Genomic DNA, 72,089 nt, shown 5'->3' on the forward strand with positions numbered 1-72,089 from the left:
AATTTGTAGTTAGCCTTCATTTACACATTATGACGAAACTGTTAAGTCACATATCACCACCTCAGGGCCAACTGTTTATCTTGAATACCCTGACGCCTCAGGCTCTTTCCTGGGTCTGTCTTTGTCTATGACTATTCTTTTGATCCCAGAGACTGCAGTGTTATCAGATAACTGTTCTTTCAACTCCCTGTCCCAGCATGTGTCCTTTTACCTGTCTCTTTGGCATTAACATTTGACATTATATTCACACATAAAATATTATATACATATAAAATCTTCCTTGTGAGGCTTATTTCTTACAAATCCCCCCCTAGAGGGCGAAAGAATCCTCTGGTGATAGAGCCCTCTATAAACCTTGATAAATTATATTTTCGACAGTCCTTAGAGTTGTTCTCATTCTCCAAAATAGGAGTAGTCCCAAGAATATAACCAGAGTCTGAATGAGGATCAGTATTTTAAAAGTTAGTTGAAGAAAAGGATGTTGGGAGGCATTATATACTTGATCCCACCACATCGTGTCAACAAGTTCTGGTAATGCCTCCTTTGCTTGCTTAGTCCTTTGCTTGATTTGGAGGATATGTTCACTTGTCCGTTTCATGAGCATGTGTACATCCAGTGTTAAGGGAGGAATAGGAACCGTAAAATTGGGAATTGCCTGTTTGAATATTTCTTCATATTTACTCTCTATTTGAAGATTTGAAACATCATGGTAAACTGGGACAGGGTGCACAATACGACCATTGATCTTCAGAATTTTATTAACTATAAGGCAAAAATTTGAACTTGGTAATTGACATTCATTTTTCCCATATGTTAGTTTGGAGATACCCGTCACAATACAGAATTTGCCCTCGCCCACATAAGCAATTTTTAAGTTATCCTTATGCCATTGTGTCAATCTTACTGCACATGTCTTTGAAGACTGTTCATTGGCTATATCATCTAATCTATTTTCATCCACTGGGATGAATCCACAGGTAGATTCCATGCCATCAAATACATTACAACGACAAACATAGTTTCCACTCTCTCTAGAACAGCATGAGAGTTGAGGAGATCTCCATTCATCAGAGCGTTGGAGAACCATCAGCTTTGGTGGTTCTTTGAATTCTTTCAAAACACTGCCTTCTAAACTACCCAGGGAGTGTACTTGAACTAAATTTGGGTAAATCTCATTAGTGGGTATAATGGGCAATGAGATGGTGAGGGGTATATACAAACTGTTGGAATTACCACAGTTTGTCTGGTGATTTTCCCAAGTTCTCTAATGGTGCACATAGTCAGTCCGGTCCCAGTCTCACCATACCATTTCAAAATTTGTTCATCTGTAATGAAATCAAAAACACGCTCAAGTTCAATATCCCTTAATACATCACTTAGTTTGCTGAGCAGATAATCCCCATAAGAAGTACAGGCAATGGCTTTGCCCATTTTGTTTTCTTCGGCTTCTAAATTATTTAAAGATATTAACGTGTTAAGTTTTTCCTGCACCTGAGTAAATAATGAAGCTATTCTATGCATATTGTACACTGTGACCATTTCTTCATCCTCTAAAGTTAGCTGAGAGTCAAGTATAGGTTCCAGCAATTTTTGTTTTAAAATTTTCCTAAGTTTATCATCATTGTTAGACAAAATATTTAGGTCAGCTCTATTCCAAAGAGACATCCCTGAACCAAACAGCCCAGATACAGTTCCTATCCAACCTTCTATGTCCCTCTTGGAACGTATATTATTTGTTTTACCATTTCTTCTCCAGAATGCGAGTATCTTATCTTTCATAAAGGTATTGTATAACTCAATGGTTTGAAAAGTACATATGTCTTTAGGTAATGTCCATTTGGAAAAATCTAAGAGAATAGGAACATGTATATACCTTACATTGTTATACAGAATGTTTGGGATGCTCTGTGCAACTAAACCGCTAGGGGACATTGGTTCTAGGTGAGGGCATTTTTCCCCATCTTTAATTTCTATTTGGATCCCTTTCCCCCAGTCACCTTCAGCCCACGTAGCTTCAGGAGCACATGCAATAGTCCCATCCTGAAATAATGTAAAATTTTTCTCTAAATGTATTTTCATTCTGGGTTCCTTGGTGACATTGGCCCATTCAATTTCAGTAGTTTCATGCAATGAGATCCCTCCTGGAAAAATCCACTGTAAATGTTTATCAGTGAGGTTTGTGTAAGGAACTGTTATATAACATTCTATAACTGCCCAAGAGCCTTCAGGCCCACTGATTTTATTCTCGGTGGAGTTGACCAGGAAAGATTTAGCGCCAATACTCAGAGAGATGATTGCACTTATGGACATTAGTGCCTTATTAGAGTTAAATTAAATACAAAATATGTTAAAAAGGGGTTGTGTCCCTAAACCTACCTATGATTTAAGCAAAGTGTTTACCGATGCCACATAACGTTCATGCCAAGGTTTGACTGCAGTAGGACAAGATAGTGACACAAGGTCAAGAGGCAATTAAAGATCACGAATTTAACAGTAGAGCAAGATGATAACAGTGAGTGTAAGGTAGGATGGTAAGACAAGTGCCAGTAGAAGAGCAAGATGTTGAAAGGAGGGGCCAGATGCAACAGTAGAACAAGATGGCGATAGCAGTGGCAAATGCAGATTAAGGTGCTAAAGGTTTGGCAAGATGTTGACAGTAGGGTACACCAGAATCACAGCCTGTTACACCCCAAACAACAATAGGGCAGGATGGTGACAGTAGGGCAAGTGGCAATTGTAGAGCAAGATGTTGATGGTATAGGAAGATGGTGACACTAGAGCGCCCTGACCACATTCTGTACCTTCTGATAAACAGTAGAACATGGACAAGGTGGCGAAAGCAGGGCAAAATGATGATAGAAAACAAAGATGGAGATTGTTGGGCCAGTGGCAAGAGTGAGCAAAATAGTTAAAGTAGGGCAAGTGGCAACATTACAGCAAGATGGAGACAGCAGGACAATATGTTGACAGTAAGAAATGATGGTGACTGTAGAGCAAGTGGCAACATTAGAGCAAGATGGAGTCAGCAGGACAATATGTTGACAGTAAGAAATTATAGAAATGATGGTGACTGTAGGGCACTCTGAAACCCCAGCCTGTAACTGATCAACAGTGGGATAAGATGGTGACTGTAGAGTAAGTGGCAACATTAGAGCAAGATGGCAACAATAAGAAAAGACTGTGACTGTAGGGAAAGTGGTAATAAAAGGGCAATATAGTGGCAGTAGATGGTGAAAGTAAGCTAGGACAGTGGCATTAGGGCAAGTGGCAACAGAAAAGAAAGATGGTGAAGGTATGGCAAGATAGTGACAGTAGGGCACCCGACCACAGCCTATTACATGCTTTGCTGGAACACACCCCCACACCCCTACCACTACCTGTTACACCTCAACCACACTCCAGCTACCCCCCCCCCAGTCTATGATACATATAAATCCAGTGAAACCCCTTATAATTTCCAGTGTTGCCCAGTAAATGCAGTCCTTCAGTTGTTGTTGTTGATCTAACTGGAACAACTACAGAAACATCTCATATTTAGAGAGAAACTTTATTTTTCATTCATTCATTCTTATAGTCTCTACAAGAGTCTGAAAGGTGTGTGGATAGAAAATGAGGTTTTGGGTGGGGGTAATTTGCTATAGCATGAATAGTGTTTTTTTCCCAGCATGCCTTATGTGTGGGTTTCAAAAGTAACGAGACACAATGTCAGCTTATGCCTTAGGCCCACGCTGAATCTAGTGGGGGAACTGAGCGAGGGGTACACTGGGAGCCCAACAACACTTTCTTATTAACTAGTAGAAACATAAAACTTCACAAGTTTTCAAATTTAATATAATAAACATTCTCTGCCGCTGGGCTCAAAGCATTCTCCAGGGCGCTGAGGCTTGAGTCAGGCAAGTTACTGAAATGAGACCATAATACACATGTTATCAATCATCAAACGCATTCTTATACCTGCACTGTTAAAGGGCAAGTCAGTGGTATCTGAGTTTGCATTTCCCTTACTTGCAACCATCCTGGAATAGTAAACATTCTGCTCCCTCTGATATGAATCCATTAACAGAACTCTTTTTCATTGAGCTTTCTGTTTATGGCGCTGCTCTCTTTCCCATGGTCACAGGGAAAAGCAATGGACCCTACTGAGATTCCATCTAATTTGTATATTTAGCCCTCTGTTTAGGGATGCTTTCTCTACCTCTAGGGATGGTTTCTTTACCTCTAGTGATGGTTTCTTTACCTCTACGGATGGCTTCTCTACCTCTAAGGATGGTTTCTCTGCCTCTAGGGATGGTTTCTCTAACTCTTGGGATGGCTTCTCTATTTCTAGGGATGTTTCTTTAACTCTAGACATGGTTTCTCTACCTCTAGGGATGGTTTCACTACCTCTAGGGATGGTTTCTCTATCTCTACGGATGGTTTCTGTGCCATTATTCGTCTCTTTTAATGCAATTGTTCTTAATTTATTAACTTACCTTACTCTGCCACTATGGGTGGTTTCTTTGCCTCTAGGGATGTTTTTTTACCTCTAGGGATGGTTTCTCTACCTCTATGGATCATTTCTCTATCTCTACGGATGGTTTCTGTGCCATTATTCGTCTCTTTTAATGCAATTGTTCTTAATCTATTAACTTACCTTACTCTGCCACTATGGGTGGTTTCTTTGCCTCTAGGGATGTTTTTTTACCTCTAGGGATGGTTTCTCTACCTCTATGGATCATTTCTCTATCTCTACGGATGGTTTCTGTGCCAAAATTTGTCTCTTTTAATGCAATTGTTCTTAATTTATTAACTTACCTTGTTTTTCTACATGGGTGGTTTCTCCCTGAAATAACATCATTGAGAGCAAACATTAGAAAATAAGCTTGAATATAACAGCCTGATGTTAGAAAATAAACCAGTGCTATTGGTTATGAACATATATAAACTGAAAGCAATCCCATGACCAGTAAACTGGAACATGTCAACAGTGAACGTAGCACCTTTTAAAGGGGTAGTTCACCTTTAAGTTTTTTTTTTATTTATTATATTGTTTTGAATTATTTGCCTTCCTGTTCTGACTTTTTCCAGCTTTCAAATGGGGGTCACTAATTAAATCTAAAAAATAAATAATTTGTAAAGCTACAAATGTATTGATAGTGCTACTTTTTATTACTCCTTTCTTTATATACTTTATATACTTTCTATGTAGTCCCTCTCCTATTCTTATTCCAGTCTCTTATTCGAATAAATGCATAATTACTAGGGTAATTTGGGACCCTGGCAGAAACTGGAGAGCGCTGAATAAAAGCTAAATAACCCAAAAGCTAAATAACCCAAAATACAAAAAAGTAATAAAAATGAAAACCAATTGAAATTGTCTCAGAATATCAGTCTCTACATCACGCTTAAAGTTAATTCAAAGGTGAACAACCCCTTTAAGTTTTAAATGCCTATTAGGGGGCACAAGACGGTCGATTTCAAGGAAGGCATACCTTCCTATGCCCATGTCTAAGTAATCTATATAGGAAAGAAGTGCAGATAGACTTACATGTATACAGGTACAGTGACAGACCAACCAGGAGCACCAAGAGGAACATCGCAATTATAATACTCGACAAGGTGTTGCCATCAGGTTTGGTTTCCAGATCGAACAGTTCTGTCTTTCTCTAGAGCACAAGGAAGTGAGAACAAGGCTGGCACATCATGATTTGTACCTACTTATATTCTGAGACAAACCTACATTTGTACTGCCCCTTTCTTTACCATTATTTGAATTCAGGGGTGTAACTATAGGGAGGCTGGGCCCAGTAGGTATAGGGGCCCCATGAGGCCTGATAGTGGAAGGCCTGATAGTCCCTGGACCCCCCAGTCCAATGCTGAGCAAATGTACATTAGGAGGTTCCCTTTTAATAATTAGGCGAAGAGACACTATGGATAAACTAAGATGGGGTTCCTCATAGCTTGGCCGTAGGATAGGCCCATAACACAAAATGCTGCAGGATTTGCTTTGGGTAGTTAGGAACATGGCCCCATACATTGTAAGAACAAGCAACCCACACATGAGGCCACTTCCTAACAAGGAGATCTCCTCATTAAGAATTGCCCTCAAGTGCCAGTTGTTTGTTCTTTCTGGGTAAGGTGCCAACACATGGGTGAATATTCCCATGCATTGTGATCCATACATTGATTATTGATACTGATTGCGAGACAATGAACTTGAAGCCTTACCAGAGCCACGCTTTCCGGAAAGGACGTTGTAGAGAATAGAGTTGAATCTTCGACCGCTGCTCATAATTAAATACAAATGATACCATTAAACAGGACTCGCCATGTAAATCAAATGATAAACTTACAGCAAAAAGCTGTTTTTACATAAAGCACAAGACATGCATTTAAGCATTTATTCAAGAAATGTGTAATGATTGTAAAATGAAAAGTTGCAAAAAATACTCAGCATGTAAACTATAGAAATGTATAAAATATATAAAATACTTTAGGTGCATATTCACTTTAAAGGGCTCAGTCACCTTAAAATGAGGTTTTAGTGTGATGCAAACAGTTATATTGTGAGACAATATATAATCAATCTTAACCTAAGGTTTTTTTTAATTATTAAGCTTTTTGGTTCAGCAGTTCTCCAGTTTGGGACTGTCTGGTTGCTAGGACCCAATATATCCTAGCAACCAGGCAATGGTGTGAGCGAGAAACTATAAGATGAACAGCAGAGGTAACTATTGCCATAAAATGGTAGTCTCACAGAGCAATATGGGTTTGTCTCTGTTGCTGGGGTCAGTGACTTCAATCAATCAGCATTAAAAATCGCAAGCTGGAAAAAGTTAGAAGGGGAAGGGAAATAATTACCTGCTTATAGAAAATTCTGTTGATATTGACATAGGGGAAGAAACTCTAGCAAAATATCTCACCTTCATGTACCTCTAGAGACACCTTCACCTTCTGGTCATTGAACAAACCAGGGGTCTCCACCCGGCAGCAGTAGGTTCCGGAGTCACTGAGGGTCAGCTGAGTGATGGTTAGAGACACGTCCCCCTGTGTTATGTTTCCCCATAATCCATATTTTTCTGATGCTTTCCAGGTCACTTTCTTGCCATTAGTCCAGATGATCCCATTGTTACATTTAGAAATTGGGCAGCTCCCTCGCCCCCAACACATAGTGATTGTACCTCTAGTAACAGGGTATGTGCAGGGTAACAGCACTCTTCCCCCCTCTAATCCGATTACAGGACCCGATAGTGACAATGCTGTGCAAGAAATAAAGTAATTAAGTGCAGTTTAGGGATTTGGATTCAGAACTATAAAAAATGTGCTAAATAGCCCTATACCTCCCTTTCTGATTACAGTGTAACAAAGTGTACAGTGTAACATCAGCAAACCAATACTGCCCACTAATCTCCCTATGTTAGACAGCAGTTCAGCTGATGTAGTGCTGGTAGGCAGGATTTTTATTGGAAAGTACACTTGCATCTGATATTAAGTTTTAGATACATGAAGGAGTTAGTGGTGCAAACTGGTAAATTTTAAGTGGAGACTATTGAAAGAAAAGCCAGTTTTATGAGCGACACTGAAATGAGGAACTGCCCATTTCCTCTTTCTCTAAAGAGTTCAAGGGAAGTGCGAACATTAGTCAACATTAGTTTCATCTGTAACCTTGTTATGAGCTAAGGGGGGCCAGCCTGAAGGTCAGTTAGGGTGAGATTTGGGGTGGGTTCTTTTTTGTGCCCTGGGTACCCCTGGAACTATAGCAGGGTTACTGTCACCCCAATGTTTCTATATATCTGTAACCTTGTTATGAGCTAAGGGGACCCAGCCTGAAGGCCAGTTAGGGGGAGATTTAGTGTGAGTGCTTATTTGTGCCCTGAGTACCCCTGGAACTATAGCAGGGTGACTGTTACCCCAATGTTTCTATATATCTGTAACCTTGTTATGAGCTAAGGGGACCCAGCCTGAAGGCCAGTTAGGGGGAGATTTGGGGTGAGTGTCTATTTGTGCCCTGGGTACCCCTGGAACTATAGCAGAATGACTGTTACCCCAATGTTTCTATATACAGTATCAGTAACCTTGTTATGAGCTAAGGGGGCCCAGCCTGAAGGTCAGTTAGGGGAGAGATTTGGGGTGAGTGCTTATTTGTGCCCTGGGTACCCCTGGAACTATAGCAGGATGACTGTTACCCTAATGTTTCTATATATCTGTAACCTTGTTATTAAGTGTTTATTTGTGCCCTGGGTACCCCTGAAACTACACTGGAGAATCACAAGGCTGGTAGGCAGGGAAGGGCACATAGACATGGTTTCCCCTGAGACTGACCTGGAATCACATGAATGGCCCTTGTGTTAAAGCAAATATGAACAAAGAAAATTAGGTGTAATGTTTTCAGTATTAAAGTAAATCAAATTTTTTTATACTCTATAAACCATGTACGTTGCTTTTTTATGTTGATGGGTCCTTTACATTCTCCTACCTGGTTGGAGCCATACAAGGAGGCAAATCCAAAGGGAAAAACACACCCTGTTCTCTGACCTCCCCATGATCGTGCAGCTGCTTCACTCTAGGGTTTGCTTCACTCTCGGCAGGTTATATGCAGTGCCTTTCTTTTGGGTTTTCTGCAATGTTTTAGGCTTCACATACATTTTGTAGAAGTAAGAAGTGAAAGTTGAACTGCTTTCAGACAATAAAACAGGAATTTCATCACGAAACACGTTTGTAGGTGTTTTTTCTTTAGTTTTATTTTACAAAACTCCAGCAACTATTTGGTTGCTAGGGTCCAATTTACCCTAGCAACAAGTCAGCGGTTTTTATGTGAGACTGGAAGATAAAAAGGAGAGAGGCTGAATACAAAGATAATGAATAAAAAGGCACATTTCCCCACTCAGCCAAAAGCCAGTGGTGTAGCTATAAAAGAAACAGATTTTGCTTGGGGGCCCAGGAGGTATAGGGGTCCCAGTTGGGGACTGACTGACAGATAAGTGTTGTATATTTTTACGCGAGTAGGTCATTCTAATGGACTGAAGTAACCAAACTCATAACAAAAAAAATTTTGATGAATGCATAATAAAAAAAAACATATTTATTACAGCTTTGTTCAGAAGTCATACCATGTATTATAAAGGACAAATCATCCTACATTTGATTACTGATGGAGATTTGACAGTTACAGTTATACCCCCAGCCTTCATAACAGATGACGCTATAATTTGTGTCATTATCATAAACAAGAGAGATGTCTCTATAACAAACTGATTAAAAAAAATACAATTTATCAACGTTTTTTGATAGAAGTTGCATATATGGCATCAATCGTATAGATGTTATCCACTGCTTGGGTCTCCCAACTCTCCAGATCTCTGTTGCTGACTGGAGCAGTGCTGCATGGTAAAGATAATTAAGATATCTGTTAAATAATTAACACCAGTTGCAATTAAGTCATTCACTATCCTATCACAGAACATGAGCCTTAGAAGTTTAGCCATGGAAGCAACATCATTGGTCGCCCCAAAATCAAAAGGCCAATAATTTAGTATTTTGCCAGTCCTGATTTTACCCTGTGCCTGGAACTTTCACTCTTTGGGTCCTATTTAGTGAAGAGAGCAATCTGACGCATCTTCAGCTCTACTGTGACTGCCAATGCATACAAGCTCCTATACTAGTGATTATCATATCTTTTAAGTTTAAGGTCCAACCTTTGATCATTGGCATATCAGCCATTCTGCCATAGTTAGAAGAATATCTAGGGCAGAAAATAAATTTTAATCCTAAATCTCATCCTAAGTGACCTTTAAGATGAACTTTGAAGTGAGCAAATAGTCATACTGCCCAAATATTACCATACAAGTCCAGCTAGAAGGGCCTGCCTTTTAGTTTTGGAGACCATGCCCTATATTGATATATATATATATACAGGACCACCATCAGAAATCATGGGGCCCTGTGCAGCAAAATTGTCTGGTCCCCGCCCACCCTAGATCACACCCCCAAGTCCCATCCCAGATCCCGCCCACCCAAACACCACAGTAAAAAGTCCACACCAGCGCTAAAGATGGTAAACCACCTCACTCACAAGTTATAAAAAGCCATAAGTGGTCAGGGCCCCCTTATAATTAAAAAAATTTGGTGGCCAGGGTCCCACATAATAGTTTTTAAAAAAAAACATTGGTGGTCAGGGCCTTCCTACAACTTAAAAAAAATCATTGGTGGCCAGCCCCCCCCCCCATAAGTTAAAAAAAAATCTATCTATCTATCTATCTATCTATCTATCTATCTATCTATATATATATATATATATATATCTATATATATATATATATATATATATATATATATATATATATATATATATATATATATATATATATATATATACTTATAGATATCTGCCTTTCAACTGCAAATATATCTATATGTGATTATGTTCCTACAGTCACCCTGTGATCATGCTGTAATCATCCTATGAGAGAACAAGGTTCCATGATATTGATGGGCCTTTAAGTATTTATGGGATACAATGCATTTCATTAAAAGGAACAGATCTCATTGAAATCATACAGTTTTACAAAATATTTTACCTGAGACCTTTAGTCTTCAGCTTTTCGTAGTACTTATCTACAAAAATAAAGTTTAATAATAAAGTTTTCGGCTTTTATAATGTTAGGGTTGTGAATAGGCTTTAGGGTTAAAGAAGAAGGGTTTAATCACATCAACCTTCATCTACAGGTATTAATACTATGGTGGTCATGTAGTAGTGCGCCCAAAGACTGGCACAGTCCAGTATTTCATGGCAGTCAATCAAACATTTTCTATCATTACAGTATTCTTATTCATTATAACGTGACTAGACCAGTGAAAGCTTCTACTATGGGATACTGGTCTGGGGCATTCACATGTGTTACATATCCCATCTAAACTGATCTTCTCCCGGTTCTGAAAGAAAGATTAAAAAGTAAAAGTGCAACTTACATTTGTAGAGAAACCCGGCCAGACACAGCAACAGGAGAAGCAGAAGAACCACACAAGTGATTATATGCCGGGGATAATCTGAGTTGGTATTCTAAAATGAAATACAAATGATTCAATAGTCAGTCACTGCAGTGCATTGATGGTGCAGCCTTTAACAGCTGCAGGATGTAAGATGGACCCCAGTCTCCCAGATGTGGGATAACTAACAGTTTTGGGGCCAATGCCTCCTAAATATTGGGGAAAGTTGTCTGTTTTGCATCAGATATGAAAATTGTACAATAGTCAGGACCCCTGGTCTCCCCTATACCCCTAAGCCCCCAGCAGTCATAAGAAACATGCAAGAAGTTTTACGACTGGTGAAGCAGTGTGAACATCTGTGAGTGTCAGCTGAGCAGAATCTGAAAGAGGAAATAAGTAAATGATTAAATAATATGTACAAGAACACTTAGAAATGTTGCACTATACTGTATTTTAAGAATGAGATACTATACTATACTATATTTCCATGGATGGCGGGCTTAGAACTAAGAATTAACCATATTTCATATTTTGGCCATCTCTTCTGGGGGAAGGGTTGAATATGGGGCAAAAGGTTCCTAAGGTGAGAATTTGATGTCAGTGATGTGAGGCAGGGAAACAGAAGAGGAAGGTGAAAGGGGGAGACCCAAGTGCAGTTTCTTGGATCCAAAGATACAATATGACTCAACAAGAAACAGAAGAGCCAAAGGTTGGATATAGGTCCATAAGAATTAAGAGATCATTTGCTACTTAAGTGGATTTGGGGGCAGAAACCAGATTGTAGTGGGTCAGGAGGAGAACCTGGACAATAGACAGTGTTAGACAATAGTTGGATGGGTTATAGTTTCCATAGCAGTTGTTTTAAAAATAAGATTGCATTCCTGTCAGGAGCTACCTGGGATCAAACTCTGAACTATACACTCACAAGCTCCTGCATTATTTCATTGAGCCACTGGAGACCTTTGGAATCGGATTCTACTGGTATGATTAAAGACTTTCTACCTTATATGTTTGCTCACCTCCTCCTTGCTCTACCAGGTGTTGGTAATTTGTTAATTAAGGGGCTTTATAAGCCTGTTGCTAATGATACACCGGTGCTTGATCATTGAAGCTCCCAAGCTAGATCCAGCATACTCCTTGTTCCTGTGACTCCTTGTTCCTGTGACTCTTTGATCCTGTGACTCCTGTTCCTGATTCCTGCCTTGTTCCCTGTTCCTGTCCTTGTCCTGCCTGGTTCTCCGCTCCCTGCTTCCATTAACTATTGGATCTCCTGGTATTGACCCCGGCCTGTCTCTTCGACCATTCTCTGCCTTCTTCCTGCCCCTGACCTCGGCCAGATTACCGGACTCTCCAAGTTTGCCACCAGTTCTGACCTTTTGCCTATTCTTTGGATCACTCTTGCCTGCAGCCTGCCTCTGACCACTGACCCGGTAATAAGACTTCTGTATTTCTTGCAAATAACCAGTTGTGTTGCCTGCACTTAACTTAATAAATCTTTTCACGCTACAACATGTTTCCTGTGTATCAGCACCTCAAATACCCGCTGTTTCCATGTTACACAGCACCTAGGCTCTTACCTGTAAGCCACTCACCTGTGGCCAAGCCTGACAATTCCTTAGCCTTCAAAGCAGGCTGCCCAAAGTTACAGTAACTACAGATGCAATGGGATGCTCCAATGAAAGCCTGGTCTACTGATGAGACGCATCAGCCATCATGTTATCTAACACAGGAAGAGGCATGTGGTATTTTTGTTTTTATGTGGCATCTAAACTGCAAAATGTTTGCCCTTCTGATCTATCCTATTTGCAAGCCAAAATTATCCAGTAGTTTCCTTATCTTAGATAATAGGGCTGATGTAGCACTGGCGTCTCTTATTGCCGTTGCAATGGACTGAACAGGAGATAATTATTATAGAAACCCTGTCTTGCCTTGTTATCCCCTCTAATTTATTTTAGACAGGGTCACTAAAGCAATGAAAAAAATAATGATTAACTATGCTTTAGGGAACACCGATTTACATAAAACTTAATTCAACAGAGACCAAACTTGTAGATATTATGTGAATGTAAAGAACGTTTGGTTGATGCTTGCTCTCCCAACCCCCGCTTAATGGTGTCTTTGGAAGAGATCATGCTAGACAAAGAGAAAAGCAGGTATGATCTTTCTCCCCCCAAAGATAATACTTTTTTCACTTAGGATAGGACTGACGCACGGACACTGCCTTGACGGGGCGCGTCAGCTTATGCATGCTTTGTACAAACTTTGTAACTAAAAGTGTCTCTTTTTGTGTTAGTTACAGTTCAGTTGTGCAAAAATAGGTTTCCCAGGGGGCTATATGTTGGAGTGCTGGGGTAAATTTCTATTAATTTGTATATCAAGCCGTACCCACGTGCACTCAATAAAAAGGGATTGAGCTGCATTTTTTTGATTTAATTATATTATATATGGGGAGGTGGCGCTCTCCTTGATGCTTGCTCTCCCAACCCCCGCTTAATGGTGTTTTTGGAAGAGATCATGCTAGACAAAGAGAAAAGCAGGTTTGATCTTTCTCCCCCCAAAGATAATACTTTTTTCACTTAGGATAGGACTGACGCACGGACACTGCCTTGACGGGGCGCGTCAGCTTATGCATGCTTTGTACAAACTTTGTAACTAAAAGTGTCTCTTTTTGTGTTAGTTACAGTTCAGTTGTGCAAAAATAGGTTTCCCAGGGGGCTATATGTTGGAGTGCTGGGGTAAATTTCTATTAATTTGTATATCAAGCCGTACCCACGTGCACTCAATAAAAAGGGATTGAGCTGCATTTTTTTGATTTAATTATATTATATTATACAAATTACAAAAATACAAATTAACTACACAGTGGTCAGAATTCAGGCCCAAAACAGGAAGCAGAGCACAGGGAAAATACTAAAAGGGAACATGCATTATTCATGTGGACTTTCATTTTCTGTATATAATATATATATATAATATATATATATATATATATATATATATATATATATAATTTTATCATCATATATTCTGCCTACAGCATAATTGTTTTTTTTTCTTTCATTTTAGCTGGCGACAATAAGGAGGCTCCAGGGAGCTAACATGACCAATAAAAATGGGGAATATTTCATAGACACAAAAGCCTTTCCGAACCAAATTGCTCCATCCAAGGTAGTTTAACTACAACCACCAGCATATTAGGCATGCACTGAGTCCCAGATTTGGTTCGGATTTTGTCTGAATGTTAGCCTTTTTTTTAGAAGGATTCTGATTCCCTCTAATCCAAGCACCTGGCTGAACTGAATCTGAAACCTTAAAATCTCTTGAATATAGACCACATGATAACGTGCTGATTTTTTGCCATTTTCCCCCATGAATTATGTTAATTTGCAAATGAAAATTGGGATTTACGTTTAGTTCAAGATTCAGCCAAATCCTTCATGGAAGAAGAAAACATTTTGTGTTTCGCTACAGCATACTGATAGGACCAGAGCCAGCTATTCCTGACAGCGTTGGCAGCTTATTGACCATCTGGGTACAACTTGTAAATGGGTACAAAGCAATGGCGCCCTCTATCAAAATAAGTCTAGTCATCAATAAGGAAGGTTGGACAATCCAATTGGGTGAGGGTTACATCTCTCCTGCTTCTCTCAGGATCAGATCAGATTAGATTAAATAGTTTTGGTCCACAACGTAGGTAACCAAATCAGAGGAAAAACAGTAAAACATTAATATAGACAGACAAATGAAATCCCAGTAGAGCTGAGCCTCACCTTCACCGGCTTCGGATGTTCTTGTGGAGATGGCAGGTGAATCGTTCACTGTTGTCTCTAAAAAACATAAACCACACAGATTAAAACATATATAATTTTATAATGTTATGTTCAGCTCTGAGTTCCCCCATTTAAAAATGAAATGGATATATTTCCTTTGCTCATCAAAGCAGGATTTGGGTGGCTATGATATATGCAACAGGCAAGAGGCACCACTGTATTTACAGTATATAGCAACATTAATGATAGCAGGTAGCAGGTAGCTGAGAATTTTACATTAAGCCAGGAATCAAAAAATACTTGTTTAAAAGAGAAAATACCTCAGCAACATGATTTTGTTGGAAATAAGGTCTTGCATCCTATTGCCTACAATCAGCTTTGGATTGGCCTACCAAAGCACCAAAGGATCTCCTGGTGGGACCAGACCCTAAATTCCTACTGTAGGTCAGTTTCCTCTAGCACAGTCTTATTTTCTCCTTAGAAATATATAACGCCAAGAACATTTAGAATTGGCTTAGTAGTACTGTTTTTTTGTTGTTGTTTTTTTTTTATCTAAATCAGAACATGGAAGATACTATAATTATATGATTAACATTTCCACTGTTTTTAGTTATTGCTTAATTCAATAGGCTTTTGTGCTTCTCAAATAGTAAAGCAAGCATAGTGTACAAAGTGCAAAATGTGAATGCAAATTTACTGTTTTTAAAATCAAATTTTTTCTTACCATTTATACATTTTTAAAAACAAAATGTCTTTTCATTAATATTAATTTAGTCAATAAGGCAAGTTAATAACCCCAGTTATCTTTGTTATTTTTCTAGCTGTAGTCTAATAAACAATTATAACTAATAAAGACAAAATTAAGATATTACTATATAAAACTTTTGTGAGATACTGCATTAAAGGAACAGTAACATAAAAAAATGAATTTTTTTTAAAGTATTAAAATATAATGCAGTTTTGCCCTGCACTGGTAAAACAGCTGTGTTTGCTTCAGAAACACTACAATTGTTTATATAAATAAGCTGCTGTGTAGCAATGGGGCAGCCATTCATAGGAGAAAAGGCTCAGGTTACACAGCAAATAGCAGATAAGCTCTGTAGAACATAATGGTGTTATCTGTTATCCACTATTTAACCTGTGCCATATATACTTTTTTTAATTTCCACCACACAGCAGCTTGTTTATATGAACTATAGTAGTGTTTCTGAAGCAAACACATCAGTTTTACCAGTGCAGGGCAACACTACATTATAGTTTCATTACTTTAAAACACTTTCTGAGAGATTGGAGAAATGACATCAACAACAAAAAACTTCCTGAACCAGTAACAATTCTCACCTTCATCCACACTGACTTGTATTTCCATCTTCTGGTCATTGAACAAACCAGGGGTCTCTACCCGACAGCAGTAGGTTCCCGAGTCACTGAGGTTCATTTGGGTGATGGTCAGAGACACATCCCCCCGTGTTATGTTCCCCAACAATGTGTATTTCTCAGACTGGTGCTGGATAACTTTCTTTCCATCAGTCTTGAGTATCAGATTCAGACATTTGAATTTTGGGCAGTGGCCTAGCCCCCAGCACATGCTGGTAGTCCCTCCAGTAACATAATAGGTGCAGGGTAATGTCACTTTCCCGCCGACTGATCCCCTCACATGTTCTGCCCCTACTGATAGAACAATGAGAACAAAAAGTATTTTAAGAAATTGGTCTTAGTCTTGGAGGCTTATTTAATTAGGGTCGAATTTTAATGGTTTTAGAGGTTTTAGTATTCACTATTAAACTCACAAACTCTAAAGCCATGGTTGTCAATTAATTTATTAATAGATCTGAATATAAAACACTCTAAAATTCATAGCGAAAAAAAATCTGAAAGCCCATTAAAATTATAATTGGATTAAAAATAGATCAGCACACCTCCCATTGACTTTTATAGCACCTCGACAACTTTTACTTGGCCAAGTTTTACATTAAAGGCATTGGTGTTTTTTTAATATATTTCATATTTTTTGAGAAATGATGAAAAACCACAAATTGTACGAGATTTGTGGAAAGAAATGGCAGTTCGGTTCTCTTAAAGGCAGATTATACCTTATAACACATGAGTGATACTCAGAGTTCCCTGTATCAGTCTTGTGCCTTTATATGGTCACTGAATCCCTGGGTGACTTCTAATATCCTTATAATTCACAGTAGGGGTTACATTATCCCTTACAATACATGAGTGAAACTTAGAGTCCCCTGTATAACTCAGCCTGCAGCCTTGTGCCTTTATATGGTCACAGAACCCCTCGCTGACTTCTAATATCCTTATAATTCACAGTTAAAGGTACTTTTTCCCATAGATTCACTGACACTAACAATATAACAATAACAATATATATAGAGAAATAAAAAGGCAAACATTTAAAGTAAAGCATACATACAAGGTATGCACCAGAATCAGAAAAATTGCCTAGGATAGGTCCATCTGCAACACATAAAGAGGTCATTTAAAGCAAACTTCCCCTTTAAATCAGGTACTTACAGTACCTTGAAGAAGGAAGAGAACAGGGCAAATCCTAAGAGAGAGTGCAGTCATATCTGGTTGGGTACCCAACACTGATGTTAATGACTGCTGTATAATGATCTTACACGTCAGTAAGTTCTGGCCATTATGCAATGATCATACTCGACATTCAGCCTAGAAAGACGGGAAGGGAAATCCTCTTGTGGTCAGTCACAGAAGCGAAGAACAACCTGCTCAAGTGCTCAAGTCTCCTAAACAACCGTGAGAGGGGGAGTTCTGAAATGACTGTGTCTCTGCCCGTGTATACTTGCAAATACACAACACATAGTGAAAATACCTGTGTGAATAAATACGCTCTTTTAAGGGTTATGGAAATACATGAAATATAATTTTGCTCAGAATAAGAATGTCCTGTCCTTCTTTTATTTGAGAAACAGAGCTGTCTAATAGGGGGTCCAAACAGGGTTAAGCACTGGTACACAGAAGAGGGGGGGGCAGAGTATGTATACTGTATGAGTGCAGGATGGCAGCAGTTACATCTGAGTGTTGTCCAACCTGCAGCCATTGAGTTGTTGTTGATGCACAACTGACAGTACTCACGGTCTGTTGTAGGTGCTTTACATAAAATTACTAATGGGCCCTTGCTAAGGAATATCAGAGCCGGCCAAGTTCTACCCAAGGCAATGTTACTTGGCCACCTTGCCTGGGTGCCCCCCATCTGCTCTCTCACCAACACCACCCTAATCCCCCCTGCCTGGCACTCTGAAATGGTTCAACACATGTTCTCTGATGGGCAGCCCTGGGCACCATGCAGAAATGCTGTTGTGCCAATGGAACCCTATTACCAACCACTTTTGGCTGATATGTTCTCATGTACTTTAGACAATGCTCCTTGGCTTTCTAGTGTGTGCCATGACCCTAAAGGGAATAATAACACAATATGACTATTAAGGGAGAAGACAGAAGATAAGCAAGCTTGGGACCAGCCTAAGGTCAGCCTAGACCAGTGATCCCCAACCAGTGAGCAACATGTTGCTCACCAACCCTTTGGATGCTGCTCCCAGCGGTCTCAAAGCAGGTGATTATTTTTGAATTCCTGGCTTGGAGGTAAGTTTTGGTTGTATAAAAACCAGGTGCTCTGCCAAACAGAGCCTCCTGTAGGCCACATAGGGGCTACCAATAGCCAATCACAACCCTTATTTGGCACCACCCAGAAACACTTTTCATGCTTGTGTTGCTCCCCAACTCTTTTTACATCTGAATGTTGCTCATGGGTGAAAAAGTTGGGGACCCTGGCCTAGACTGAAACTACATGATGAGTTCAGCTTCACCTTCATATGCAATGGAGACAGCAAAGTAGGAAATGATATTAACTTCCTCATATTTGTATTAGACAAACAAATACAAAATTACTTGACATTATGGGCTGGACATTATATTACTGGGGTCATATGACAATGGGTTCATTAAGATTAACTGATACAAATCATACGATAAAAACGAAACCTAAACCCAAGGTTTCTTAGATTTTCCTTCCAACTTTCTTTATCTTGAGTCAAACAAAATCATCGAAGATTTAGCTATGGACCTGGCAGAGAATGAGAAACTGAAACTCATGTGGTTTAACATGATGGTGAAACACAAAATAGGTACGTTCTCTGCCGATGTGACTCACTGACATTTAATATTTAGTGAGAACATTAAGTTTGCATACATAAAGGTCACCAATAGTCTGACTCGGTAAGTGTAAGAAAATACTTTTTGGTTCATCGCAGGGGAGTAACTATAGAGGAAGCAGACCCTGTGGCTGCAGAGGGGCCCAGGAGGTATATTGATTGATTAAATATTGATAAAACAAGTCAACCTCTAGACATTTTGGGGGCCTGAAAAATAATTTGCTGTGGGGCCCAGTAATATCTAGTTACATAGAATGGTTCATAGGATATGGAAAAGCCAATATAAGCTTTGTTGGGGATAAATATTATGTAATGGGCAAACCATGCATGTTACCCCAAATATTTACTCCTGTGATTGTGCTTCATAGTCACCTACTTGCAGAAGTAAGATGTTCAGCTGTACTCATGAGGCGCAGAGAAGATGAAGAAGAGCTTTTGTTCTACCGGTTCTGCTATTTTTAAGTACATGTTAAACATAACTATAGGAAAAGAAATGGGTTGCACCAACCCACTTATTGGTCACTGATTTCCACCACAGATAGATCTGTGTGGCTATCTGCGGTGGGACTCGGTGACCAATGAGTAGGTAGGTGCAACATAATGGGCCATTTCTTTTTCTATGGTTATGTTCAACAAGTATCTTAATTGACCCTGCACACCATCTATTGTTTTTTTATCTAATGGAAGGTGCTCCCCTCTCTCCTTATTTTTAAGCACTCCCTGTGTTTTTGAGATGAACCAATGGGTGGGCTTTAATGAAGGCTTTGGAAATCTCCCCAACAACACCAATGAATTTCAGAATTGGGGCTATTATACATGAAATTGCCACTATATCCTAAAATGCATTCCTGGGGCATTATACATGAAACTGGCACTATAGTTATATTGCAATGAGTTCTGGGTTGTTATACTTGGAACTGTCCCTGTACAGTATGGAAGTAAGCAATGCTTAAAGGGGAAATGCACATGAATATACATTTTTAGTTTGAAAGACAGTTTTCAAACTGTGTTTCCTCTATTATTTGCCTTCCTGCTTTACTTCTCTCTAGAATGAAATGAAGCACGCTAGGTGGTTACTGGGGTCAGTGACATGGAAACCAGATTAAAAAGGGTTACTCCACTTAAAGGAGAAGGAAAGGTTCAACTGCTTGGGGGGTTAAAATGATAGGCATCCCCAGGGATTGTAATCACTTACCTGATACCCCAGGATCTGCTCCTGTTGGCAGAAAATTGCACAAGCAATCCTCTTCCTCCCCTTCTCTCCATTGGTGTAACTATAGAGCAAGCAGACCCTGCAGTCGCAGGGGGGCCCATACTGCGGGGTCTTCTTTCTCTATTGCCAACAAGAACCCTTCCCCAGTCGCTCTCTTACCTGCAACAGGGAAGCAGATTGTGCCCAGCAGCACCAGCACACAAGGCCCTACCTTGTATCCAGCTAGGTCATAGTGGCTCCCTATGCCCAGCGAGTTCTCAGTGGCACCTGTTGTTACCTATCTGCCTCCCTTTGACCCAAAGGACGTAAGCCAGCACAAATCCAGGGTCAGTCGCTGAAACTGTGTAAGGGGGCATAAATACCTCTGGGCCCGTCGGGTCTACTCACTGCTCCTGTGTAGTGTCTGGACTGTCACTTTGGCCCTGAGCCCAACTAATTGTAGGAGCGCAGTGTATGATGTTCACAGACCCTTCTGCATACATCAGCAGATTATAGAACACGGTCTGGTGTTCAAGTGGTAGACCTGTACCCTCTATCATGCCAGATTGACCTGCTACCCTGAATGGTCGACCCATGCACCACCAGTAATCCTCACGCACACTTTCTCCTTCCTTCTAACCAAGTCTTCATAAGCAGAATAATACTGTTGTAGATCGTTCTGTCTAGTGGAATATAAAGATGGGAAAACACTCTCAAAAACTAAAGTCTGACACAGCAACGAAGCTTGAACGCTTTGCAAGAACAACATCCCAGGGCCCGTCGCAAGACTCTGATAATGCTTCACCTCCATCATCACCGGCCTCTCCTCCTATGGACCAGGAGAAGAGAGAATCCTCCTCGTCAGAGCTGCTTGCAGCGATAATGGAGAGTCGTACAGCAACTACAACACAGCTAGAGGAAATAAAAGTGGATCTCTCGCTCTTACGGCATGACCTCCAAAATATTAGGGAACGCACTACTGTACTGAAGACAAGGGTCTCCACACTGGAGGACACTGTAACTCCTCTTCCAAACGGCATCTCAGAGATTAAACAGCAACTGAAGTCAGCTCTTGACAAATCTGACGACCTAGAAAACCGACTACACAGGGACAATGTGCGCATCATAGGTCTGCCAGAGAAGTCAGAAGGCCAGCACCCTGAATTATTCATAGAAAACTGGCTCAAAGACTTGCTGGGAGTGGAGACCTTCTCCAATATTTTCGTGGGTGAGAGAGCGCACAGAGTACCGACTAGACCCCTACCACCGGGGGCCCCTCCTCGACCGTTTCCTCTCCACATGCTAAATTACAGAGATCGCGATGCTGCACTCTCCTTTAATGGAACCACTGTGTCTCTGTATCCAGACTATTCACCGACCATACAGAAACAGAGGGCTACCTTTACTGCTGTCAAGAAGAGGCTCAGAGATGCTAAGATTCCATACAGTATGATCTACCCCGCTAAACTACGCGTACTGGAAGGAGACAGAGTCCAAATTTTCAGCACACCCACAGAAGCTGACGATTGGATCACCCGGAGATCACCACCCCACAACTAAGCTGAAGGACAATACCTTAAAGGCCGGACACTCTGTACATAGTGTGCCCCATCGGCATGATCTGAATCTGACCACATACTGTCATATTGGTGAGTAGCTGTTACTATGCACCCCTCCTGTAAGCTACAGATTTCCCCACACACCCATCCATGGCCCAACGGGCTGGCCCCCAACATCGATCCCTTGCTAATTACCTCAGTTAACGGCTGCGGACCCCACCACTGATCCTACTTTCGAAGTATAGTCTTGATAGGGCCCAGCCCTTAGATTTGCTCAAGTGGAACGCATAAACATTTACTGGCCCCCTTATTGTCAGACTTTTGTACTTGGGGATACTGGATCATTGCACCCTGACAAATAATGACTAATGCTGGTGCCGGAATACCCGCTCCTGGTTACGGGGCTACACATTGCTTACAAGGTTACATCCTGATCTCACTCTCATCAGAGTTGTGCCGGTCAACACAACAGGTGCATAGGAGGCCGCAACATACGGCATCCCATTTAAACTTTTGAACAATTTATTATTGCATTTGTTGCTTACTACTGTTATATTTTCACATTTATGGGTTAAGAAGGAGCGCTGCTTAGGCTGCCACAGCAACACTCCCCATGTCATGTAATTGTTATGGGTATAGGCCCACCCAGTTTTGGGGGGTGGGCAGGGACTGTTTGTTTGTCTATTGTTTGATGTTTAACAGACATATGTATGCAAAGCACTCTACCACAACAACACCTGACTGAAGCAAAAGTCAAACCCCAATAGGATACCAATCTGTCAGTCATTATTCAGAATTATTATGGGGGACATAAAATTAATATCATGTAATGTTCGAGGTCTGAACTCGAAATTTTAGAGTGCCCTAGTATTTGATTATGTAGCGAGATACAAGCCAGACATACTCCTACTACAAGAGATGCATCTGGTAGGACAAAAACTGCTGGCACTTAGGAAACGGTGGGTTGGGTATGCCTATCACTCCCACTATTCCACTCACTACAGGGGAGTATCTGTACTACTCTGTAAGACTTTACAATTTGAGCTCCTAGATCTAACCACTGACCACTATGGGCGATTCATAGTTCTCCAATGCAGGATAAATAACCAAGAAATGGTACTGGTTAATTTATATATGCCACCCCCCTTCAGTAGGGAGACACTAGACCTAGTATTTACCAAGGTGTCACTATACCTCCCCAACCCGCTCTGTATTATTGGAGACTGGAATACGGTAATGGACCCTCAATATGACAGGCACCCCACTGCAACACACCAACCTGGCCCACTAAAGCAATGGACTGAAGCTCTAGGGTTATTAGACATCTGGAGGCTTAAAAACCCCCTGGGAAGGCAATTCTCCTGTCATACGGTGGGCAAACATACCTTGTCACGGTTAGATATGGCCATCGCATCTACAGACTTTACACAATGGGTAAAAGACACCAATTACCTCCCAAGAGCTTTGTCAGACCATGCCCCCCTGCAACTACTGATTAGCACTACACCAAGGCAGGGACACTCTCTTTGGAGACTATCCCCCCTGTGGCTCAACAGCACAGAGGTGACGGAAGCATGTATATCTGAATACACCGCATATTGGGATGTTAATGCGGGAACCAGTAGTAATATGGTCTGGGAGGCGTCCAAGGCAGCCGCTAGGGGCACGCTCATCTCGGCAATTGCTGGGGTACGCAAATTGGCTAAACAGGCTGTCACTGAGGCAGAGGAGAGGGTCTGGGAAGCAGAACGAGCATACGGTCATAGGGAGGAGGATGCTAACCACCAGGCATTAGTACTTGCCCAAAGAAACTTAGAACTAGCACAAACGGCTATTACCAGGAAAAAACTTCTGTATGCAGAAGATCCTTTGACCAAGGAGATAAAAATGGGAAGACCTTAGCATACCTAGCGAAAGCGGTCCAACCGTCTACACTGATTCCCAGGATCAAAACAACTGCAGGCTTATATACCTCTGACCCAACAGACATGGCAGAAATGTTCGCATGCCACTATGCCGACTTATACACCACACGAGTCAAATACTCTGACACTGAACTAGAACAGTTCTTACAAGAAATCCCCTTTCCTAACCTTTCCAGAGCTGAATCCTCCTATCTAGACAGCCCAATTACACTAGGAGAGGTAGTTCCCATCAGGGAAGACCCCAGGCCTTGACGGACTTCCGGTAGCCTGGTACAGACTCCTTAGTAAAACACTTGCCCCGCAACTTCATACCACTCTTCTAGAGGCTCAAAATACAGACTTCCTCCCTCAGTCCTTCTACTCCGCTTTGATTGTGCTTATACCAAAGGAAGGCAAGGACCTGGACCTCTGCGACTGCTACCGTCCCATTTCACTTATAAACACAGATGTCAAAATTCTGGGCAAAATTCTCTCCAAACGCCTTAATAAAGTTATAACCTCAATTGTCCACCCAGACCAAACAGGCTTCATGCCCAATAAAAGTACGGCTATAAACTTACACAGATTACATACCCATATGCAAGCCACTCATACGAACGGAGGTACCAGACTTATAGTGGCATTAGACGCTACTAAAGCCTTTGACTCAGTTGAATGGCCCTACCTATGGAAAACCCTAGAGAAGTTTGGTATAGGCCCTACCTTCATAGCCTGGCTTAAACTCCTCTACCTAAACCCAGTTGCGCAGGTCAGAGTCAATAACACTCTCTCCAGAGCCTGGAGAAAAAAAATTGCACTATATGCGGATGATCTTCTACTACTCCTAGCAGACCCACATGACTCACTCACACTGGCGCTCTACCTAGCTGACAAGTTTGGCACATACAGCGGTCTGGTTATAAATAAAGGGAAATCAATCTTATTTACCCTAGAAACTGCGCAGAGAGTAGGTGCAATTCAGGGGCTGCGGTGGGTATCCAGCTTTAAATATCTTGGTGTGACTATCTCGCCAAGCACACTAAACTGAGTAACAGACAACATTGATCCAGTGATACAAGGTTTCAAAACCACTGTCAGCCAATGGGCCGGCTTACCTCTAACGGTCTGGGGCAGGGTCAACCTATTCAAAATGGTATACCTACCCAAATTCTTATACTTCCTGCAGAATGCCCCAATATGGATACCCCCGCAGGTCTTTAAACGCATTGACGCTATTCTCTTTCCCATTATTTGGGCAAACAAACCCCCTAGAGTCAACAGGCTAACACTCCCAGGCTTCATTGGATATGGGGGGATTAGCCCTTCCGCATCTGCAAATGTATTACTATGCAAGTCAACTAGTGTTCATACATAACTGGTTTAATCCCGACCCTGAAAACACACTCACAACTTCACATGCCACGCTGGCGGGCTCTCTCGAAGCAATTAGAAATACGCCTTACAGGAAAGCCAAAGACACACCTGAACTGCCCCCCACACTAGGCTGCCCACAAAGAGCCTGGATGCTTGCCACTAAAGTTCTTTCAAAAGCTGCAAGCCCTCCATCCCCCTATACCCCACTATGGAGAAACTCCAACCTGCAGCACCTACTTCATCTACCAGACTTTAAGTACTGGCCAAAATTAGGGGTCAGACACCTATCAGATCTCTTAGTTAACAGCACCTTCCTAGCGACTAAACTGGACCACCCAAACATAGCTTGGCACCGATATTTCCAACTCAGACACGCATTTGCAGCCCAATTTGGTAGCCTGGCAATCTGTACAAACACCCAACCGCATGAAGACAGGCTTTGGGACCCAAATCCACAAAAGCTGGTCTCTGGGCTGTACAAGGTACTAATATCCACCATCAATAGTCCATTTAACAAAGCAAAAACCAAATGGAATGACCTTATTCCTGCTCTAGATGATGGTATGTGGGAAGCTGCAATAGGGGAACTATACAGCTTTCTAATCTCTACAAAAGATAAGATGGTACAATTCCGTATTATACATTGTACATATATTACTCCAATCAGGCTCAAAGCCATGGGCAAAAGTCCCAATGGAAACTGTCCCAAATGCCAGCTCCCGAACACTGACTTTTTTCATTTGCTTTGGTCATGTCCCCTGGTACAAAGGTTCTGGGCCAAGGTGATAGCCTACCTGACTAATGAAATTCTGCTCCCTGGAGCACTAATGCCAAAGGGGTGCCTACTGGGACAGGAGGTTGAATTGGCACCTCTAAATTTGGGAAAAATTTGGGAACCCTGGTTAGAGCTCTGTCCTGATGTAGACCCAGAGTCTCAATAAATGCAAGTATATAAGAGAATATATATGTATTATCACTATTACTTTTTCAGCAACTTGAATCCTATATAAGCGTGCTCATATCCTGTGGGAATTGGAAGTAACATGTAATACTCACATTAACCTAATATGTAGCAGACTCTATGCTCCAATTGTGTACCTGAATGCCTTAATCTGATATGTTGTGGTCCTGCGTGTCCAACTGCACTTTTCATCATCGATTCCTACATTGTCTGTTATTAAGTATGTTTGTTTCAAAACGCAAAATAAAAACCTTTAAAAAAAAAAAAAGTTGCTTTCGCAGTGAAAGAAAATTTTATTCTAAGCAACTTTCCATTATATATGAACTTCAAATGGATGTATATTGGAATGTTGTTTAGACTTTTATATTACATTTTATTTCCTTCTCCTAAATAATTATGAAATATCTTGCAGATGGAGGTACTACAACCCTCTTTCATGCAATGGCACCCACTTCCATTGATCAGCAAAAACACGTTGGGTTAGCACACCATGAATAGGTGGATTTTTTTTAAAAGGCTCAGGGGAGTCTAAGCCCCCCCCCCAAACCAACGCCGATGAATTTTCTACAACCCACAGGTTGGACACAATCATTCAAGAAGTCTCCAGCTGGACATCCCTGCTTTAAATATTGGATTTCCAATTTAAACCAGACTTGCTATTTTGTATGTTTTTCCTTATCAGACATTGTCAACCTTCAATAGTCAAGTGCTAATTTTAGGCAAATCTGAAGGTCTCATGTATGAAATATTGGGAATCTGTATTTCTCAGAGACACAGGGTAGCATAAACTACAGCCAAGGAAAGAAAACTAAACACACAATATTTTATTCTAAAAAAATGCAAAGCATACGTAAACCATGAATGCCCTGGATGTCCCACTAGGCAAAAGTCAGCTCTCTGTTCTAGCTTTAGACCCAAAATGTCACCAAGTAATTCCCATACTTACAAAGTAGAACAAGTTTTCTTTTGGGCAAATTAATTGGATATATACATTAATGTAATGGGGGTTACTTTTCTGAATATGACAAGCCTAAAAACATTTGTGTGACCAAATCACAAGGTTGAAAAGTAGAAATATTCTTTTGTACCCAAATGGTTTAGCTTATTCCATGGAGAGAACCAGTGTCCCCGGATGTTGGGCTTAGGCAGGGCCGCCATTAGAAATCACAGGCCCCGTACAACAAAATGTTCAGGGCTCCCTGGACCCCTCCCATCCTGGCCCCCAAGCCCCACCCCAGATCCCGCCCACTCCACACTACAGTTAAAAGACCACATAGACATCAGTGCTAAAAAAGGTAGCCCCCCCACACACACATACAAGTTATAAAAAGCTATTGATGGTCAGGCACCCGTACAAGTTAAAAAATAATTGAACTATCTCCACACAACAATCTCGCCTCTGATATCAAACAAACTCATAGATCGGCTGGAAACCCCGATTACAATGGCAGAAGTTGAATTGGCTATAAAGAAAACACCAAACGGAAAGGCACCTGGCCCTGATGGGTTTACCGGCCTCTACTATAAAAAATTTAAGGACATTTTACTCCCACATTTTACGGCAAATCTGCAGACTACACAAATTAAGGGGATACTATCACAAGATGCTACGATGGCATACATTACATTGCTTCACAAGAAAGGCAAAGATCCTCTAGATGTGAAAAGCTACCGTCCAATTTCGCTGCTAAACGTAGATACAAAGCTCTACTCTAAAATCTTGGCGATTCACCTACAAACAGTGATAGCTTCATTTATTCACCCAGAACAGGTTGGTTTTATTCCCATGAGAGAAGCACGGAATAACACACTTCGGGTTTATGGTGTTGTGAGCTATTGTAAAAGGAACAAAATACCATTGGCCTTACTATCGACTGACGTGGAGAAGGCCTTCGACCGTGTATCCTGGTCTTTTCTCTTTCAGTGCCTCCAGAAGATGGGTCTAGGACCCCAATTTATTCAAAGCATCCAGAGCTTATACAAAAATCCCAGAGCATGTATTAGGGTTAATGGATCACTGTCAGAATCTTTTGAAATCAAAAATGGGACACGACAGGGATGCCCACTGTCTCCACTTTTATATATTATCTCTCTCGAACCATTTCTACATAGAATCAGAATAAATCCTGACATCACCGGGGTTTCAATAGCTCATATTCAACATAAAATAGCGGCCTATGCCGATGACATGTTGTTCTTTGTCACAAACCCACATATTTCCTTGCCAAACTTGATGAAAGAACTTCAGCAATATGGATCAGTCAGCAATTTAAAGATTAATTATCAGAAATCGAATCTGCTAAACATATCCTTATCAGCCTTACAACTAGACCATTTAAGACATTCTTTTGCTTTCTCTGTAGAGGATAAGTCCATTACGTATCTGGGAATAAAAATTACAGCTAACGTGGAAGACGGAGTTTCCGCTAATATACTTCCATTACTTGAGCGAATGCAGGAGGACCTTGCAAAATGGGAGAGGCCCGGTTTTTCGTGGTTTGGCCGCATGAATATCATTAAGATGGATGTATTGCCACGTTTCCTGTATTTTTTCCAAACCGTTCCCTTTCAAATACCTAAACACATTTTTCAAACACTGAATGCATTGATCTCTCAATTTGTGTGGCACAAGAAAAAAATGTAATTTTCTGACTCAACCCAGGAGTAAAGGGGGAGTGGGGCTGCCGGATTTTCGAACATATTATCAGGCAGTTATTTTACAAAGAATGCTGGACATTTGGCATGCAACAGACACAAAACTATGGATATCGATACTACAAGAAGAAACGATGATACCGCTGCAAGTATTACCTTGGATAGAAAAAACATAACAGGCTGCTCACAAAACCGTTGAACCCAATCCTTTCGACTATTTTGCATACTTGGGACAACTTGAGAAGGAAACTGAATTTAGTTAATTCCAATACTAGAATGATTCCGGTATTACACAACGCTAACTTTCCACCGGGATTGCGAGTGACTAACTTTGAACAATGGACCCAGGGGGACACATTGTGGGCTTTCCAGCTTATGTGTGGAAGGGAATTTAAAAAACTGGAGGAGATCTTGCAACTAGATAGTGTCACATCACTGGATCACTTGAGGTATTATAAGGTTAAACATTTCTTGATGACAGAGGGCACACTGAGTAATGGAAGTGGAAACGATACAGCCTTTGAACAACTGTTCACAAAATCAATGCGATACCCACATGAAATTTCTTTATTGCGTAAAGTCCTCTCTGAAACTCAGGCCTCCCCACTGGACATTTTCAAAGGGAAGTGGGAAAGGAACTCCACGTCACATTTGCTGAGGAAGAATGGTCCTCTATTGTCGAAAGATCATTTCAGACGGCGACTAGCTCCAAACTACAGGAGCACAACTATAAAATACTCTCTCAATGGTATAGGGTACCTATAAAGTTAGCGAAAATATACCCGAATCTTCCAGACACATGCTGGAGGTGCGGACAAGGGAGAGGGACATTGTCCCATATTATGTGGGATTGCCCGGGGATACAACCTTACTGGTCGAAAGTTAAACAACTGATATCTAAGTTTACGGACTTGACGATTGTTGATTCAGCAGCCTTTTTCTTACTCCATCACAACATAATGTCTACAGCACAATATAAACGCTCAATTGTTTCCACCTTGATTAATGTGGCCAAAGCACTAATCCCCAGGTATTGGAGAACAGACCACACTCCCTCAATCAAGGAATGGCTCTTACAGGTTCAAGAAATTTATCAATTTGAGAGATTAAAACTCCCCAGAGATAACCGAACTCAGGAAGATAATTTTAGATAGAAGTGGACTCATTGGCTTCTCTTCATGGAATCATCGGAATGTGCAGCACTTATCAATTAGGCGAGTTTCAATTTCAGTATAGATGCCTATGTATTAATCCAATCTTAATTATTTGGGGCTTCTCTGTGGACCCGATGGGCCTCCCCTCCATGCCACACCATAATGTCTGGATACGTTCTTATTTCTCTCGTATACTTACCTGTAACTTTCTTAAAGCAAAAGCATATTGAATCACATAATGTTAAACAAATGGCATAATCCTTTTATTTTCTTATGTTCTTATATTTTCATGTGAGTGGGCTTGCTACTTATGTGCATGACGCAGAACTGTATCTTTGTATGTGTGTTGATTTGCTGCATTAATAATACATGATACAAAAGAATGAATATGTACAATTACATATTGGATATGATATGCAGATGTGCAAATGGAAAATAAAGAATTTATAAAAAAAATAATTGGTGATCAGGGCCCCCCTACACGTTAAAAAAAATAATTGGTGATCAGGGCCCTCCTTTAAGTTAAAAAAAATAATTGGTGATCAGGGCCCCCCTATAAGTTAACAAAAAAACATTGGTGCCAGGGCCCCCCTTAAAAGTTTTTTTTTTTAAAAACATTGGTGATCAGGGCCCCCCTGCAAGTAAAAAAAATTGATGGCCTGCCCCCCCCAAGTTATAAAAAGCCATTGGCGATCAGGGGCCCCCTGCAAGTATAAAAAAATTGGCACGATCCCCCCAAATTTTTAAAAAAATTGCTTTCCAGGGTTTAGTGTCTAAGGGGGGGCCTGGCCATGCTTCACTTACTTGATTAGCTGGGCCCCCCTGCTTTCAGCGTGCTGCACGGAAGATTTTCTCCAATTAACATTTGCTGTACCCTTGTGGTCCTTTAAGAATAAGCCCCGGTAAAGCTGTACAGGGATTGGATAAGGGGATCCAATAGCAAATGCAGATTTACCGGGACTTATTCCTAAAGGACCAATGAGGTTACAGTAAATCTTAATAGGAGAAAATCTTCAGTGCACAGAGCTGCTGTGCAGCAAGCTGAAGACAGGGTGGCCCGGCTAATCTAGTAAGTGAAGCATGGATGGGCCCCCCCTTAGACAGAAAATCCTGCGGACCTGGGACAACTGTCCCCCCTGATGGCGGCCCTGGGCTCAGGTATAATAGAATTGCCGTCATATCTGTGTTACCCAGTCTTATCCTGTCAATATTGGGAATTCCTTACAGCATCCAATGGTAACTCACTGCAGAATCGCTGGTTTAAAGGTAAAGAAAAGTCGTATCCCACTTGGGGGTGCCAAATGTTAGGCACACAAATGTGATTGTATTTACTTAGCTGACACCCAGGGGGAGAAACTGAACTATACCCAGTGAGACCCAGGTGCAGGTCGTGCAGCCAGGCCCTCCCACCCGAGCCAATTTTCGCGGCGGTGTTTCCTGCGAGAGGACCGGCAGCGGGCCGTGATGGGGGGCGGGCCTTGGTGCAGTTGCACCCCCTGGAGTTCCGCCACTGACCCCAGGTCAGAGCTCCAAACAGCAGAAAACTGCACCTGCCCGGTCAGTGGCGTAATGAGATGTTAATGGGCCCCACAGAAAATTTATTTTAGGGCCCCCAAAATATCCAGAGATTGCCCTATTTTAAAAATACATATTAAAATTGCACATTAATTAGGACCTCATGGGTCCCCCTGTATCTCTTAGCCCCCCCCCCCTGCAGTTGCAGGGTCTGCTTCCTCTGTAGTTACGCCTCTGAGCCCGGGGTTATTCTAGTGAGCACCACAGAGTGATTGTCTTCAGGCTTTTTCATTCTTCAAATTTCCCAGGGGCAGATGCATGCAAAGCAGAATGAAATAGAAGTCGTTTTTGGTAAAATATTAGGTATGAGTGATATTAATAAAAAGAACAAAGTAAATTGGTGCATAATGTGATTATTATCCCATTTTTGTATGAAAGACAAAACTTTATTTGCTGTAGTACCCACTGACTGACTCTGCCTGGAGCTACACAGTTATCCATAAAAACCCTAAATCCATCTCAATTAATGAGGCCTCCAACATAATTGTGCATAACTCCTCTGTTTGCCGGCTACATTCTTTTTACTGAGGGTCCAGAGAAGGGCAACTAAGCTGGTAAAAGGTCATGAAAATCTTAACTATGAGGAAAGACTGGCCAAATTGGGGATGTTCACGCTGGGGAAGAGGCGCTTAAGTGATGATAGGAAAACTATGTATAAATATATAAGAGGATCATATAATAATCTCTCTAATGCTTTATTTACCAGTAGGTCTTTCCAGCTGACACAAGGACACCCATTCTGATTAGAAGAAAAGAGGTTCCACCTAAATATTCGGAAGGGGTTTGTTAAAGTGAGAGCTGTGAAGATGTGGAATTCTCTCACTGAATCAGTTTTACAGGCTGATAATATAGATAGCTTTAAGAAGGACAATAAATGAGAGATGCTAGTTACCTCAAACCAATGCCAAACAAACTTTCGATCGAAGCCTTGGGGTGCACCTCCGCCGTACGTGCAACTATATCAATCCACAAAATAAAGTTTTCCAAGGAACGATCCAGACTGCAGGATTAACTGCTCAATTAGGTGTTTATTGTTCAACACAACATGTTTCGAGTCTCCAAGGACTCTTTGTCAAGTGTCAGGGTTTGGATGGCTTTTTAGCAAGTGAGGGAAAACAGGGTTATGGAAGATAGCTCATAGTACAAGTTGATACAGGGACTGGTCTGATATCCATCTTCATCTTGGAATTTTCCCCCCTCTGGGACAAATTGGAGAGGCTTCAAATAGGTTTTTTGCCTTCCACTGGATCAACTAACAGTTAAGGCAGGTTAAATATAGACTTAAATGGTTGAACTTGATGGGCATGTGTCTAGGGGTTGCCACCTGCTCAGTTTTGACCCAGACAGCCCGGTATTTTGAAGGGTTGCCCAGGTCAAAACTTCCTGCCCGTTTTTCAAATAAGGAAAACCCGGCAGGATTCCCTTGATTAACACGGCGATCGGCCCCGCCCCCTGAAATCACGGCCCTGTCTCCCTGCCGGTCTCAGCCATACAGAATGTGACAACCCTACATGTGTCTTTTTTCAACCATACTTACTATGTTACTTACTATGTTACTATGTCACTGATGTTGCTCCAAAATAGGAAACAATCTTCTCTGTTGATACAAATTCTCTTTACATTCAGATAGCTGGGATCTGCTGTGCATTGGTACAGTATGAAACCAAGTACTGCTGACTACAGTTCCCACAATGCCTTGCACGTTCCATGAGAAGGTAACTCATTCAAGTGTGCAATGCATTGTTTGATTGTTAGTCATGTTTGGGGTTGGGCGGAAATGACTGCTGCTAATAAGTTGCAATGGCACATGAACCAACAATGCACACAAAAGAAAGATACTGCTATCAATAGAAATTACATTTATAATTAAAATTAAATTTAAAATGTAATGTATATTCAGATTTGTTTAGAATAAATTGGGTTTTCATTGTGCCTAGTATTTTAATTGGTTTCACATCCCAAATTATACCAAAAGGTGTCATTGCTGTAAAGCCTATTATCATTGATACCCTAAGGATAGGGAATCTTCTGATGTAGTTACAATATACGGTATTGAAGTGCCCATATGTATTACATTATCCTGGTACAGGGGAATACCTATGCTGCCATAGATTTATGTAATGTCTCTGTACAGACTATTAGCAAACTCAGGGGGCTGTTCCTGTTGAACTGAGTTAGTACAGGGGAATACCTATGTTAAGCTTCTGGTAGGCAGCCAGCCCACAGAGGGTCTACCACATATCCAGCCATAGCCTTTATTTGGCACCCTCTGGGGCTATTTACATGCTTGTGTTGCACTCAGATCCCTTTTAAATGTGAATGTAGCTCATGGTTTAAAAATGTTGGGGACCTCCGCTATACAGTGAACCTCTGCTTCTGTTATTTTAGTAATACCCCTGAGACAATTGGAGGAACAAGATGCTGATTAGCCTGGAGGAAAAATGTTTGCCTCAGGTAGATGAGCAGTGGGGAGTCTGCCCCCCCCCGCAAACACAGGGTCTGCTTTCTCTATATATGGGAACTAGGGTCAGACTGGACATTGGGGGGACCACCAGTTCCAAACCTCTGGGTCCCCCCTGTGTGCACAGTCCGATGCACGCTGCTGCAGTTGGTTTTTTTAGGGGGCCTAGCAGAACTGGAGATAGGAACACATAAATGCAAATGAGTGCAAGTGTCCATAAACAGTTAAGAGAAGTAACAGAAAATGATTTTGCTTTCTCTGCCATCTCTTTGGGGAAATTATGTCATGTACTGTTCTAATGCAAGTAGCACTTTCTTTTGACTTTTTCGTTCCTGTTGTTCTGAACAGAAGCAGAATAAATTCTCACCTTCATCTGCATTGACTTGTATCTCCATCTTCAGGTCATTCAACCAACCAGGGATCTCTACCTGATAGCAGTAGGTTCCGGAATCACTGTTGGCCAGTTGGGTGATGGTCAGAGACACGTCCCCCTGTTCTATATTCCTCAATAATCTGTATCTCTCAGTCTGGTGCCATATAACATTCTTTCCTTGACATCCGAAACAGCAGCACACATGGGTTAAATATCCTTTACTTCTGAAAGAACAGACAAGAGCCAATAAATGATTTAAAGCTTATAAATTACTCCCCATATACCCCCCTAGATTGTGTTTTTTCTGTCCTACCTCTTGGTAGGAAGACAAGATGGTTTCCTTTTTGGGTGCAGCTCGACATCCTGAAGATTCCGGGGTGCAGAGCCTCCGATGGCCGCTCAGGGAGTCACTTATGTAGTAGCTACCCTAGAGGGGGAAAAACCCTCAGGCTGACAGCAGACAGCAAGTAAAAGGGTTATTGGGCTGGAGCGAGCAGACGCGTAAGCATTGACGGGAGATGTTGCGTAATGGTGTAATGTGCGCATGTACAGAAGTGCAGAGTCAAGCCGTGCTGCCCTCGTTGTTGTGTATAATACACGTTCCGAGGGCTGCAGCTGCCTGTGGAAGCCTATAAGGTATTGTATACCTGTATATCCCGCTGAGTGTGTGAATTTCTTTGAACATCTGTGCTGATGAATCAATAGGATTTGAAACGGCCGAATCCTCCTTGGCCAAAGAGGATTCAAATCCTATGGATTCAAAGAAATTCTTCTGCAGACTTTCAAGGAATTCAAGAAGTCTCAAGAAGTCATTAAGGATTTGATACAATTTGAATGGAAATGTCCGGATAAAGCTCCAGTAATTAACAAAAGGTTTAAATCCTTGTTTCCTAATGAGGAGGAAGCAGAAAATTGGGAAACTCCACTAGTGGTAGATGTAGCTGTAGCTCGTCTTTCTAATAGAACAACTATCCCTGTTGAGGATGGGTCAAGTCTTAGAGATCTGATGGATCGCAGAGCAGAGAACTCACTGAGACGAGTTTATTCTACAGCATCAGCCCAGTGTAAGCCAGTAGTGTCAGCTTCTTCAGTTCCAAGGGATTTAAGAAATTGGAATTGGAAGAGGATATTAGAGCCAAAGTTCCTAGAGAAGGTAAAAGTAAAGTTCACTCTGGAGAGCCAAATTCGATTCAGTGTATTTTATTTAAACACAACATGTTTCGGACAGACAAGTCCTTCATCAGGTGCCTTCATCAGCACCTGATGAAGGACATGTCTGTCCGAAACATGTCATGTTAAATAAAATGCACTGAATCGAATTTGGCTCTCCAGAGTGAACTTTACTTTTACCTTGGATATTTTGTGGCTTGGACGGTGCCACTGACTCTGTTGGATAGAGCTCTGATACCTTTGGAGTGAGGGACCACCCGACAATCAATAAAGTTCCTAGAGACCAACTCATTAAATCGTTGAGAATGCCGAAGTTGGCTGCTGAATTTATGTGTGATTCATCTATAGAATCTTTAAAATTAGCCTCAAAGAATATGGCGCTTTCAACTACAGCCAGGAGAGCTATCTGGCTTAAACATTAGTTGGCTGACACCACCTCTAAGGCTAATTTATGTAGTATGCCCTATGAACCTGGCCATCTTTTTGGTTCTTAATTAGACATGTTAATGAAAAAAATGTCTACTGAGAAAGGCAAAAACCTGCCTCAAGATAGGCAGAGGCCCAGGTGGAGAGGTTCTTTTTTGTAGGCAAAAGAGATCGCCAGACAAAACTTCACAGGCCAGATTTGGAGATAGAGACAAAGAGAAGGAGAGAGATCAGTCCTATAGGACTCAAGGAAGATTCCAGAGAGCAACACATGGAAGATCTAGAGCTCCCCCTGCTGCACGTAAGTGGGAGTTCTGACGCCAGAAGTCTGACAGTCTTGGGAAGACTCTCTTTTTTCCTAAACCACTAGTTTCAGACAGGTGGGTTCTGCAATTAATACAGGAAGGATATCGAATAGAATTTCAGAGCCTTCCTCCTCCAAGATTTCTCTTCACACCAAAAACATTTTCTCAGGAAAGAATGTTCTGTAGAGAGTTCCAGATTCAGAAAAAGGAGAAGGTACCTACTCCATCGTTTTCCTGGTAGCAAAACCAGATGGTACATTCCGTACTATGATAGACTTAAGATTTGTAGATCAGTTTATCCAGAAGAGACCTATCCAGATGGAAACTGTCAATTCGGTTGTTCATCTGTTGCAACTCTTATTATCTAGTTACCATCAATCTCAAGGATGCATACTTGCATGTACCTATGTTCAGGGCACACAGAAAATACCTATGAATTGCTGTCTTCATTCAGGAACAACTAATTCATCTCCAGTTCTGTGTGCTAACATTTGGGATAACCTCTGCTCCCAGAGTATTCACAAAAGTGGTAGCGTCGGTCACAGCTGTCCTGAAGAGCGAGGGAGTCCACATTGTCCCATATCTGGACGATTGGTTCCTGAAAGCAGCGTCAGCAGCTCTCCTTCAGAAACACCTTTGAAGGACCTTGGAGATACTTCAGTATTTAGGATGGATTGTCAATGTAGAGAAATCTTCTCTTCAGCCTTGCAGAATGTACTTCGAAACAATCAGAATGTCAATCTCGTTAATACTGCAGAGAATACACAATCTTCAGGATCAGGTATTTTGCTTGATGAATCCACTACCAGTCCCCCTGAAACAGATGATGAGAGTCTTAGGACTCAAGGATTCTTCCATAGAGGCACTTCTGTGGGCAAGATTTCATATGCATCCCCTCCAGCAAGAAATCCTGTCTCTATGGGACAGAAGGGTGGAGTCACAAAGACGGTTCTTTTCCGAGGAAACAAGGTCAACTCTACATTGGTGGTTGCACCCGGACAAGCTGGCGGTGAGCAGGCCAATTCTGGAACCAGACTGGCTCCTGGTTACTACAGATGCCTCTGCCATTGAGTGGGGAACACATTACGAAGATCAGACTGCGCAGGGCCATGGAATGCAATGGAGAAATCCCTCTCTTCTAATTTCAGGGAAATGCGAGCTGTCTTAAATGCTTTGGTAGCTTTTCAGGCATTTATCACAGGGAAAGCAGTAAAGATCCAGTCGGACAATGTCACCGTTGTCTCATACATAAATCAACAAGGGGGAACAAGATCACATCTTCTTCTCAGAGAAATACAGGAAATCCTGGCATGGAGTGAGAAGAATCTGTTGGCTATATCTGCAGTTCACATCAAAGGTCTGGACAATGTGCTAGCGGATCAATTAAGCAGGTCCATAATAGACCACAAAGAGTGGTCTCTGAAAACATCTATCTTCCAGGAACTAGTTCAGAAATGGGGAAGACAGATGGACCTGAAGGCGACAAAGATCAATGCCAAAGTTCCGAGGTTTTGTTCTCGCCACAAGAACAATCACCCATGGGCACTGGATGCAATGTCGATCACATGGGACTTCAATCTAGTATACATATTTCCACCGATCCCAATGATTTGCAAAGTTGTCAAGAAATTGCTTCAAGACCAAGCGTCAGCCATAGTGACTCTCCCCTTCTGGCTGAAGAGAATATGTTTCTCACAGGTGATGCAGATGAGCCAGGGGAATTATTGGATTCTTCTGAAAATCAGGGACTTAATCTCTCAGAATCATAGACTTGAAACACTTGAGACTCACTGCCTGGAAGTTGACAGGCCCCTATTATCTAGTTCTGGTCTTTCGGATAAAGTCTTCAACTACAAGAGCCTACTCTAGGATTTTGAGAACGTTTAAGCATTGGTGTACAGAACAAGAAGTGGAGGCAAGAACATACTGGATTTTTTACAGCAAGGTCTAGACAAGATCTTAACACCTGGCACTCGTAGGGGCCGATTCACTAAGCTCGAGTGAAGGATTCGAATGAAAAAAATTCGAATTTCGAAGTATTTTTTGGGTACTTCGACCATCGAATTGGTTAAATTCGTTCGAATTCGAACGAAAAATCGTTCGACTATTCGACCATTCGATAGTCGAAGTACTTTCCCTTTAAAAAAAACTTCGACCCCCTACTTCGGCAGCTAAAAGCTACCGAAGTCAATGTTAGCCTATGGGGAAGGTCCCCATAGGCTTGCCTGTGATTTTTTGATCGAAGGATTTTCCTTCGATCGTTGGATTAAAATCCTTCGAATCGTTCGATTCGAAGGATTTAATCGTTCGATCGATCGCAGGATTTGCGCAAAATCGTTCGACTTCGATATTCGAAGTCGAACGATTTTAGTTCACAGTCGAATATCGAGGGTTAATTAACCCTCGATATTCGACTCTTGATGAATCGGCCCCGTAAAGTTCAGATTTATGCTATTTCTGCCTTCTTAGGAGTTTGCTCATCCACCATCCCTCTTATTCAGAGGTTTGTAAAAGCTGCACAAGTACTTAACCCTACTGTTACGAACACGATACCTCATAGGGATCTTAATCTGGTATTGGAAAGGTTATGTGATCCTCCTTTTGAACCACTGGAAAAAGTGGATATGAAACATGTACAGTATCTTTCAAAGCTGTTTTTCTTGTAGCCATTACTTCGGCAAAAACGGTAAGCGAGATTCAAGCTTTAGCATGTCAGGAACCTTATCTTCAGTTTTTTCCTAATCAAGTCGTCTTAAGAACCCTGACAGATTTCAGACCTAAGGTTGCTTCTAGAGCCAACATTAACAAGGAGATTATTTTACCAATTTTTGTCCAGATCCACAAACTGAGGAGGAGAAAAGATATCATTCCTTGGATTTGTGCCGCATTCTTAAGGAATATTTATCTAAAACTGAAGGAGAACCTTTTTCTGACTTTTTTTGGGAAAAATAAAGGTAAGTCTGCTACCAGACTTATTGTGGCTCGGTGGATAAAATACACAATTCAGACTTGCTATATATCAGCCAACCGCATACCTCCGCCTCTCCTGAAAGCACATTCATCGTGTGCAATGCCGACATCCTGGGCAGAACGATTGTTGGTTCCACCTGATCAGATTTGCAGAGCGGCCACTTGGTCTAGTCTCCACACATTTGCTAAACACTACAGATTGGACATCGAGGCTTCCCAGGAGGCAGCCTTCGGTAGAACGGTTCTCCAGTCAGTGTTCAGGAAGCAGTGATCCCACCCTGTTACTTGCTATGTCCCATGTGTGCTGCTGTTTAGGACGTCAAGGAAAGAGAAAATTTTACTTACCGTAATTTATTTTTCCTTGAAGTCCATACAGCAGCACATCTGATTCCCACCCTAATAAATATATTTTGAAGCAGTTTTCTCTGTACTCTTATAGGGTATAGGGGAGTAACTTCATCTCTTCATCATTTATTGGCTCTTGCCAATAACCTATGTGTGCTGCTGTATGGACTTCAAGGAAAAAGAAATGACGGTAAGTAAAATTTCCTCTTTCCCTTAATATCAGTCCTGAGCATCTCATCCCAGCATGTGGAAGTTCGGCAGTGGCCTCGACCCCAGCACAACTGGTGGTCTCTCCAGTAACACTGGGGAGTCTAATGAATGACAATAAAGATCACACAAAGCACAGAAAGAATATGAAAATATAACTTAAAAAATGCATGATAAATAAATGAAAACCCAAATAATAAGAACATTGAAAAATAGAAATAAATATGAAAAATACAAAAAATAAAAATAATTAAATGCACAAAGTACAAAGAGTACTGTAAAGGATTTTTTTTCTTTTATTGGAGACAAAATATGACTATCTTGGGGGTTATTTATTAAAATTCGAGGGTTTTTTTAATACAAGGATTCGAATTTTTGCACTAAAAACCTCGAATTTTTAGAGGAAAAAAACTAAAATTTTTCAAGATGTATTAAGTTTTGGAGCTGCAAAAAACATGAATCCTTCCAGCTAAAACCAGTCGAATTCATGTAAAAGTCAATAGCAGAAGTCCCTTTCACCATTTGAAGAATCAGAGGTTTTTTGCCCTCCGGATTTTCTGGGTTTTGTTCTGGTTTTATCATGAAGACTTGACTAAAATTCAAATTTTTGAATAGTACAAAACTGCACTCCTTTTAGGCCCCAAGCGACTGGTCGGTGCAAACTCTGTGCAGGATTCAGAAACAATGCAGAGTGCAACACTGACAAGCAAGGGGTATTTAATGTCTGACATTGACAGAGTTTGGTTTAGGTAAAGTAATGATAATGGGGGATTTTAATTACCCAGATATTGACTGGAGCAACGGTACTGCTAGATCAGTTAATGGGAACAAGTTTATAAACTTATTGCACGACAATTTTTTAGCACAGGTTGTTGAGGAGCCTACCAGAAAAAATGCTATTCTTGATTTAGTGATCTCAAATGACCCAGAACTTATAGCAAATGTGCAAGTCATTGAACCCCTGGGTAATAGTGACCATAATGTTATATCTTTTAATGTCTGGTGCAAAAAACAAAAATATACTGGGGCAACAAAAACCATGAATTTTGCAAAAGCTAATTTTAGTGCCTTGAGGGCTGCCCTACAGAGCATTGATTGGAGCATTAGGTTTTCAGCTAAAAACACAGAACAGAAATGGTTGTCCTTTAAAATGATATTAAATCATTACTGTTCTCAATTTATTCCCTTAAGGACTAAACATAGAAGCTCTAAGAATCATCCTGTGTGGCTTAATACAGAAGTAAAGAAGTTAATGGGAAAGAAGAGAGAGGCATTTAAAAACTACAAATCTGTAGGGACAGAAGCTGCATCTAATGAATATAAACACTGTAATAAATGTTGTAAATCAGCAATCCGGAAGGCTAAGAAAAGAAATGGAGTTAATTGCGGTGGAGGTGAAAACTAACCCTAAAAAGTTTTTTAAATATATTAATAGTAAAAAGATGCAGGTTGAGAGTGTTGCTCCATTAAATAATGGTACCAGTATGGTTGTAACAAATACAGATAAGGCAAATGTGTTAAATCAGTTCTTTTCTTCAGTGTATACAATAGAGGAGTCTGGGTTCACAGGCTCACTTAATAACTGCATGAAAGGTTCAGCTCAATCTAGTCAGTGGCTGACTCAGGATATGATTCAAAAAGCTTTAATACAAATTAATGTAAACAAGGCTCCAGGGCCTGATGGCATACACCCCCGGGTTCTAAGAGAGCTTAGTTCAGTTTTAGACTAGCCCTTATTTCTGATTTTCTCAGATTCACTGTCATCTGGTATGGTGCCTATGGATTGGAGAAAAGCTGATGTTATTCCAATATTTAAAAAGGGATTACGATCTCAGCCTGGCAATTATAGGCCAGTAAGCTTGACATCTGTGGTGGGCAAATTATTTGAAGGCTTGTTAAGGGATCACATTCAAAATTTTGTCCTAATGAATGGCATTATGAGCAACAATCAGCATGGCTTTATGAAGGATAGGTCATGTCAGACGAATTTGATTGCATTTTATGATGTGGTAAGTAAGATTCTGGATAGTGGGGGGGCAGTAGATGTGATCTATTTGGATTTTGCCAAAGCGTTTGATACTGTGCCCCACAAACGACTGCTTTCTAAACTAAGGTCTGTTGGGCTTAATGAAGTTGTTTGCACGTGGATAGGAAACTGGCTACAGGATCGGGTACAGAGGGTGGTTGTTAATGGGACATTCTCTACTTGGAGTAAGGTTCTTAGTGGGGTCCCCCAGGGCTCAGTATTGGGTCCACTTTTATTTAACTTGTTCATTAATGACTTAGGGGAGGGTGTTGTAAGTAATGTATCAGTGTTTGCAGATGACACAAAATTATCCAGCCCAATTAATTCCATCCAGGATGTGACATCCTTGCAACATGATCTTGACAAACTGGCAATCTGGGCAGCTAAGTGGCAAATGAGATTCAATGTTGATAAATGTAAAGTCATGCACCTGGGATGTAAAAATATCCAAGCCACTTATACCCTTAATGGGACTGCACTAGGCAAATCCATTATGGAAAAGGACCTTGGAGTCCTTGTAGATGATAAACTTGGCTGTAGCAAGAAATGCCAGTCCGCAGCATCAAGGGCAAATAAGGTCTTGAGCTGTATTAAAAGGGGCATAGAGTCAAGGGAGGAGGGGGTCATTCTTCCACTGTATAGAGCACTTGTAAGGCCCCATCTAGAATATGCCGTACAGTTTTGGTCTCCATCACTCAAACAGGACATTATTGTATTAGAGAGGGTACAGAGAAGGGCAACTAAGCTGGTAAAAGGTATTGAAAATCTTAGCTATGAGGAAAACTGGCCAAATTGGAGATGTTCACGCTGGAGAAGAGGCGCTTAAGGGGTGATATGATGACTATGTATAAATATATAAGGGGATCATATAATAATCTCTCTAATGCTTTATTTACCAGTAGGTCTTTCCAGCTGACACGAGGTCATCCATTCCGATTAGAAGAAAAGAGGTTCCGCCTAAATATTCGGAAGGGGTTTTTTACAGTGAGAGCTGTGAAGATGTGGAATTCTCTCCCTGAATCAGTTCTACAGGCTGATACATTAGATAGCTTTAAGAAGGGGTTGGATGGCTTTTTAGCGAGTAAGGGAATACAGGGTTATGGGAAATAGCTCATAGTCCAAGTTGATCCAGGGACTAGTCCGATTGCCATTTTGGAGTCAGGAAGGAATTTTTCCCCCTCTAAGGCAAATTGGAGAGGCTTCAGATGGGTTTTTTGCCTTCCTCTGGATCAACTGGCAGATAGGTAGTTAATTAAAAAAAAAAGGTTGAACTCGATGGACATGTGTCTTTTTTCAACCTTACTTACTATGTTACTATGTTACTATGTTACATATGGTAACTAAAGTTTCCCTACACCTTTCAGCTCCTGGCGCTCTCTACCTGGTATATCTGAATGAAGTTCCAGCTGGGGGCTCCCAGAGGACAATCATATACCCCAAAACACATTCAGAGACATGCCCAGTCTTTTATGCAAAGTGGTGTCTTGTGCACAGTGCAAAACACAGGTGCAAATTCTCCTGCCCCATACATGGTAAATAAGCTCTCTTATACTGTATCTCTGCCTCTCCATTGTATGAACTTTGGGCAACGGCTTCAACCAGGGGACCAACTTTTCCTTATTTAGAGCTATTGTAGTGCCTCTTTATTTTATGTTTTGTATCATTCAAACCTGATAATATAGAGCAAGCAGTGTCCAAGCGTCTGATCACTGCTATGCATTATGGGAGCTTTTGTGTTTGGCATCACACGGTACCTGCTGTAATGAATAAGTGTGGTAGAAATACACAACAATGCAAATATCAATTGGATTGTTTTTTCAGAGAACCTGATCTGGTTTGTGGCCCAGAACCAGATTCTAGAGGAGGAGATCATTGGACGGTGTCTCCACATGATAGAACATCTGGTAAGGAATCCAAAATAGAGATTTAGATTAATAGGGAATAAATGATATTAGATTGCCAGCTCTTGTCCCAACATTTTATGAATGCATCTGTGCTCCACATGATGAAATGGCACAAGGCTCAGGCAGGCCCGGATTTGCGCAGAGGCCGCAAAGGCCCGGTCCTAGGGTGGCATCAATTGAGGGGTGGGATGCCGCCCAGCCGCACACAAAATTAGTTTGATTCCGAAGCACTAGCGTTTGGTGCTAGTGCTCCGATAAGAAGACAGGATGCCCATGCGCGCTATCCTTTGAGAGCGAGGTGGCGACGGAGGATGGCGGCCCTGGGCTCAGGCTTATACAGAGCCACAAGTCAGTGTATATAAAGCTAATATGTGAGGGGTCAGTCTTCCTAAAGTCCCTGTGACTATAGAACATACTGGAAATCATACACGTAATGCATCTAAAGTACATTTAGAACACTGCCACTGAGATGATATATCCACTGAGCTTTCATTCGGAATGAGCCCCTAGGAGTCAGATCCATAAAACGACTTAGGTCTTGGAGAACTTACTCTGGGATCCAGCCTTTCCCTTATAGTTCTTACTCCAAGAGGAACAGCACTGATTCATAGATTCCTTTCTCACACTGATACTTTCTTTTATATTACAGATACAGCTACAATGGCTAGAGAAGCAATACCATTGTCTCTATTGTGCAGACACTCCTGTAAGTTCCTTTATTATTATTATTATTTAGAGAGGTTATTAAATTGATTCTCTCATGCAAATAATGTAACGATCTGTTACCTGGGATCCCGAGGAGGACAGCTGGTCCTAGGCGGACAGATGGCAACTGGAACTCCTCTACGGCTCCGGTCTTTACCGACGCCCTTTTGGGGCCCCGGACTTTCTGCGGCGGAGTCAGCAAAGGAGCCAAGCGTGTTAGCCAAAAGCGAAGTATCCAGGGATCAGGCAAAGGCGTAGTCAGTTACAGGCAGTGGTCAGTTTCAGGAAGCAGAGAAGCGAAGTACCAAGGGATAAGGCAAAAGCGTTGTCAAGTTCAAGCAGTGGTCGGTCCGGGCAGCGAAGGTACAAGGTCGAATTAACAGGCCAAGGGTCGAATAAACAGGAAAGCAGGCAAACGGGAACTGTGGAAACAGAAGCCAGCTTGGGCAATGTGAGAAGGAAGAGGAAGGTATTTAAGGGGACAGGAACCAATCAGGAGCAGGCTGAGGAAGACAGACAGATCAGGGACCAATATGAAGCCAGGCGCCCAAATTAGAGGTCATAGCTCCTAAGTGTTTTGGTGGGAGCGTCCATTTTGGCATGCACCGGTGTTTATGCGCCGGCGCCTAAATTGATGCGCTCCAGCGTTTATGCGCTGGCGCGCTGCCGGTGTTACAAATAATTCACTCTACAATATAAAATTTTATTCTGAAGAAGCTTAGGATAAGCTGGAAAATACTAAATAGACCAAGAAGAAAAGGGGGTGTGGGTCTTCCAAATATAGAACAGTATCACCAAGCGTCAATACTAAACTGTATCATAGATTGGTCCCACTGCATAGACAACAAATTGTGGGTAGAAATAGAACAGTTGACCACTAAGACCCACTTGCCATGGATTGACAAAGTACATAGGAGGATAACCCAGAAAGACCACCCCTTGGTTGCATATACTCTTAAGGTCTGTGACACACTTAAAACCCCAAACAGATTAACGAAACACCCTTCGCCCTTAATGCCCCTTCTTAACAACCCAGCACTCCCAGTAAGCCTGGACCCAGGATATTTCAAAAACTCATTGGAACCTTACCTATTAAATGCGGCAAAATGTCTCATCCCCACTACACTGGAAGACCTGCGAGACCGACACTGTTTGAAGTCCATGTAAATATATTTCAATAAAAAGATAATTGAAAAAAAAAAACAATTTTATTGTGAACCAGCAAGTGTATATTTTTTGTAATATTGATGTGTAGGTGCATCTCAGGTCATTTTGCCTGGTCATTTGCTTTTTTAGAAATTTTTAAAAATAGGACAGTTAGACACACCTCCAACAATTAAGTATCCAATAAAACCCCCCCCTTTGCCACACACTCATCATTGTTTTTTTTCTGTCCTACCGGACAAGATAGGATTGTTAGAGTGAAGAGAAAAGGGGCAGCAGTACCTCCAGGGAGCTTTGGAACAAAGTAGATACCTTTGCAGGAAAAAGGTGCGTATAAGGAGCCTAAAGGTATTTTTTATTTTTTTTTGGATAGTAAAAAAAAAAAGGGGGGACAAATAATAAAAACGTATTATTGTTTACCTACCTTAGATGTCAAGCCCTATGGAAGGTCAAGGACCTAGGAAGAGAAAAAGGAAGAGCAAGCATATTATATGCAGGGAGTGTGAGGCACCTCTTCCTGATGATTATCAGAGGGGGCGCTGTGTGGAGTGTTTAGAGAGGGAATCCCAGAGGGGAGACCAGCTCTCGGTGTCCTCCATTAATTTAATCAAACAATTGATTAAAGAGTCCATGCAGGAGTCGGGACATCACAGCGCCCCTAAGAGGAGTTTTGCTCAACAGGATTCTGATACAGGTCCAGAAGGGGATCTAGTAATCCTGGATGAGGTCGGTTCATCATCTTCAGAGGAAGAGGTGGAATTGGCTCTGTTCCAAACAGAAAAAGTGCCCAAATTGATAAAAGCGGTAAGAAAAGAAATAGAGATTTCTGAGGGAGAGTCTCAGTCAAAGGACCCAGAGGATGTGGAGAGAAAAGTTTCAAGGGAGAATATCCTAAAATCTCTCCAGGATATTAAGATGGCGACAGATTTTCTCTGTGATGCTTCAATCCAAAATCTTAGGCTAGCGGCAAAGATTATGGGGTTATCTACTACAGCTCGAAGGGCCATTTGGTTAAAGCCTTGGAAAGCAGATATTGCCTCTAAAAATAATCTATGCAATATGGAGTTTCAACCTGGACATCTTTTTGGGAAACAATTAGATGATCTCATGGAAAAATTGTCAGATGACAAGGGGAAAAATTTACCCCAGAAAAAGTCTAAGGGTAATTGGAAAAAATCTTTTTTTCGTGGGCAGAAAAAGTCTCCCCCTAGATATGGCAACAGAGGTGGAAATAGGAACCAAGGAGATAGGGCAAAGTTTATACCCTATAGAAGAAATACTGAGTTTAAGCCCAAAGGTAAATATCCCTACTCATTTAAGTCCTCAGAGGCATGACGCCAGGAGAGAAGGGGAAGGAGGAAGGTTGCGCTTTTTTTCACAGCAGTGGGTAGAGGTCATTCAGGAACCTTGGGTACTCCAAGTAATACACCAAGGCTTGAAGATAGAGTTTATAAAGTCACCCAACCCACGCTTCCTTATTACCCCTCAATCAACAAACCAGAGGAAACAGCTAGCGTTGCAACTAGCTATTCTGGATTTTGTCCAAAACAAGGTTTTGGAGAGAGTACCTACAAACGAAGTAAAATTGGGAGTTTACTCGGGGGTTTTTTTGGTTCCAAAGGCGGATGGAAAAGTTCGCATGGTCATAGACCTAAGATACTTAAATACCTTTATAAGGAAAAAGACGTTTTGAATGGATTCGATCAAGACGGTTATCAATCTGTTGGAGCAGGGGGATTATATGGCAACCATAGATCTAAAGGATGCCTACCTGCATGTACCAATTTTTCAGCCGCACAGAAAATATTTGAGAATAGCGGTTCACATTCTGGGAGAAGTTTGGCATCTCCAATTCACGGCCCTACCGTTCGGCATTTCTTGTGCCCCAAGGGTATTCACAAAGATTGTAGCCGCAGTGGTGGCTGTATTGAGAACAGAGGTCATAGTACCATATCTAGATGATTGGTGGCTCAAGGCGGTGTCGGAGAGTCTGTTAAAGAAACACCTGGACAGAGTCCTGAATCTCCTACAATTTTTAGGTTGGATGGTGAATCCTCAGAAGTCATCTCTACAACCAGAGAGGAGGAAACAATTCCTGGGTTTTGTGATAGACTCAAGACAAATGAGTCTATCAATTTCCCAGGACAGACAGATAAAATTAATAGACCATGTGAAGAGGCTAAGACAGCCGGCACCCATATCTGCCAGAAGAGTAATGAAAGTCCTGGGATTAATGTCATCAATGATAGAAGCAGTACCTTGGGCTCGTCTCCACATGAGATTGTTGCAACAAGAGTTGCTAACAATGTGGGACAGAAAGCTCGACTCTCTGGACAAATGTTGGATACTGTCAGGAGACACCAGATCCCAGCTCAGATGGTGGCTCCAGACTGTCAGATTGAAAAAGGGCAGGTCACTGCTTCAGAGGAAGTGGTGTATACTGACAACGGATGCGTCCGGCAAAGGATGGGGAGCCCATCTAGGCAGTCACTCAATCCAGGGGACATGGTCCATAATAGAGAGGACTTTATCCTCAAACTTCAGAGAATTGAAAGCAGTAAGCCTGGCATTAATACATTTTCAAGAGTTTGTCACGGGGAAATCGGTAAAGGTCCAGACGGACAATGCTACGGTCGTCTCCTATATAAATCGCCAAGGAGGGACCAGATCTCCACTGTTGCTAAGAGAGGCTCTGAGGATGCTTCATTGGGCAGAGACAAATCTGGTGCAAATCATGGCAGTCCACATAAAGGGTGTGGACAATGTATGGGCGGATCAACTGAGCAGAGAGGTAATTCTGCCTGGGGAATGGTCCTTGAAAACTCAGATGTTTTGGAAAATAACAAAAAAATTTGGCTTTCCACAAATAGATCTAATGGCATCGAGAAAGAATGCCAAACTTCCCAGGTTTCATTCACTGTTTGCTCAAGATGCTCCGGAGGAGCTGGATGCAATGTCAGTGACGTGGGATTACAGCCTGGCCTATATATTTCCTCCTTTCCCGATGATAGCCAGGGTACTGAGGAAGGTGAGAGAGGACCAAGCGAGAGTAATCGCAATACTTCCTTTTTGGCCCAAGAGAGCTTGGTTTGCCCTACTCATGAAAATGAGTCATGGAGAATTTTGGATTCTCCCACTGGTCAAGGACCTGCTGTCTCAGGGCAAGTATCTTTACAAGGATCTGGGAAGACTTCGCTTGACAGCATGGAACTTGACAGGCCCTTACTAACGAAGTATGGGCTCTCTCATCAAGTAATCGAAACCATGCTGCAATCTAGGAAAGCTTCCACGAATAAAGCCTATGCAAGGATTCAAAAAGTCTTTAGCAAATGGTGTGTGGAGAACAAGGTGACGCCATTGACCCCTTCTGTGCGTGATGTGTTAAATTTTCTACAACAAGGGTTTGACAAGGGGTTAAAGCCTGGAACGATTAGAGCACATGTCTCTGCAATTTCTGCTTTCACTGGGATTGTTTTTTCATCGGATCCTTTGGTGACACGGTTTATGAAGGCTCTTGGGAAGATTCGTCCTTCTTATAAAGAGCCTGTGTCGAGTTGGGACTTGAATGTTGTTCTAAAGGGGTTATGTTATGCCCCATTTGAACCTATTGAAGATTCAGACATTAAAATGTTATCTATGAAAGTGACTTTTCTGCTAGCAATTACCTCTGCGAGGAGAATCAGTGAATTGGGAGCTCTTTCTGCTAAAGAGCCTTATATTCTTTTTCTGGAAAACAAGAAAAGAACTGTTCCATCCTTCCAACCAAAGGTGGCCACAGCTTCAAACATAAACCAGGAAATAGTTTTGCCATCTTTCTTTCCAAATCCTGTGGGAGAAGAACAGGAGAATCTGCATTCTTTAGATGTAGCAAGAGCATTGAGAAGTTATTTACGGAAATCCAGTCCCATCAGGAAGTCCGAAAGTTTACTGATCGCTTTTACAGGTCGAACAAAAGGCAATAAGGCTTCCAAGTTTACTATTGCTAGGTGGATTAGAGATACTATTCACTTATGTTATGAATTGGCAAATCTTCCACCTCCAGTTTTTGTCAGAGCACATTCCACCAGAGCTGTAGCCACATCTTGGGCTGAAAGGAGTCAGGTATCAGCGGAGCAGATTTGCAAGGCAGCTACATGGAGTAGCTTGCATACTTTCTCGAGGCATTATAGGCTTGACATCTGGGCTTCCAGGAAGCAAGTTTTGGCAGAAACATTCTCCACACGGCGATGTCTGGAAGTTCCCTCCCTGTATAAAAGAATTACTTTCTATGTCTCATAGGTGCTGCTGCGAAGGATGCAAAGGAAAAAGGAAATTTGTTCTTACCGTAATTTCTCTTTCCTTTGGATCCAAGCAGCAGCAGTAGTTCCCACCCGTTTGTTTTTCAATAAATGGTTGATATGCATTATGGTTTACTTGTTATGACAATGATGAGTGTGTGGGAAAGGGGGGTTTTTATTGGATACTTAATTGTTGGAGGTGTGTCTAACTGTCCTATTTTTAAAGGGAGGAATCAATCTCATAGGTGCTGCTGCTTGGATCCAAAGGAAAGAGAAATTACGGTAAGAACAAATTTCCTTTTTTGTGCTTCTCAAATAGTAACATCTGGATAGTGTGCAAAGTGCAAAATGTGAACGCAAATGTACTGTTTTTAAAATCAAATTTTGTTTTTCTTATGATTTTTAAAAACAAAATGTGACATTTTATTAATATTAATGTAGGCAATAAGGCAAGTTAATAACCCCAGTTATTTATTTATTTTTTTAACTTGTTTTTATTAAAGGTTGGTCATGTACATCAATGGAAAACATTTGAAAATAGTAAGTAGAACAACACAGAATAGTACGTACATGTGTCATAAAGTTAAGGAGTAGGTAAAGAGGAAAAGAAAAAGAAAAAGAAAAGAAAAAATTTAAGAATAAACATATAAACAGAAACTATTTGCTCTGATATAGCAAGTTACAGAGTATGGAACATTTCCATAGGTCAAAATCAATTACCTTAGATATGAGGCCAAAAGCCTGTTAGTTCAAGTCCTGGGGGGCAATCCTGGAGTTGTCACATTCCCATAAAGTATATTTTGAATATATTGAAAAGTTTCTAGTAATAGTGGGTTATCTCTAAGAGTTCCAAGTCATACCAAGTTGTATTCTGAAATGTATACGTGGTCAGATATTTAAGCGATTGTGGGAGGCTATTGATATATGTGTGCCAAGCAGAGAAGAATTTATCTACCTGCTGTTCTTTTTTGACTGTGGCTTCCAGCCAGTCCATATGGAAGATGTAGTGTAATTTTTGTTTAGTGAGTAGAAGGGATGGGCTGTCTTCAGAGAGCCATTGATGCAGGATTGCCTTTCTGGACGCTGCTGCCAACCCGATCGCTAAGTGTTTCTCTTCTCTAGTTAAATTCGTATAATGTGTTACAGAGCTAAACATTGCCCACTCCATGCATGGTTGGATCTGTTTGTTAGTTATCTGCGTCCAGTAAGAGGAGATATCTCGCCAGAAGTCTACGATTTTAGGACAAAACCAGAACATATGCAAGAGATCTGCTTTGGGGGCCTGACAACGAGTACAACCGTCTGAGGGGAGACTACTCGTTTTATAGCGTCTTTCAGGGGTTAAATATGAGTTATGAAGAATCTGTAGGGTCATTTCCTGATATCGGCTGGCCGGGAGCAATCTCATCATTTGAACATGAGATTTTAAGATCTCCGTGGAGTGTAGTTGAGGTTGAGTCCATTTAAACAGAGATTCTCCTACCGTGTCTGTGTCTATGCTTGTACGTATTACACAGTATATGTGTGAGGTAGAGCTATATGTATTCTGATCTTTCCAAAGAGTATCTATCGCATTAACAATACCTTTATCTCTTATTTCTTGAGTGGTAGTTCTGGCAAAATGTAATAATTGCATACTAAGAAATAGGTATGGTTTTGTGAATGGGAATTTTTCGTTTAGCTCTGCCAGGGATAGTAGGTCTGAGTTATTTTTAAGTAGGGTACCTATACTGTATAGACCACTATTTTTCCAGGTTTGCAAGGTTGGATGTGATATACCTATGGGAAATTGTGCATTGCCGAGCCAGGTAAGATATGGCGAGTATTTTCGGGGAGAGGTGGACCTTTAGCCTTAGGGAGCGCCAGGTTTTATAAGTATCTGCAAAAAGTGGATTATCTTTTAGAGGTTGTGGGATGACTGAAAGCGGGGAGCCAGTCCCCAGCATAACGTAATAGTGCAGCATCATTGTATTCCTTTATATTTGGCAAGTTGACCCCCCCTAAATCTTTGGGGAGATGTAGTTTATAGAGACTAATCCTAGAACGTTTGTTCTGCCATATAAATGTACGAAGTATTTTATGCAAACGTGTCAAGTCTGTTTTTTTTTATACAATATGGCAACATTTGAATGGGGTATAAAAGTTTTGGAAATAAAATCATTTTAATGAAATGGATTCTACCTAAAAAAGTTAGATTAATATGCTTCCATTGAATGGTCTCCTGTTGTATCTTGTCTATGATAGCTCTAATGTTCAGCTGGTATGTATCCTTTTGTTGTTTCGGCATCTTGATACCCAGGTATTTAATATAGTGATTGGCCTTTTTGAAGGGGAACTCTGGAGGCCAGTCCTGTTGCGTCGTGTCATGTAGTAACAGTGCTTCTGATTTTTCTACGTTAATTTGGAAGCCGGCTATTCGTCCGAATCTGTGGATTATAGAAAGTATGGGTGAAATTTCCAATTGAGGGTTTTGTATGAAAAGTAATATGTCATTGGCAAAAGCTGTGACTTTCAATTGGGTTTAGTTAATTGAGATTCCGGGTATTGCTGGGTCTTGTAGAAAGTGGCGTAGGAGAGGATCCAAGGCCAAATTGAATAACAAGGGGAGAGTGGGCATCCCTGTCTTGCCCCTCTATGTACAGTAAATTCGTCAGAGTTGGAGCTGTTAACCGTAATAAACGTTTGTGGGTTTGAATACAGGTTATTGAACAAGTTAAGCATGAGTATGCCAAAATGTTGGTATTTTAGCAATCTTTTAATATGTGCATGTGAGATCCTATCGAAGGCTTTGTCCGAGTCCAGATTTAACAGCATTCCCAATTTTCTTTTATCTAGGTTACTGTGATAGATGACTGTTAGGATTTGCCGGATGGATTTCACCGGTTGTCGATGTCTGAGGAAGCCTACTTGGTGTTCGGTAAGTATTTTAGGTAGGATCAGTTGCAATCTGTCCACCATAATTTTTGTTAATAGTGTCAGATCTTGGTTTAGAAGTGAGATTGGTCTGTACGATGTCTGGTCAGTTGGGTCTCTCCCTTCTTTCGGAATAAATATGATTCTTGCAATATTTGCTTCACACCATAGCGGGGAACCTTGTAAAGTTTTGTTATATAAATTAGTCAATATGGGGGAAATTTAATTTACCAGTAATTTATAGTATTCAGCAGAAAGGCCATCAGGGCCCGTGTTTTATTGGTTTTCAATTGTTTAATTGTTCTTGTTATTTCCTCTTTTCTTATAGGTGCGTCAAGTATTTCCCTGTCCTGAACCGACAACTTTTGAAGGCCAGCCTCCTGTATAAATTTGAGCCCATCAGTTGGGTCGTCTAAGGGAGTGTCATACAAGTTTTTAAAGTGAGATGTCAAAATGTCTTTTATTTGGGTGGGGTCCTTAGTCCAGCCATGTGGGGATTTTAGTTTCTGTATGTAGTAATTTGCTGTTCGTTTATTCGCTATTTTTGCCAAAAGTTTCCAAGATTTGTTACCCCACCTATAAAAGAGATTAGCTGTATGATTTAATGAGCTGTGTGCCTTTTCTGTTAATAAAGTATCAAATAATTGTTTGGTCTCTTTGTATTTATTCTTGTCTTCTGGAAGGTTAGATAGTTTAAAAGTCGCATAGTGTTGAGTGAGTTGTTGCTGTAAAAGAGTGTATTTGTCAGAATAGATTTTTCTTTTTTTAATCAGATAAGATATAACGTGTCCCCTCAAGATGGGTTTCGATGCGGCCCAAAGCAGATGTGGGTCTTCCCAGTGCTCGATATTATCATCTATGTAATTAGCCCAACAAGACTTTAAAAATAGGGAGAAGTCATCATTTGACGCTAAATATGACGGAAATCGCAGTATAGGTTGTGAGAGTTTGAGTTGCATGGATATTAAAGCATGGTCAGATATATCTATGGGACATATTGTAGTCGCAGTTAGGTGAGGCAGCAGCGTCCGTGAGACAAAGATGTAGTCTATTCTGGAATGAGTTCTATGAACTCCTGAATAAAAAGTATAATCTCTGGTAGTCGGGTTTAAGTGTCTGTAAGTATCATGAAGATGTAAAAGTTCACAGAGAGTGTGTAGAGGTCTAGCTTTTGTGTTCGTGCGTGGGGTAGGTTTACCTGATTTGTCCATGTAGCTATCCCAGAGTGTATTAGCATCGCCACCTAAGATAAGGTTGGTCGCCCCCCAGGAGTCAAGCTTCTGCAGAATATCTGTAAAGAAAAATTTGTTGTCAGCGTTAGGAGCATAAATGTTAACAATGGTATATATTACATTTTGAATCTCTATGTCTGCTATTAGATATCGCCCCCTTCTATCACTATAAGTTTTCAGAATCGAGCATTGTATAGATTTGTTGAGTAAAATCGCTACCCCTCTGGACTTCTATAAGACACTGTTAGAATAGTATGAATCCAGCGTGCTTTGAGTGATGGGTTATCTTTAGACTTCCAATGAGTCTCTTGTAGCAACATAATGTCAGCTTTTTCTCTATGTAAACGGTCTAGCACCTTTTGCCTTTTTATCGGAGTGTTAAGCCCGCCCACATTCCAGGAGATTGTCTTTAAATGTGTAATCGAATGTACAGGTTTTTGTGTAATCACATTTGTTTCTGCCATAATTATTTACCCTAGACCTTTCTTTTGGTGGGGAATCAAAATGTGGCGGTTATGGTTAGGGTGGGGTCCGTCCCAGCGAGCCGACCTCAACCCTAATTTGTGTGGCCTATGGAGGAAATGATCCCAGGAATTTTGGGATCCGATATTAAAGTTCAGAGTGTAAAATGCAATAAGCAAATGTAACCAAAATAGTATAAAAGAGTAACCAAAGTTTCTTGTCAACTGTGACATTTGTTCTAACATACCCAATACCCAATGAATACGTAGAGTAAAGTAACAAAACAATGTTTGCCTAAATTTAAAACAGTAAGGGAGACAAAGTCATGACATATCAAATTCTATAGGTAATGAATGCCTCAATGTCCAATAATTTCGTCAGGTCCAACCCATTTGTCAGAGAGAGAGTCAAGTGTCCTGGTCATTTATTCCAGCCACTGGTGGTAGCTTTTTGTAATAGGACATAGCTTGTGTAGGGTCCTCAAAAAACGTCGGTCGTCCATCATCTTTATTTATTATTTTAAGTTTGGCCGGGAACAGCAAGGCAAATTTGTGTCCTGACGGAAAAAGCATTTTGCAGATGGGGCCGAATTCCTTTAGTTTCGTGGCCACTGAGGCGGAGAAATCCTGAAACAGAAGTAATTTGTGATTATCATAGTAAAGATCTTTAGTCTTCCAGTAGGCTGTGAGAATGTTCATTTTGTCTGCAAAGTTAAGGAGCTTGAATATGACCTGTCTAGGTCTGGTAGCATCCTTTGTTGGGGGGTTCCGATCCGGTGAAAACGTTCAATTTGATATGGTAAGGTGGATTGTTCCATATGCAGTAGTTCTGGTAATTTAGAAGTCAGGAGAAGTTCCAATACGGGCCCTTTTATTGACTCAGGGATTCCCACCAGACGTAAATTGTTTCTCCTGCTCCTGTTCTCTAATTCGTCGACTTTCTCCGCTAATATTGTAATTTCATGTTGCTGTGTTTCCAGAGTTGTGTGAGCTTTTTCTAAGTTATCCTCTAGGTCCGAATTCGTTGTTGAGCCTCCGTTATCCGTTGCGATTGAGTAGAGAGCTGCTGTAAGACCTCTGTTACTGATTCCTTTAGCCCAGCCAGTTTTTGATCTAATATGGGTCCCAGAGCTGAAAGTAGTTCTTGAGTCTGGATCCTTAAGGTGGGTGGAGGACTTGAGGGTTCCATTGGACTTAGCAGCTTTTGGTGGCATGGTTGGATTTTGTCCCAGAAATTTTTCCATATTATTGTGAGCAGAGTTTGGAAACTTTAACGTGACAGATAGAAGTCTGAAATAAATGGTTAGGTCAGTGCCCCTCTCTTATTGCAGATATAGGATTATCATGTCCTTTAGACAAAGCGTTAGGTGGTGGGTATTGTAACGTTCATACAGTCATTTACATAGTATAGAAAAAGAGCAAGATCAAGGCTAGATGGTTGTTCGCCATAATTTTTTTTTTTAGGTTTTAATAGTAGGTATCCAAAAAGCACACATAGCTTGATTTCGTCAAAATGAAAATATATAGTGAGGCCTGTGTGGCAGTAACAGCAGTTCCTGAGGTAGGCCTTGTGTAGGTAGGGTATTACAGGCTATTTGGTCCGATGTAGTGACTCTCCCAATAGCTTTAGAAAATAGCGATATATATCTCATAAAGCAGCATATAATGGGTATGCTATCTATTAAGGGAGGTTAGGCACAGAAGGTTGTTGTAACCGCAGCAGAGCGGTAACCCACGCGTGTGGGGATAAAGCGTTGTATTAGCGGTAAATAGAGTGGCCGCCTGTCTGTCCCCTTTTCCCACAGCACTTACTGATTCATTGCGGGCAGGCTGCGTCTCACAACGGCGTGTGGACGCGGTCGCGTGGTGCATGCCCGTGTCAGGCAGCCTCAGATTTTAGCCTCCAGTGCGCTGGATGGGGGCGCAGAGTATATCCAAGGGTGATACCGTCTTCCCGTGGCCAACACTATTTCCCCGATGGTGTCGCTCGACGTGGTGAGTGCCCAGTGCGGGTCAAACACAGTGAGAGCGGGAGATGTAGGGGTTGGTGTGTCGGTCCGGGTCCGCGGTTTGGGTGTGCTGCTGTCCAGGGTTGCAAGGTGAGGGTGAGCCGGCAAATGGAATGTAGCACTTCACCTCTCAGTTATCCGGATCTCGAGCAAGTAGCTCGGTTGCAAGAAGCTTCAAAGGGAGTTGGGCTTCTTTTTCTGAGCACTGGCAACGGAGCTCAATAAAGTGCGGCCATCTTGCGGGTCCGCCCCCCGGAAGTCCCACCCCAGTTATTTTTTGTTATTTTTCTAGCTGTAGTTTAATAAACTACATTTTGTGTAAAGACAATATGTAGATATTCCTGCATAAAACGTGTGTGTGATACTGCATTAAACGAACAGTAACCTCCAAAAATTAAATTGCTTTAAAGTATTAAAAATATAATGCAGTGTTGCCCTGCACTGGTAAAACTGCTGTGTTTGCTTCAGAAACACTACAATTGTTTATTTAAATAAGCAGTTGTGTAACAATGGGGGCAGCCATTCAAAGGAGAAAAGGCTCAGGCTACACAACAGATAGCAGATAAGCTCTGTAGAACATAATGGTGTTATCTGTTATCCACTATTTAACCTGTGCCATATAGCCCTTTTTCAATTTCCACCATTGCTAAATAGCAGCTTGATTAATTAAGCTATAGTAGTGTTTCTGAAGCAAACATATCAGTTTTTCCAGTGCAGGGTAACACTACATGATATTTTCATTATTTTAAAACACTTTCTGATAGACTGGATAAATTACATCAACAACAAAAAACTCCCTGAACCAGCGACAATTATCACCTTCATCCACACTGACTTGTATTTCCGTCTTCTGTCATTGAACCAACCAGGGGTCTCTACCCGACAGCAGTATGTTCCCAAGTCACTGAGGTTCAATTGGGTGATGGTCAGAGACACATCCCCCTGTTTGATGTTTCCCAATAAAGTGTATCTCTCAGACTGGTTCTGGTTAACTTTTCTTCCATCACTATCAGTCCCGAGGATCAGATCCAGACATTTCGATTTTGGGCAGTGGCCTCGTCCCCAGCACATGCTGGTGGTCCCTCCAGTAACAGAGTAGGTGCAGGATAATGTCACTGTCCCCCTGACTGATCCCCTCACATGTTCTGCCCCTACTGACAGGGCTGCAAAGTAACAATAAGAACAAAAAGTAAGGAATTGCTCTTAGTTTTGGACGCTTGGGTTGAATTTTAGTGGTTTTAGAGGTTTTTGAAATCATGACTAAACTCTCGAACTCTAAAATCACTGTCCCCCTGACTGATCCCCTCACATGTTCTGCCCCTACTGACAGGGCTGCAAAGTAACAATAAGAACAAAAAGTAAGGAATTGCTCTTAGTTTTGGACGCTTGGGTTGAATTTTAGTGGTTTTAGAGGTTTTTGAAATCATGACTAAACTCTCGAACTCTAAAATCACTGTCCCCCTGACTGATCCCCTCACATGTTCTGCCCCTACTGACAGGGCTGCAAAGTAACAATAAGAACAAAAAGTAAGGAATTGCTCTTAGTTTTGGACGCTTGGGTTGAATTTTAGTGGTTTTAGAGGTTTTTGAAATCATGACTAAACTCTCGAACTCTAAAATCATGGTTGTCAATGAATTAATTAAAAGATCCAGATATAAAAATCAAAATGGGAAAGAATGCAGGATGACGCACTAAAATTCATAGCGAAAAAAATCCAAAGCACCACTAAATTCTGATTGGATTAAAAATGGATCAGCACACCTCCCATTGACTTTTATAGCACCTCAACAACTTTTACTTGGCCAAGTTTTGTATTGAAGGAATTAGTGTTTTTTTCCACTTATTAAATTTTATGTTTTTTAGAGAAATATAGAAAAATCACAAATTTTTCGAGATTCGTGGATATTCGAAGTCGAAGGATTTTACTTCGAGGGTCGAATATCGAGGGTTAATTAACCCTCAATATTTGACCAATAGTAAATGTGGGGGGTACATTACCGCTTATAATAAAAGTGGTACTCAGAGTTCCCTGTATAACTCTGCCTGCAATCTAGTGTCTTTATATGGTCAAAAAAAACCCTCAGTGACATCTAATATCCTTATCATTTACAGTAGGGGGTACATTATCCCTTATAATACAAGTGGTACTCAGAGTTCCTTGTATAATTCGGCCTGTAGCTTAGTGTCTTTATATGGTCACAGAACTCCTCAGTGACTTATACTATAATATCCTTATCATTTAAAGTAGAGGTGTGTTATCCCAGGGGTGTCCAAACTTTTGGCTCGCCGGGCCACATTGGAAAAATAAAAATTGTCTGGGGCCACCCATGAAATACACAAACACGTTTGATTTGTAAAAGTAAAGGAAATACACAGAAAAGAACTACAATGCCAGTTGGATAACCAGATGGAGCTATACACTGGAATATGGGACAACTGGATATTAAATAGACTTATTGTTATATTATTATTACTAACTGGGCAATGGGCAGAGTTCCTCCTCCTCCTATATCCTTTGCGACATGACGTGTCCCCCGCAACCAAGCCGGGCCGCATTCATATGCATCCTGGGCCGCATGTGGCCCTCGGGCCGCAGTTTGGACACCCCTGTGTTATCCCTTATAATACAAGTGATACTCAAGAGTTCCCTGTATAACTCAGCCTGCAGCCTTGTGCCTTTATATGATCATCATTGACGATTGGCCTTCAAATCTGTCTCCAGCAGTATTGTTGTTGTTAGGCACCTCCCTTCCATGATAAATGTGACATCTCCAGGCAGTTGTCAGTAACACAGGCTTCCTCTATTTCTGTGAAAAATATGTGACCAGTTCTGTAATGGAAGTGTGCAAAGTCTAAAGAGGCACCGCGGCTAACTGGCAAGGTAAGGGAAGATGGCAGCAGCCTGTCCTGCTCAGAACTGCTGCGTTTTTCATAGAATAGAAGTGTTGACCAGGGGTAAAAGGTAGGCACAATCACTAGGAGGCACCCTAGTAATGACAACGTTACTGTCCATGGATCCACATGCTGTTTAGAGTCTGTCCATTAAAGGAACAGTAACACCAAAAAATGGAAGTGCTTTGAAGTAATGAGAATATAATGTACTGTTGTGCTACACTTGTACAACTGGTGTGTTTGTTTATATAAACTATAGTAGTGTTTCTGAAGCAAACACACACGTTTGATCAGTGCAGGGCAAAGGTACATTATATTGTCATTCCATTAAAAGACAAATTTTTTTGGTGTTACTGTTCCTTTAAACATATACATTTTGGGTCAAGATTTTTCAATGTGATTCATAATATAAAATATGTATTGAGGCTCAAACAGCCACCAAATACAATAGATTGTTGTAATCTCATTGTGTGTGGCTTGTAGGGGCTGTATAGTGTGATTTTAAGATCTTTCGTTCAGATGCCACTAATGAGTGAGCTTTGTACCTCCTGATCTAATACTAAATCCAACTTTTAGATTTTAAGGGATTTAGGGAGCAAGAAGAAAATGAAATTTGCTCAGCGAAGCACTCATGAAATAAATATTCATCATGAAGGGTTTAAAATCGCGTAGGAATATTGCAAAATAGAATTACACCCCTCATAAAGATGAGCTCATGAAATAAAAAGGCACTCGGGTCGAAATTGGGCTTATCGGATCTTTATCCAGGGATTGGATTATGATGCGGCCTATGGGTACCTGGTGGGTAAGGACCATATTAACAAGCTGATGCCCTTATGTCTTGATGGGCCCAGCTGGCAGCACTGACGACTTCGGCAAACAAGCCGATCTTTCCCTGATATGCCACTAACGGGCACAGCTATATCGGGGGTAATCTGAAAATCGTATGAATCCTCGATTCGTACGATAGGATCTTTGCATCTATGGCCATCTTAACCCTACAAGTCTGAAGTTTAACTGAATATACAGGCAATGTATCCAATGAGCTGCCACTCTTTGTGTGTGTGTATGTGTGTATATATATATATATATATATATATATATATATTTATATATATATATATATATATCTGCTCCATATCCGATCACTGACAAGACAGGATTGCACATAAGAAGATAAGGAAGCTGGGCTGGACCAACACAACTCCTTCCTTCTGGCTGTCCTTCTTCCCTCAATCAGAGCCTGTATATTTATTTAACCATTCCTTAAATTAAAACATTCCTTTGGAGAGCAGTGCAATATAATGCTCAGAGGAGCACTGAGCAGAGGAGCACTCTGAGCAAGTTTACTTTTCTTGCCTTGAAAAGCCCTTTAACAGGGTGGTTCACCTTTAAGTCAACTTTTAGTATGTGTAAGGGGCCCTAAGGCGCAGTAATAGTGTAGACCAAAGAGGAGACCAAACCAAGTTCGAGGTACAAGAGGGTTTATCAAAAGAATCGTCAAGGTACAGGCAAATAGATCAGACCAGGCAGCAGACAACAGGAATCGTAATAACAGGCAAGAGTCGGTACACAAGAATCAAAAGCAGTATATCACACCCAGGAACAGACGAACAGGAACCTATAGTTGGGCAAGGACTGGAAGGGGAGAGAGGTTTAAGTAGTCTCTGAGTTTGGCGCCAAAGTTGACGCACTGGCGTCAGACGCTGACGCGCTTGCGTCAGACGCAGACGCCAGCGTCCCCACGCTGACGTCCTGACGCCGGCGCCCATTCTGACGCCGGCGTCCATTCCGTCGCCGGCGGCCAATCCGGGAGCAGGAAGACGATGACACCATGGAGCTGCGCCCATCAGGAACCATGCGGTGAGGCAGGGGGTCGCCATCTTGGACGCCATCTTTGGAAGGTGAGTTAGAATCCATTACAGTACCCCCCTCCTTAGGGGGGGCCTCAGGACCACCGAGACTAGGAGAAGAAGGGAAAAGTCTATGGAACTTACGGACCAAGGCAGGCGCATGGACGTCCGAGTTCCTCACCCAGGAGCACTCCTCCGGACCGAACCCTTTCCACTCAATGAGATACTGAAGAGTACCCCTGGAAAAACGGGAGTCCAAAATCCTCTTGACTTCGAATTCCTGGTGACCATCAACCAGGACAGGAGCTGGGGAAGAAGAAGAAGGACAAGACACAGCAGGCTTAAGTAACGAGACATGAAAGACATTAGGAATCCGCATCTCCGGAGGAAGTTGAAGGCGGACCGCCACAGGGTTGATGACTTCGACGACAGGATAAGGGCCGATGAACTTAGGACCAAGTTTGGGAGTGGGAATTTTCAGACGAATATTACGAGTAGAAAGAAAAACTTTGTCACCAGGAGAATATGGAGGGGCAGGAACTCTTCTCTTATCGGCAAACCTCTTCTGAGCCAGGGAACTCTTCTCCAAATTAGTGGCAGTGGCCTCCCAGATAGCCAACATGTGAGCAGCTTGGTCGTTGGCCGCAGGAACGTTGGTAAGAAGAAGATCTTGAGGAAAGGCCAACGGATTCCGACCATAAACACAAAAGAAGGGAGACTTTAGGGAAGAGGAATGCAGCGCATTATTGTGAGCGAACTCAGCCCAAGGAAGAAGATCCGACCAATCGTCCTGGCACAGAGACACATGACAGCGCAGAAACTGCTCCAAAGCCTGGTTGACCCGTTCAGCAGCACCATTGGATTGTGGGTGGTAAGCAGAGGAAAATTGGAGAGAAATATTAAGGGCCTTGCATAGCGACCTCCAGAACTTGGATATAAATTGAGAACCCCGATCAGAAACAATCTCAGCCGGAAAACCATGGAGGCGAAAAATATGTTTAATAAAAAGTTCAGAAAGTTCAGAGGCAGAAGGCAATTTCCAAAGTGGAGTAAAATGGGCCATCTTACTAAATCTGTCGATCACCACCCAGATCACAGTGTGGCCGGAGGATAAGGGCAGATCGACAATGAAATCCATTGCCACATGAGTCCAAGGGCGAGAAGGGATGGGCAATGGCAGGAGAAGACCCTTGGGAGAAGAATGACTAGCTTTAGAGACAGCACAGGTAGCACAGGAAGAAATAAAATCTTTCACGTCCTTTCTCATCGATGGCCACCACACCAAGCGTGACAGGAGTTCAGTGGTCTTCTCAATCCCCGGGTGACCAGCTTGTTTGGAATTGTGAGTTTGAGATAGGATGGCCTGGCGACACTCAGGTGGAACAAAAGCAACCCCCAAGGGAATGTTATCAGGAGCAGAGGCCTGGGCAGAAAGAAGTTCAGAAGCCAAGGAGGGAAACAAGGCAGCAACAATCTTGGAAGGAGGCACTATAGGTTCGGGATCTTCAGAATAAGAAATCTCGGGAACAAAACTCCTGGACAGCGCATCAGCCTTTCTATTTCTTGAGCCAGGACGAAAGGTGATGATAAAATTAAAACGGGAGAAAAATAAAGACCATCTGGCTTGACGAGGATTTAAACGTTTCAGGGACTGGATAAATTCAAGGTTCTTGTGGTCTGTAAAGATGGTCACAGGAATAGAAGATCCCTCAAGTAGATGCCTCCACTCCTCCATGGCCAATTTGACCGCGAGCAGTTCACGATTCCCAACGTCATAATTCTGCTCGGGAGAAGAGAATTTTTTGGAGAAGAATGCACACGGATGTAACTTCCCATCCGAAGAAGACCTTTGAGATAAAACGGCTCCAGCTCCCACATCAGAGGCGTCCACTTCAAGGAAAAAGGGCAGAAGAGGTTCGGGGTGTCTCAGAATTGGTGCAGAAGAAAAGGCCTCTTTCAATGTTTCAAAGGCTTCCACAGCTAGAGGGGGCCAGTGCTGAGGTTTGCCCCCTTTGCGGATAAGAGCAAGAATAGGAGAAATCTTGGAGGAAAAGCCTTTAATGAACTGCCTATAATAATTGGCAAAGCCAATAAACCTTTGAATAGCCTTGACGCTGGTGGGTAGAGGCCAATCAAGAATTGCAGTAACCTTGGCTGGATCCATCTTGAACCCCTGTTGTGATATTATATATCCAAGGAAAGGGATGGAAGGCACCTCGAAAGAACACTTCTCCAACTTGGCGAAGAGATTATTCTTTCTAAGACGAAGAAGAACTTCCTTCACCTGACAACGGTGTTCCTGAAGATCTTTGGAGAAAATGAGGATATCATCCAGGTAAACGACTACACATTGCCCCAACAAATCTCTGAAAACGTCATTTACAAACTCCTGGAAGACCGCAGGGGCATTACATAGACCAAATGGCATTACAAGGTACTCATAATGCCCGTCACGAGTATTGAAAGCGGTCTTCCATTCATCGCCCTCTCGGATCCGAATGAGGTTGTAGGCGCCCCGAAGATCAAGTTTGGTGAAGAGATTAGCGCCTCTCAACTGATCGAAAAGTTCAGAGATTAAGGGGAGAGGGTAACGGTTTTTGATAGTGATTTTATTCAGCCCTCTATAGTCGATGCAGGGCCGCAGACTGCCATCCTTCTTTTCGACAAAGAAAAAACCTGCTCCAGCAGGAGACGATGAGGGACGAATGAACCCTCTCTGAAGATTCTCCTGAATGTAGGTTTTCATGGCTGCTGTTTCAGAAGGAGACAGAGGATAGGTGCGGCCACGAGGAGGCATGGAACCAGGCAGGAGTTCAACTGGGCAGTCGTAGGGTCGATGGGGAGGAAGAGTCTCAGCGGAGCCCTTATTGAAGACATCCGAAAAGGATTGATATACAACTGGAAGAGAGGGCTTAGAAGACACAGAGGAAACTTTGACAATGGGCACAGCAGGTAAACAGTTCTGTTGGCAATGTGGACTCCAACGGGCAACTTGTGAAGAAGACCAATCAATGACTGGGTTATGGGTGCATAACCATGGAAGACCCAGAACAATAGGAGTAGAAGGGCAATCAATAAGAAGAAAGGACAGTCTCTCCAAATGCAGGGTGCCCACTTTGAGTGAAAGTTCCGAGGTGGTCTGTGAAATGATGGCAGAAGACAGAGGACGATCATCAATTGCCAGAGCTCGCAGAGGAATAGCCAGAGGAAGAAGAGGAACAGCATGTCGGCTGGCAAAAGTCTTGTCCATGAAATTCCCGGCAGCACCAGAATCTACAAAGGCTTGAACCGGGATCCTCCGGGAGCCAAACTGGATCTGTGCCGGAAGTAGGAAACGATGACCAGACGGTCGGGGAGAAGGACAAACTCCACCCAGGTAAGTCTCCCCAAACTTACCGAGGTATTGGCGTTTTCCAGGCTTTACAGGACACTCGAGGATGGAGTGAGCTTTGCCCCCGCAGTAGAGACATAATCCCGCCGCCTTTCTCCGGTACTTCTCCTGTTCGGAAAGACGGGCCCGTCCAATCTGCATCGATTCCTCAGCAGATGTAGGAGAGGAAGAAGCAGAAGCCGCAGGAGGTGGAGAGGGCGAGAAGTAAGCAGGATTGTTGAGCAGGGGTCTCTGGAAGCGGGGGGCCAGGATAGGCTGGAAACGAGGGTTCCTCTTAGAATGCTCACGGTCTAGCTCGACCTGGAGCTCCCTCTGGCGAGTATCGACCTTCACGGCCAAGGCGACCAACTCTTCCCAACGGGGAGGAATTTCCCGGGATACGAGGTCGTTCTTTATTCTTATAGCCAGGCCGTTGTAGAAGGCAGCATGATAACCATCATTGTTCCACGACGTCTCCGCTACCAGGGTGCGAAACTCAATGGCATACTCCGGAACCGAGCGGGAGCCTTGCTGGAGCTGGAACAACCGAGCCGAAGAAGCTATGGCCCGTCCAGGAGCATCAAACACTGTCCGGAACTCATGGAGAAAGGTACAGGCATTATCGATCAGAGGATCCTTCTTTTCCCAAAAGGGTGATGCCCATTCTAGGGCCTTACCCTGCAGACGAGAGATAACATAACCCACTTTGGCTCGCTCCGAGACAAACTGACCTGGCAGCAGGGAAAACTGGATCTCACATTGGATAATGAACCCTCTGCAAGCGTCAGGATCACCACTGTAGAGAGGAGGTGCGGGGATGCGAGGCTCGGAGACTTGGAGCGGGGTTGCAGGTACAGCGACTGGTGCCACGGGAGTCAAGGTAGACACTTTCTCCAGGACTGCGCCAATGGCCTGACCAAAGTGAGACTGGAGTACTTCATAAGAGTCAATTCGGGAGGCCAAAGCTCGAATGGTTTCACCAACATCAGGCGAAGCATGAGTCTCCTCCAAAGGGTCCATGGCCCAACTATACTGTAAGGGGCCCTAAGGCGCAGTAATAGTGTAGACCAAAGAGGAGACCAAACCAAGTTCGAGGTACAAGAGGGTTTATCAAAAGAATCGTCAAGGTACAGGCAAATAGATCAGACCAGGCAGCAGACAACAGGAATCGTAATAACAGGCAAGAGTCGGTACACAAGAATCAAAAGCAGTATATCACACCCAGGAACAGACGAACAGGAACCTATAGTTGGGCAAGGACTGGAAGGGGAGAGAGGTTTAAGTAGTCTCTGAGTTTGGCGCCAAAGTTGACGCACTGGCGTCAGACGCTGACGCGCTTGCGTCAGACGCAGACGCCAGCGTCCCCACGCTGACGTCCTGACACCGGCGCCCATTCTGACGCCGGCGTCCATTCCGTCGCCGGCGGCCAATCCGGGAGCAGGAAGACGATGACACCATGGAGCTGCGCCCATCAGGAACCATGCGGTGAGGCAGGGGGTCGCCATCTTGGACGCCATCTTTGGAAGGTGAGTTAGAATCCATTACAGTATGTTATAAGAAAGACCTATTCTTAGTAATTTTTCAATTAGCCTTCATTATTTACAGTTTTTTAATTATTTGCCTTCTTCTTCTGACTGTTTCTAGCTTTCAAATGGGGGTCACTGACCCTGTCTAAAAAACAAATGCTCTGCATGACTACACATTTATTGTAATTTTATTGCTACTTTTAAATATATCATCTTTCTTTTCAGGCCTCTCCTATTCATATTCCTGCCACTTGTTCAAACCAATGCTAGGGTAATTTGGACCCTAGCAACCGAATTGCTGAAATTGCAGACTGGAGAACTGCTGAATAAAAAGCTTAATAACTAAAAAAAACATAAATAATAATAATTAAAAAAAAAAAAGAAAACCAATTACAAATTGTCTTAGATTATCCCTCTATACATCATACTAAAAGTTAACTCAAAGGTACCCAACCACTTTAAGTGCTTACTTCGGTTCACTTCCGGGATCCAAAATTGTTCTGCCAAGGCAAAACCCTGAAAGTAAAACCTTTATAAAGTAACCGAAACAATAAAAGTGCATAGCAATATTTACTTTATTACATTGACATTGTCTGGTCCCTGCCTGTATATTACAGTTCTAAGCATTATATTAACCTATATATTAACTGATAAATTAACTTGGGAACCTTCCCTCTTTCACATTGGCACTAGAGTCTGGCTGCTTTTTAGCTGTCCTTGTGCTTTCAGGTAGCTCATGTGTTTTTTAGCCCATATTCACGCTCTGGAGTATCCTTTACAAGTACGCGAGACAGGCCCTCCAGCACCGGGGAGTCAAACCCATCCCTTTGCTCATCTTGCCCTCTATCCGGTGACCTACTGACAGGGATTCCATTAGGTAAGTCGGTACTCTGGTTGCAGTTAAGGCTGGTTTCTGGGGTTTGTACATCTGGGGTGCTCGGTACTTCTTGTGGAGGGGAAGACAATGGAGCAGTTGTTTTCCCCCCAGGCCGTTTTCTTGGGGTGTCGGGAGCCACTTTCGTAAAGGATAAGGAGGGTAATTTGCAGGCGCCGGGTCTAATGCCGCTACCTCTCAGCTTACTGCGATTCCCATCCCGCTTGCGGTTCTGCAAAGTGCGGTTGCTGAACATATAGCGTAGTCTCCGCCGTCCTGAGAAGTGCAGTTCTTCTGCCTGGTCAAACTGTGGGCAAACCTATGCAGAAAAGTAAGCACATACAGTGTTGGACTGGGACACCAGGGGCCCACCCAAAAGCTTTAGATTAGGGGCCCACCAAAAAACCTTAGATCAGGGGCCCTCTCTCAGTACTATTATTCTTCCTCTTCTCACTCAACCTCTATTCTCCTAGTCTCTTTTCTTTACATACTATAATCTATTATTCCATCTATTTAGCCTCTTTGTTCTCATAGAAATAGGTAACGACCATGAAACAGGCCAAATGTTTAGCAGTATGAGAGCCCACTGACACCTGGGCTCACCGGGAGTTTTCCTGGTATCCCGGTGGGCCAGTCCAACACTGAGCACATACATGAATTAGTGCAGAACTGAATCAGTGCAAGTTAATGCAACAATTAACACTTACCCAAGAGGTTGATGCATTGTGATCCAGAGGTCTGGTGGGTGCACATACAGGGTGGACAGCCATATGAGGGGGAAGTTCATACTTATGGCACAGACCCCGCTTTGGGCTCTCCACGAACAGTAGGCGAGGTTTGCGTGCGTAGCATTCGCTTTGCTTCTTCTTACGAGGCATCAGCAATTAATGGCAGAAATGCCAGCTGCCAGGGGGGCACTGTACAAATAGTTGTCTCCAGAAAAATCAGCCCTGGAGGTGGGGTTGGGGATAGCAGAATTAGTGAGAAAGAAATATAATTCACATCTGGGGAGTGGGAAAATAGTGGGAAAATAAACATAAGATAACATTAAGTCAAGCAAAGGAACTTTATGGGCAAAGGCACACAATGTTTACTGTAAAACCTTTAATAGGCGAACGAGAAATCGCTTGTTACGTTACGATTGTGTATAGAGGCGGGCTATCTGTGTAGAAGGAGGGTATGGAACTGTTATTCCAGTTTAGGGAAATAAAGAAAGTAGTACATAGAATCCCCAGCAAAACAATATGGTCACTATCACTAGTGTTTAACTATGTTTTTGGCACATAACAGGTTAAGTAGAAATGGAAGGGTCACCCCTGTAATCTACAACTCTGCTGTATAGCTCATAGGCTGCACTTGTTTCCAAGTGACAAGCCTGCTATTGTTCAACTACAACCCTCCACAATGATTTAAAGGGCTCTTGGGAGAACAGTAGATGGGGAGAAGGCTTTCCGCTGAATAAATAACATGTGAGCATGTCGAATTTTCTCTGTGAATTGATGGGGTTTCTTGCTGCAACAATGCACTTGTCCAGCTCTATGCAGCACTGTCTGCTCCTGTCCTGTTTCTGTTATAGCACTGTGCTAGTGTTGGAGCAGAGCAGCAGTGGAATTCTTATTGCCAGTGTGTGTATTTGAATTAACTTTCAGTATGATGTAGAGAGTTATATTCAGAGAAATTGCAATTGGTTTTCTTTTTTTTTTTTTTTTGGTTCGTGGTTTTTGAGTTATTTAGCTTTTTATTCTCCAGTTTGCAATTACAACAGTTGGGTTGCTAGGGTCCAAATTACCCTAGCAACCATGCATTGATTTGACTAAGAGATTGGAATATGAATAGGAGAGGCCTGACTAGAGAGATGAGTAATAAAAAGTTACAATAACAATAAATCTGTAGCCTTACAGAGCATTTGTTTTTTAGATGGGGTCAGTGACCCAGCCATTTGAAAGCTGGAAATAGTCAGAAGAAGAAGGCAAATAATTCAAAAACTATAAAAATAAAAACCAATTGAAAAGTTGCTTAGAATTAGCCATTCTATAACATACTAACAATTAACTGAAGGACAGTTGCCGACGGGGAGATTTGTCCCGAAAATGCCTCTCCATTGCCAGTAATTGAAATTGCTGACAGTATGTCCAACTTATTGCTTTTTGCTTATTGTCTGCAGTTGCCTCCGCAGGAAACTCTGGGCGATTTAGCAATAACTTGGACATACCGTCAATGATTTCAATTACTGGCAATGGAGAGGCATTTTTGGGGGATTTGTCGCCCGAGGTCGCGCATAAAAAATTGCAGGCGACAAATAACCCGAAATCTCCCCGTCAGCCATAACCCTAAAGGTGAACCACTCCTGTAACATATTCCTTGGCCTTCCTGCCAATAAGTCTCTGTTATGCTATGGCTTTGCCTTGTGTCTGCCTCACCCCCTCCATCTGCATTCAAGGGCTAATGAGTGATCTATTTAATGAATAGGGATGGCAGATGGCTGTGGCAATTTGTACAGGGGGTGGCTGAGCTATTGTGGTTCACTCCATGCAGAGTTAGGGACAGCTTGGGTGTTTAGGGTCAGGACACACAGGCAGATTCGGGGATATTAGTCGCCCGACGACAAATCTCCTCATCTTTGGGGCGACTAATCTCCCCGAATTGCCTCCCCTGCAGCTAAAATGAAAAGCGCTGGCACGATGGCACTCGGAGAGACTAGTTTTGCGAAGTCGCCCAAAATTGCCTCACAAGGAAACTTCAGGCGACTTCAGAAAACGAATTACTCCGGGTGCCATCCCATCAGCGATTTTCATTTTAGGCGACGGAAAGGCAGACTTGGACATACCTTCAGTGATTTCAATTACTGGCAATGGAGAGGCATTTTCAGGAGATTTGTCGTCCGTGTTCGCACATAAAAAATTTCAGGCGACAAATCACCCGAAATCTCCCTGTCGGCCAAAGCCCTAAAGATGAACCATATTCCTTGACCTTCCTGCCAAAAAGTCTCTGTAATATGGCTTTGCCTTGTGTCTGTCTCACCCCCTCCATCTGCATTTAAGGGGTAAGGGGCAGATGGCTGTGACAGAAGTCTTTATAATACTTGGTACAGTAGTGACCCGACCCTAACCCGCCCTGCTCCAGCCCGCCCTGCGCTTCCGGGGTCCTTTTATAGACCCGCACCAACCCGCTGATGACATCACAATGATGTCACAAATGGGGCGGGGCGAGCAGACGCAAGACTATAAAACCGGAAGCCGGCATCTGAAGGTGGTGGTGGGGAGAGCAGGAGAAGAGCTCCACCCGCCCGCCAGCCACCCGCGAGGAGCAGTGCGAGGTCGACCAGAACCCGCGGGTATTGGGTCGGCCCGCACATCACTTCTGTACAGGGGGTGGCTGAGCTATTGTGGTTCACTCCATGCAGAGTCAGGGACAGTTCAGTTGTTTAGGGTCAGGGCACACAGGTAGGGTTGCCACCTTTCCTGGAAAAAAATACCCGCCTTCCTATATAATTACCTTTTTCCCTATTAATAACATTGGGATCAACCATCATTTTTACTGGCCAGGCCAGTAAAATACAGGCCAGGTGGCAACTCTATACACATGCAGATTAGTCTCTGTGGCTAAAGTGAAAATCGCTGGTGGGATGGCTGAGCGATTCGTTTTTGGAAGTCGCCCAAAATTGCTTCACGGGAAAACTTCAGAAAACGAATTGCTCCGAGTGCCATCCCGCCGGCGATTTTCATTTCAGCCGGCGGAAGGCAGTTGGAGAGATTAGTCGCCCTGAAGAAGAGGTGATTTGTGGCCGGGCAACTTATCTCCCCGAATCTGCCTGTGTGCCCTGAGCCTTATATAGTGAATAATGTACCCCTACTGTAATTTATAAAGATATTATTAGTCACAGAGGAGTTATGTCATCATGCGGCCGAGTGCTTTTATACAGGTCGCATAACTCTGAGGTGCTAATAATATCTTTATAAATTTAAAGTAGGGGGTACATTATCTATAATAATCTACAGTTTATGAGTTCAGTTTTTATTTCATGTCTTTTGTTTTTACAAAATGCAATACTTTTTTTTTTTTTGCTGTTGTCCACCTTTTTCTTTCCCTGCATCCCTTTTAGGGGGACTAAGTACCTGTATTTCTTTTGCTTTCTTCAGATTCTTTTGCAGGAGCCTGCTCTGTGTGATGTCATTCTGCTGCATCAGAGATGGGGGAGAGAGGAGGAGGCGGCAGGGGAAGGAGCGAGATTTGAGATAGTGGATGGGAGGGGGAGCGATATTTGAGTTAGTGGGCGGGAGGGGGGAGGAATCTTGTGAGGACTGGAGCAAACCTGGCAGGGAGGCAGCTGCTGAAGAGGAAGGAAAAATAATCGATACATGGGAGGGAGTGAAACAGGTTGGAGCGTGTTTCGTGTGGGGGAAGCAATGAAATGTGGCGTTTGAAAGCCAAACTGTTGGGAAACAAGGGTAGGGGGAGAGAGCAGCAGCTTCAATTAAGTTTAAACGTATAAACGGCGCGTTCTGACGTAGAAACGCGCCGTGTTTATAAGGATATCATTTACAGTTTGGCCCATAGGGAAATAACCTACTGTAGATTATAAGAGAATTACAAGTCTTCGGATAAAGTCCCAGACCCCATCAAGGTTGTAGAGAACACTACACGACATTTTCACTGTCACCTATTAGAGAGGCACAAAACGACTGCCTTTATACAGCATCCCTATTCAGGTAAGGGGAAGTTCACCTTTACTTTAACCATTAGTATGCTACAGAAGGACCTCTTTTAACTTATCTGTTGATCCAGCTAGCCATAAAGCTGAGCAAGGAGTTTATTATGTAGGGGCGTATTATTTGTTAGATAAATGCCTGTAATACTTTCCCTTTGTTCCATAGCAGCAGCTGTAGCACAAATCATGCCATTATTTCCTATATCACCTGTTGTATTGCTGGGAGCATCCTATGGCTGCTGACTAGGCACTAGATCTTGTGGATATGATCTTTAAAGAAAAAATGAGGGACAGCTGTGTTCCGACAAGAACCTACACTCTGGTGGTGGGTATGATCAAAACTATCACCTCAGTTCCCCTTTATTTCTAAAGTTATGGATATGTGCATGTATTCTGCATAGTGGGCATCACAGCTAGCAGTGGCACTAGGGGAATCTCTGAGGCCATAACTCCAATGGGTTTTGGGGGAGTGCATGATAAAGGAGTAAACTATGGGGCACTAATTAAATTTTATTGTGCTTTAATTTATAAAAGTGATTGGATAAAAAGTCTGATGCATTCTTAGCTCTCAGTGGCTGCCGGCAGATCCACCTGAGTAAACCCATGCTTATGGGTTGGAAG

At 42.2% G+C, this 72,089-nt stretch overlaps 3 protein-coding genes across 3 annotated transcripts; all 3 read right to left on the minus strand.

Moving 5' to 3' along the window:
* Nucleotides 1–3,528: 3,528 nt before the first annotated feature.
* LOC121401409 (hepatitis A virus cellular receptor 1 homolog) lies at nt 3,529–8,631 on the minus strand. Its single transcript, XM_041586016.1, has 6 exons — nt 8,456–8,631; nt 6,903–7,238; nt 6,208–6,263; nt 5,528–5,645; nt 4,795–4,822; nt 3,529–3,901 (listed from the first exon to the last, which is right to left on the minus strand). Exons 1-6 carry the CDS (start codon nt 8,520–8,522, stop codon nt 3,811–3,813), a joined length of 696 nt encoding a protein of 231 aa, XP_041441950.1. The 5' UTR covers nt 8,523–8,631; the 3' UTR covers nt 3,529–3,810.
* A 415-nt stretch (nt 8,632–9,046) lies between these two features.
* LOC108710751 (hepatitis A virus cellular receptor 1 homolog) lies at nt 9,047–34,603 on the minus strand. The gene is made up of 7 exons (XM_018251911.2): nt 34,444–34,603; nt 34,125–34,354; nt 16,077–16,406; nt 14,736–14,792; nt 10,948–11,038; nt 10,557–10,593; nt 9,047–9,359 (listed from the first exon to the last, which is right to left on the minus strand). Exons 2-6 carry the CDS (start codon nt 34,150–34,152, stop codon nt 10,590–10,592), a joined length of 510 nt encoding a protein of 169 aa, XP_018107400.1. The 5' UTR covers nt 34,153–34,354; nt 34,444–34,603; the 3' UTR covers nt 9,047–9,359; nt 10,557–10,589.
* Nucleotides 34,604–66,302: 31,699 nt separating this feature from the next.
* LOC108710752 (RAD9, HUS1, RAD1-interacting nuclear orphan protein 1) lies at nt 66,303–71,452 on the minus strand. Its single transcript, XM_018251912.2, has 3 exons — nt 70,876–71,452; nt 67,468–67,710; nt 66,303–67,079 (listed from the first exon to the last, which is right to left on the minus strand). Exons 2-3 carry the CDS (start codon nt 67,636–67,638, stop codon nt 66,621–66,623), a joined length of 630 nt encoding a protein of 209 aa, XP_018107401.1. The 5' UTR covers nt 67,639–67,710; nt 70,876–71,452; the 3' UTR covers nt 66,303–66,620.
* Nucleotides 71,453–72,089: the final 637 nt, after the last annotated feature.

Source organism: Xenopus laevis, chromosome 3L (genome assembly GCF_017654675.1).
Source record: "Xenopus laevis strain J_2021 chromosome 3L, Xenopus_laevis_v10.1, whole genome shotgun sequence".
Classification (NCBI taxonomy): Eukaryota; Metazoa; Chordata; class Amphibia; order Anura; family Pipidae; genus Xenopus; species Xenopus laevis.

What these genes read in the sequence shown, in the direction of transcription:
- LOC121401409 (XM_041586016.1), bottom strand. Translation starts at nt 8,522, where the DNA reads ATGGGGAGGTCAGAGAACAGGGTGTGTTTTTCCCTTTGGATTTGCCTC. An exon ending in TTCCGGAAAGCGTGGCTCTG is followed by an intron (nt 5,646 to 6,207) that starts GTAAGGCTTCAA and finishes CTTGTGCTCTAG; the next exon opens with AGAAAGACAGAACTGTTCGA. An exon ending in CACCCATGTAGAAAAACAAG is followed by an intron (nt 3,902 to 4,794) that starts GTAAGTTAATAA and finishes GTCTCATTTCAG; the next exon opens with TAACTTGCCTGACTCAAGCC.
- LOC108710751 (XM_018251911.2), bottom strand. Translation starts at nt 34,152, where the DNA reads ATGGAGATACAAGTCAATGCAGATGAAG. An exon ending in ACAAGTCAATGCAGATGAAG is followed by an intron (nt 16,407 to 34,124) that starts GTGAGAATTTAT and finishes TTGTTCTATCAG; the next exon opens with TAGGGGCAGAACATGTGAGG. An exon ending in ACAAGTCAGTGTGGATGAAG is followed by an intron (nt 14,793 to 16,076) that starts GTGAGAATTGTT and finishes TATGTTTTTTAG; the next exon opens with AGACAACAGTGAACGATTCA.
- LOC108710752 (XM_018251912.2), bottom strand. Translation starts at nt 67,638, where the DNA reads ATGCCTCGTAAGAAGAAGCAAAGCGAATGCTACGCACGCAAACCTCGC. An exon ending in ACAATGCATCAACCTCTTGG is followed by an intron (nt 67,080 to 67,467) that starts GTAAGTGTTAAT and finishes TTTTCTGCATAG; the next exon opens with GTTTGCCCACAGTTTGACCA.